The 72089-nt window shown below is 36.6% G+C and overlaps 5 protein-coding genes, 3 long non-coding RNA genes and 1 pseudogene across 8 annotated transcripts; 4 read left to right on the plus strand and 5 right to left on the minus strand.

Annotated features, from left to right (window-relative positions):
* Positions 1-1732: 1732 nt before the first annotated feature.
* Positions 1733-4441, plus strand: LOC130994498 (late blight resistance protein R1-A-like). The gene has a single exon (XM_057919542.1). It carries the CDS (start codon positions 1733-1735, stop codon positions 4439-4441), a length of 2709 nt encoding a protein of 902 aa, XP_057775525.1.
* Positions 4442-12495: 8054 nt separating this feature from the next.
* LOC130995129 (pentatricopeptide repeat-containing protein At1g12300, mitochondrial-like) lies at positions 12496-31881 on the plus strand (annotated as a pseudogene).
* On the minus strand, positions 13107-16025 carry LOC130995131 (uncharacterized). Its single transcript, XR_009092061.1, has 3 exons — positions 15911-16025; positions 13990-14056; positions 13107-13383 (listed from the first exon to the last, which is right to left on the minus strand). It is a non-coding gene; the product is annotated as an uncharacterized LOC130995131 (long non-coding RNA).
* Positions 22889-25866, minus strand: LOC130995130 (uncharacterized). Its single transcript, XR_009092060.1, has 3 exons — positions 25693-25866; positions 23772-23838; positions 22889-23165 (listed from the first exon to the last, which is right to left on the minus strand). It is a non-coding gene; the product is annotated as an uncharacterized LOC130995130 (long non-coding RNA).
* On the minus strand, positions 28362-31274 carry LOC130995132 (uncharacterized). The gene is made up of 3 exons (XR_009092062.1): positions 30997-31274; positions 28935-29889; positions 28362-28430 (listed from the first exon to the last, which is right to left on the minus strand). It is a non-coding gene; the product is annotated as an uncharacterized LOC130995132 (long non-coding RNA).
* A 6085-nt stretch (positions 31882-37966) lies between the features above and the next one.
* Positions 37967-39916, minus strand: LOC130995128 (uncharacterized). Its single transcript, XM_057920279.1, has 2 exons — positions 38547-39916; positions 37967-38226 (listed from the first exon to the last, which is right to left on the minus strand). The coding sequence occupies exons 1-2, from the start codon at positions 39682-39684 to the stop codon at positions 38192-38194; spliced, it is 1173 nt and encodes a 390-aa protein (XP_057776262.1). The 5' UTR covers positions 39685-39916; the 3' UTR covers positions 37967-38191.
* Positions 39917-40146: 230 nt separating this feature from the next.
* On the plus strand, positions 40147-42909 carry LOC130994500 (putative late blight resistance protein homolog R1C-3). The gene has a single exon (XM_057919543.1). The coding sequence runs from the start codon at positions 40147-40149 to the stop codon at positions 42907-42909; it is 2763 nt and encodes a 920-aa protein (XP_057775526.1).
* Positions 42910-49306: 6397 nt separating this feature from the next.
* On the plus strand, positions 49307-56262 carry LOC130994501 (uncharacterized). Its single transcript, XM_057919544.1, has 2 exons — positions 49307-52207; positions 53377-56262. Exons 1-2 carry the CDS (start codon positions 49439-49441, stop codon positions 56260-56262), a joined length of 5655 nt encoding a protein of 1884 aa, XP_057775527.1. The 5' UTR covers positions 49307-49438.
* Positions 56263-70155: 13893 nt separating this feature from the next.
* LOC130994502 (secreted RxLR effector protein 161-like) lies at positions 70156-70680 on the minus strand. The gene has a single exon (XM_057919545.1). The coding sequence runs from the start codon at positions 70678-70680 to the stop codon at positions 70156-70158; it is 525 nt and encodes a 174-aa protein (XP_057775528.1).
* Between the last annotated feature and the right edge of the window lie 1409 nt (positions 70681-72089).

Below are 72089 nucleotides of genomic sequence, written 5' to 3' on the forward strand. Positions count from 1 at the left end.
AAAATTCGAGTTCTCGATGAAGTTTGACGATGAGACCTTTTTCTTCTTGTTTGAATTCCCATCTTTTCACACCAGTTTTCAGAACCTCAGGTAATTTATCCGACGAAACCCTAATCTTCATCGGTGTCAAGAAATTGAACGGCACCACGACCTCCTCCTCTTCCACCTCCTAATCCTCCACCAGCTCCAAAACCTCCACCAACACAGAGAGAAACTATAAAATTAGAAAGAAACGCAGAGAGAGATCTGTCGAGAGAGAGAGAGATCGAGAGAGATCTGTCGAATTGAGAGAGAGATCTGCCTGAATCTGGATGGCCGGCGAATCTGGCTTCTCTTCGCCGAACATAACTCAGATGAAACTTGAGGAGATCGACTTGTCTCCTGCAAAACTGTGCGACGCTGCTACTGTGCGTCGCGGTGGTGGTGGCTATGCGACCCTGCCGTTCAGCCACGGACGGAGATAGATAAGGGTAGGGGTGAGGGCGACTACTGGATTTGGGGGAGCTAAGGCTCAGGCGTCGAAGCTCGAGCAGAGAGAAAAAATTGTTGAGGGCGGCGGTTGTAGCAGGAGCTGTGGTCGCCGGAGGAGATGCTCATAATTAGTATATAAATTTCAAAATCCTGCAAATAAATATTTATTCAGTAACGTGACAACAATAAATAATTTAAAGCTATTGCATTATAGGACTAAGCATTGGAGATGCCAAAGGAGGTAAGACTTACCTTGTCGTTTACACTTGCGCCTTTAAGCCTCTGTGTGTAGATAAAACGTCCAGGGAAGACGATGTATTGCCTAGATCCAACCTAAGCAAGTAAAAGGCCAAAAGAAAAAGTTCTAAGTCGACTATTCAAACATGTTCATCTATTGGATTGCTTTTCAACTTCTCAACACATTTGAGCTTCTCAATAAAATCTAACCCTATAAATATATACGGAATTAGAGTGAACTTCTTCCATAGATAATTCTATTATATCCCTTAATTTACTCAATGTCATTCTCTTTAAAAAGAAAAAAAAATCAAAATTAATTGAAAAATCGTGAGGGTGATAATTGTTAATCTATACTAACAATTTTATATTTTAGGGGTAAAATAGGCAATCCACAAGTTGTCCCTTAGATTGTCATTCGCCCTTTTTCTATTAGTAAGTATAGATAGATTAGTATAGATTTAATTTATTTCTGCTAGATTATCAAAATATCTTAATCTTTCCATTATACATCCATGCAAGGACTGCTTCGCACCTGCTTGGAAACTTGTATGACAGCGTACAACCTCATCATCATAAACTAATTCAATCATCGATAATCATTTTTCATCGATACCAGCAATAAGTTTAATTAGCAGGAAACATGTAATTAATTGAATTATTGACAGTGTTTATATTTTAAGAGCGACGTGCTTATTCAGACAACTGCAGCATATTTAAATGAATTTCATTATAATGTGTGGATCCAATTAGTTTTTTCCAGTTGACTTAACTTCTATAATTATAAAAAAACCACGTTAGGTGCATAAAGAAGTTTGAATCTAACAACTGCAGCTTATTTTATTGATTTCAATAATGTTGCACATGACTTAACTTCTTCATCTGTATCTGCTATAAAAAGTTTCAAATCTCAATTGTGGAATCATAATACCAGATTGGTTGCCTTCTTTCACCTCTCAAATATTACCTCATATATTTTCATTCACACTTCCCATAAATATATACATTATACAAAGATTTAATCATGGCGGCTTATGGAGCTCTGGTTTCTCTTATGCATATCATAGATCGGATTGAAAATCATCCTTCGCCTCCAATTTCTATCGACAGACAACAAGTTGAATCTCTCACTGAAAATGTTACCTTCTTGCAGGATTTTCTTGATGGTTATATTTCCCCAGTTGTGGATGACCATGAGGCGGATCCATTGGAGCGTCGCATTGCTGATGCAGTTTTTGCAGCTGAGGATGTCATCGAATCCCAAATTGTGCTTCAAATTGATAACCAATCCACAATTATTGGGAAGATTGCTCAAGCGATAGAAGAAATAAATTTCTATCACGATCTACAACAAGTGATAGAAGAAATGGATTTGATCAAGAGGGAAGCCATGGAGATAGCAACCGCAGCTGATCAACTGCAGAGAAAGGTCTCCTCAACTCATGGTGGCTCCTCTTCCACTGTGAAGGAAAGCATAATGGTGGGCTTCGACGAGGTGTTACTTCAAGTGCTGGATGAGCTCACTGGAGTTCAACGCAGTCGCCAAATCATCCCAATTATGGGGATGGGCGGCATTGGTAAGACCACTCTTGCCCGACATGTATTTCAGCATGCGGTTGTTAAAAAACATTTTCATATTTGTGCTTGGATTACAATTTCTCAAACTTATAATGTTAGAGAAACACTTAGAGAAGTTTTTTCTCAAGCAAGTGGGGATTCGGGTCGTGATTTGAGTGAGGGAGAATTGGGATTAAAACTATACCAGTATTTATGGTTTAGAAGGTATCTCATAATTTTGGATAATATGTGGAGCATAGAGGTGTGGGAAAAGATCAGGTCTTCCTTTCCTGATTGCAATAATGGGAGTCGAATAATTGTAACAACTAGGCTGTCAAACTTCACTTCGCAGTTGGGTGAGTCTTATGGTGTTGGTATGAAATTTCTAGATGAGGGTAATAGTTGGGATTTGTTCACCAAGACTGTGTTTGGGGGAGAAAGTTTTCCTCATGAGTTGGAGGATATTGGAAAGAATATTGTAGCAAATTGTAAAGGTCTTCCTTTATCAATTGCTACAATTGGAGGTCTTTTGGCAAAATCTGAGCGCACTAGAGAATATTGGGTGCATATAGAGCAAAATTTAAATTCAATTGTCATTACGAATAATGATGAATTTTGCTTGAAAATATTGCGAATGAGCTATACCTATCTGCCCAACTATTTGAAGCCATGTTTTTTGTATCTGGGAGTTTTTGAGGAAGATCGTAGAATTCGTGTCTCAATGCTGGAGAAGCTATGGGTTTCTGAAGGATTTTTAAAACCCATGAGTGGAAAATGTTTGGAAACAATAGCAGAAGAGTACTTGAAGGAGTTGGTAGATAGAAATCTGATAATAGTTGATGAGTTGGGATTTAGGGGGAATGTGAAGTTTTGTAAGATTCATGATTTGTTGAGGGACGTGTGCTTGAAAGAAGTTAAAAAGGAGAGATTTTATCATATCATAGAAAAGTCTCCTGTAGTCATATATAACCAACGTCGTGGGGTTGTTTTTAAAAAAAATGCTGGAAGTTGGGTAATAAGTGAAGTCTCGAGATCTTTGTCACATGCTCGTTCTATAATATGTGATGACGAGGGGAAAAACTTTGAAAGGCCTCACAATTTTAGATTGTTGAGAACATTCAAAGCATATGATAGAGATACTTTAAATCGATATGGAGATGATGGTGATCATTTCCTAGGCGATGTTTTTCAATTGGTGAACGCACGGCACCTTGCTGTTAGACTTTATTGGGAGTCCGAATTCCCGTCTTCGATCAATTTGCTTTGGAATCTATATACGTTAATAGTTGCTTTTGCTTTGGTTCCATTGGCATTGCATCCGCATAATCTTATTGCACCGATTGAGATTTGGAAATTGCATCAACTTAGGCATCTCGAGTGTATGGGAACAGGATTGATTCTACCAGATCCTCCGAGTGAGATGGTTATCATGGAGAATCTACAGACGCTCAAGGGAGTAAGGAATTTTTATTTGAATGAGGAGGTGGTTAAAAGAATTCCCAATCTCAAGAAATTGCATCTAATTTACCATGTGGAAGATGTGGAGGGCTTGAGTGAATTGAAAGAAATGGAGAGAGCAAACTGTTTGAGGTATCTTGAGTATCTGAGTAAATTGGAAAACTTGTACTGCAGAATCGGTTATAGAAGTGATGGTAAGTATTTGCAGAGGATTAGTTTCCCACACTCCCTCAAGAAGTTGAACTTATCTCTCAATTATGATACGGAGTTGGAAGAGATATTGGAAAAGTTAGGGTGGTTGCCCCTTCTTCACAAGTTAGTATTACATCGTGGTACCTTCAAAACAGGCAAGTGGGACACTATTGAGGGCCAATTCCAGAGCCTCAAGCTACTACAGTTGGGCTGGTGTTACAGTCTAAAAAAATGGACGATGGCAAAGAGCTTCCACTTTCCAGTTCTCCAGGAGCTTCGTCTTCGAGATATGATAGGATTGGAGGAGATCCCTTCAGAAGTTGGATACATACCAACGCTGAAATCAATTACTTTGGAATATTGCAGTGAATTAGTGGTAGAGTCAGCTAAAAAGATAGCAGAAGAACAAGAGGATTTCCAAGGAAACCAACTAGACCTTCATGTTCGAGTTGTGGTTTCAAAACGACGACACAAAAGACTGCGGAGCTTGGCAAGTCCCAACTTTGAAGTTACAGTGAGAGGTTAATTATTAGAATCATCCAAGATTGTTAGTTACAAGTTCAGACTTTTTGGTTTGTAAGCTTGTAAAAATTTGAGCTTTTGTTGCTTATTACTGTAAGCTCCACTTACAAGTTCAGACTTTTTAGTTTGTAAGCTTAAATAACTAAAACTTTCTTAGATCATCCATTGTTGTTGCTGCTGCTCATTTCTGACCACAAACAATGACACATTCGGAAACGTAAATGCTTTATCAAATGATGTTTTCTAATTCTTGTTTCTTTACTGTGAGTAATATATATACACTCACTTTGTTCCACTAAGTATGACTTCCTATTTTTAGGCACAATTACTAAGATAAAGAGTGATTAAAGTATAAAACTGATGGATAATAGTGGAGCCCACAACTTTTTTGTAAAAAAAAGTAGTTTTCGGTTTTGGAATGTGCCATTATTAGAGTGATGCTAAATAGCCATATTGTGGCCATCCACAATTCACTTAAATTGAAAGAAAAAAAAATTATTTAACTTATTTTTTAAAATAAAAATAAGATTTAGTTATTTTATTTTATTTTAACTTATAAATTTTTTGTAATTTTTTATTTTTATTAAAAAATAAATTAAAAATAAAATTTGCAAAAAAATTTATAGAAAAATAACTAGAATGTAGAGAATACAATAAAATAACTAAATCTTATTTTTATTTTAAAAAATAAATTAAATAAATTTAAATTTTCCCTATTAAACTAAATTGTGGGTGGCCACAATGTGGCTACATAGTTTTATGGGTTAAGGTGCAGATAGGCACCTGTAGTATAGGCCCTTATAGCGTATTGTGTGTGCAAATAGGCCCTTATAGTCCGAAAAATCATACATTTAAACCCTTCTGACCTAACGCCGTCCAACTCCGTTAGTCAAACTTTTTTTTCTTTTTTTAAAATTCAAATCCCTTTGAACATTTTTTTAAAAACTTAAAAAATGGCCACGATTACCATTTTACCCTTTGAACATTACCCCTTTAAAAATTCGCGCATTTCACAACCAGTTGAATTCACAACCAGGATTTTTTGGTTGTAAATTCACAATCAGTCGAATTCACAACCAGAATTTTTTGGTTGTAAATTTACAACCAATCGAATTTACAACCAAAATTTAATTCACAACAAGATTTTTTTGTTGTGAATTCACACAACCAGTCGAATTCACAACCATAATTTCATTCACAACTAGAATTGTTTGATTGTGAATTCACAACCAGAATTGATTTTGGTTGTGAATTTGAGTTTTTAAAGTTTAAATTCACAACTAAAATTAGAATTTATTTTGATTGTGAATTCGAGTTTTAGTTGTGAATTCATAGATTTGGTTGTGAATTCATCGAGCTGGTTGTGAATTTAAAGATATGAATGCGAATTCATGAACAAAATTTATAGATCTGGTAAAGTCAACAACCAGATTTATTTTAGTTTCTTCATTCTTCATATCACAATAAAATTCGAGTTCTCGATGAAGTTTGGCGATGAGATCTTTTTCTTCTTGTTTGAATTCCCATCTTTTCACACCAGGTTTCAGAACCTCAGGTAATTTATCCGACGAAACCCTAATCTTCATCGGTGTCAAGAAATTGAACAACACCACAACCTCCTCTTCTTCCACCTCTTAATCCTCCACCAGCTCCAAAACCTCCACCAACACAGAGAGAAACTAGAAAATTAGAAAGAAACGCAGAGAGAGATCTGTCGAGAGAGAGAAAGATTTGTCGAATTGAGAGAGACATCTTCCTGAATCTGGATGGCCGGCGAATCTGGATTCTCTTCGCCGGACATAACAGATGAAACTTGAGGAGATCGACTTGTCTCCTGCAAAACTGTGTGACGCTGCTACTGTGCGTCGCGGTGTGGCTATGCGACCCTGTCGCTGTCGTTCAGCCACGGACGGAGAGAGATAAGGGTAGGGGTGAGGGCGACTGGATTTGGGGGAGCTAAGGCTCAGGTGCCGAAGCTCGAGCAAAGAGGGAAAATTGTTGAGGGCGGCGGTTGAAGCAGGAGCTGTTGTAGTGACCCGCTCTTTTTATTATATTTAAATCCAGTAATGCGATAATTAGTTATCGTTGCATCTCCCAGTAAATGAAACCCAGTTATTATCTGTGATATAAATTGAGCTTATGATCCTGAATTATATATTATTGGAGGCCGAGTTATTGGTTTATCAGTATGCTTTTAATTTCGCGTGAGTAAGACCGCGACGTGAATTATTGAGGCTATCAATAATTATTGTTTCAAGCAATAACTGACTTAGCGAAGTCATGTCTTTTATTAATCGAGATCGAGTTTTATCTATTCACATTGTTACTCAAGTCGTGGATTATTTCTGACTTATGAAGTTAATTAAATCTGCGGATTTAATTTAGAACAACAAACGAATTAAATCTACTGATTTAATTTAGTCTTCGGCAAGATGAAGAATCAAATGGCGAGCAGATATAGAATACGATGTTTAGAATTTGAAACCAGTATTTTATTTTACAACCGGGGGTTCAACTCGGCTATTTCCTATCTCCACAAGAGGATACTCCGACTTACAAAGAAAGAAAAGAGAAAGAAAAGTCAAAAAGGGGGAGGGAAATGTGTGCTGCAGTGAGAACAAACTCTGCACTCCCTCTTCCCCTGCAGAAGAAGCCGACCACCATCTCTGCACCCCATCTTTTCAACCCTCGACAAAGAGGACTTTCAGCCACCCTATCTCTGCTCATCTTACTAGCATACTCAAGTATGCAGCAACCAATTTCCTCTTTTAGTATCAACTCCCACCAGCAAAACAATACTCACTAACATCTCATTTTTTCACCCAAAAGTATCGAAGAGACCGCCCAGCTTGTGTCTGCCAAAGTCTCAAGGTAAAACCTGCTGTAATGCTCCATCTTCTTCCATTTATCTACCTGAAATTATTGAGACAACAACATCAATTTCTTTCATTTCCAGTTCATTCAACACACCATAACCGAAAAGCAAGAGAATCACTCATTCACTCCTTGCCAGAAACTTTAAGGTAAAAGTTAGCTTTGATTCATCATCTCCTACCAATTGCAACTTACATTTATTGAAAGGAACAAGTTCGATCTTTTCAGTACAGTTATTCCAGTTCCTCTAATACCTCAACAGCAACCAATCAATTTGAACATATTCAAGGTGTTTCACTATCCCAAGTATTCAATCCAGTTCGCATTCATTTCAAAGCATGACTAGTCTCGATTGATAAATGACCATAAGCATGTTAAACTTAGCAAAGTTACATGTTCTCTAAGGGATAACATCAGTAGACTTAAGGACTAATAGAAAATAGAGGGAGACGAGAACACAGCTTTTAGAGAGGGCGGGGCTGCTACCCTGTTCGTTCAGACCGACATACGTCCAGTGGGCGGCAACTCGCGGGGACAGAAGCATCGTCGGCGTCGAGCGGTGAAAGGCAGACGACTCCCGACTTCACGACGACCCTCGCCGATTCTGGACCAGCAGCAACGTGGCTGAACCGAGAAGGGACGACGCCGGGGTTAGACACGGAGACAGCCGACGCCGGACGGAGCTGGCGGAAGCTGAACGGCCGGGGAAGGAAAGGCCGATCGGATTTTGGGGGGAAAAACCCGGTTTGAAACTTCAGGGGAGAATTAGGGCTTTGCTTCCCCTTCGTGGTAGAGACGAGGAGTGAGGCAGGCACGACCGGCGCCGACTGATTTGCCAGATTCCGGAGCCGCGGCGGCGGACTCCTCGGCTGAGGGCGGTGCGAGAAAGAGAGAAGTAAGGAGGCATACCGGTGCCAAGGTCCGGAGCAGCGGCCGCTCGATGGAGGCAGCAGACGCCGACCGGAGCAGGAGGCGGCGAGATTTCCGGACGGAAGTGGCCGAGCGGTCCTCGGCGAGAAAAGAAGAAACCGAGCATCTGGCTTGAGAGAGAGAGAGAGAGAATCGTTTGAGAGGGGAGGAGGAAGCTTGGGCTTCCTCTTTTATTTGGATTGGGCTCCTTTTCCTTATTTTTCCTTTGGTCCGAAAGTTGGGCCTTCTTTTTATGTGGGCTGCAGATTTTAAGTGTTTTGGGCTTGGGCTATTTCTTTTAATTTGGGCGATTTTTTTATTGAGTAGAATGGGCTGGATGATTATTTCAGTTGGGCTTTTCATTATTCCTTTCATGCCCACTTTCATTTAATTAAGGGTGATTCTATTCATAACCCTCATTTTACTCTTTACAGCCCCTCTTTAAAATATTAATAATAATCAATTAAAAATTTATTATTTTACCCAACGTTGTATAGCCTCCAAATTATATTAAATTTTAAATTTAACAATAGCCTCCCCCGGTGTCATTAACAAAGACACACTGCTAACACACAAAACTCCATCAACTTCAGCTTTCATGAGTGAGAGAGAGAGAGAGACATAGACACAGAGAGATTGATGCTTACCGGTGTGCCCAAGAGACCCACGAGAGAGAGAGAGAGACAGACAGACAAATAGACATAAAACTCGACTAGATCAACGAGCCCAAGAGACCCACGGACAAGCCCTTCCATCTCCCACTTCAGGACGTGTACAAGATTGGCGGTATTGGTACTATGCCTGTGGGCCGTGTGGAGACTGATGTACAACGAATTATCTCTATTCTGATACAACAACTCAAGCCCTTTACTCCCTACAAAGCAACTGAATTACTTCGCATGCAAATAAGAAAATTGGTTTAAGAAGAAAGAAGAAAACTTTGACTTAGAGATGATTGATTTAAAATCCACAAAAATCAAACTATGCTTCAAAAAAACAAAAAATCCCCAGCTACCCTTATTCAGCCCGTACATGAATTTGAAAATTACAGAGATGCATCCAAAATTAATTCAAGAAAATGCTGAGACGAAAAGATTAACCCATAAAGAACGATTAATGCATGTGAATTCTGCATCAGAAAGGTGAGATATGCGAATCAACAAATACTAAAAACAACATTCAGGAACAAAAATAGTGGCGATAGATCAGAAGAAAATTCATTTATAGCTTTCCAATTGAATAGATAAGGAAACGAGAGAGAACTTACAAGAGAATAATCGCATATCAAAGCATCCAACGAGAAAAAGATGAACAAAAATGGAAAGATCAGCAGATTTATGGTCGTGGAGATGTTCTCCAAGTACCCGGCGCTCGGTCGCTTCGCCGTTCGCGATATGCGGCAGACTGTTGTTGTTGGCGTTATCAAGAGCGTGGAGAAGAAAGACTCATCCGGTGCTAAGGTGACCAAGGCTGTTGCGAAGAAGGGCTCTAAATGAAGCCTTGGGCAATTCTCTTTACATTACCTAAGCTCACATTTTGAGACGGTTTTCTGAATTTAGTTTGCTTTGCCCACTTTCTCTTGCCCCTGTTTTTCAAGGATAGTAGAGTTAGAACTAGTTTTGAGGATCAGTTGGTCGGCGACGCCATCGCTGGCGACGGAGGGGCTTTGAGGCGGTGGCAAATGGGGGCTACGAACTAATATAGTAAATAGTAAAAAAAAAAAATCAATATAATTTGAGGCTATACAACATAGGGTAAAATAGTAAATTTTTAATTAATTATTATTAATACTTTAAAGAGGAGGCTGTGAAGAGTAAAATGTGGGCTATGAATAGAATCACCCTTTAATTAATTATTAGGCTGCCTTATGTTGAGCCTTTTAATTATTTGAACTTATATTATTAATTCCGTTCATATTTATTAAGCCCGATTAATTCTTACGAGATCATATGTCGAATGTTCAGTTTAACTGCCCTTTTAATCGGCTATATCGAGCGAGATTTATGTATTTGGTGGGTTAGAACACCTAAGATGGCAGATTAATTTTAGTTAATTATCCGGCTTCATGAGACGAGACTTAGTTTTTGTTTAAATCCGATAGCCTGGATTAACAGTAGAATTTCTCCGATTATTATCTCAGAATAATAGTTCATGCATACGAGATTCATGCATAGTTAAAGCACGCATTCTCATTTAATTGAGAATTTTTCCCTCGATTTAAAGTCTTACGTTATTTTCTGGGATTAAAGGTCAAGCGCAAGAATAAGAGCTAGTCAAGGAGTCACTAATCTGTAGCAAAGCTTTGCTATCAGGTGGGCATTACTTTCATACATATCAAATGAGTTTCATATTACAGTTGAACAAGTTGTTTCATGACAAAATCTTTGAATGTAAGTTATTTCAAGTATTGTTTTGCCATAAAATGTTTCCATTCCAGTATGATATCTATCTGATGTGGCTTTTATCATGTAATCGAATTCGGGTCTTGAGCAGTTGATAGCTATCCTGCCTTGATTAGTGTACACGAGGGACCGTGAGTCATCTAGCGGGTTGGCCGGTCCGGTGTTCGTTGAGAGGTGGCCACCTCTCCGGCACGCAGCTTCAGATATGATAGATTATGAGAACTTAGACTGCAGTCGAACTTTAAGAATCACAAATGAATTTAGTAAGCTTGGGCCTTTTAGCTAAAACCCCTTGCTGTACTGTTTATGATGGCTTGACAATTTACAGTTTAACGAAGCATCTTATGATTATACTTAGGCATACGTGCCCACTGAGTACCTTTTTGTACTCAGCCCTGCATATATTTCTAAATGTGCAGGTTGAACAGTGGCTGGTGATGATGAAGTGACGAGCAGCATTACTTCTGTCATAGTTATATGTATTGATGAACTCTTGAGTACATGTCTCCACACATGTAATCAGAACCTCATTCCGCTGCGTACTCAAAGAGTCCTTTGTTATTTTGATTAAGTCGGAGCTATCCGAACTTATTAGTTTGTTTGAGTCATTGTGACTAAACCTTCGTTATTTATGAATGTTTCCTTCGTTGTTAAGTACAAATCATTGTTTATTTATTTACCCATTTCTATCCCCGCTTCTAATCTCCCTCCCTTAGTCATGGTTTCCCGGTTTAATTATCCTTAATTAAGTCCGGTCGTGACAGTTGTGGTCGCCAGAGGAGATGAGAAAGAGGGAGAACGACGGCCGGACCTTGAGGAGAGGGAGTTCGATAGATTTGAGTCATGTGTATGTGTTTCGATTTGGATTTGTGTGTGTGTGAGAGAGAGGATCAAGTGACTTGTGACCGACCATTTTTTTAAATTTTAAAGTAAGAGGTAATTTTGTACTTTTACACAAAAATTGGTCAATTTTTAATGTTTTTATTTCATAGGCCAAATTTTAATTTTACTATATTAAAGTGACCATATCTATATATTAACTCATAAATTTAAGCTCGTGACATGATCTTTAAAATGGTATAAAAATTATCAAAAATAAATGTAAAACGAATAAATTATAAAAAAAATTAAAAATTAAAGCTCGTGACATGATCTCTCTTCATTGAAATTTTTTCACTTTTTATTTTCTCTCTTCTTATTAATGCTGAACATAATTTTTTTTCTCTTTGTTTCTTTTTTTTATATTAATTTTATTTCATTTCCTATATTTTTTAGATATCAATTTTTGTGTTTTGTATTAATATATATTTAAATTATAATAATATTAATTTAATGCAACTAAGAAGAGTGATATTCATTCATTTTTTAGTACTTTTAAATTTTAAAAATAAAAGTAAAATATATATTATTTTAATATAAATTTATAGATGAATAATTAGTTATAATCTAAGTAATAGAATTTCTTATTGATTTAAATATACTTTTTGTAGTTATTTTTATCATAAATTATTTGTTTATATATATAATTTATTATTATTTTTTCTCATAATTGAATTAGTAAAAATATTTTTTCGTGCATTGCACGGGATGCAAATGCTAGTATATATAAAACCTAACTTCAAAATTGATTTTTACATGATAAATCAAGTTTCCTAAAAAATACTTAATAGAAGAAATAAGTAATTAAATAATGCACATAACGTATACAATTCCGCTTAATGTAATTGAAGAAGTCAAATTGAAATTACGACCAATACACGACTGTAAGACTCTTGTACCTACGATACAATTTGCATTGAAATGCGGAATCCCTTTTCAACCTAAGCAGCCCAGAATCGATTTCAGTTGTGTTAAAGAATTAAATGATGCAATTGAATTGTTTCAAAAAATGAAGAGTATGCAGCCGGAGCCTTCTGTTCTCGTGTATAATAAACTTATGAGTGTTAGTGTAAAGATTGAGCATATTCTTTTGCCCTTTATATGTTTGATGAATTGCTTAGGATGGGTGTCCCAGTTAATGATTACACAATGACTATTGCCGTGAACTGTTGTTGTGTCTTGAAAGATATAATGGGTTTATTTTTCAAGAGCAGCTACGAACCAGATGTCACGACATTCACCACTTTGATTAAAGGGCTGTTTTTAGATCGTAAGGTGGCCGAGGCTGGGAAATTGTTCAATAAGATTTTGCGTTTCGGAATATGTGAGCCTGATGATGTTATGGGAAATTGTTCAATAAGATTTTGCGTTTCGGAATATGTGAGCCTGATGATGTTATGATTCTGGAGATGGTAGATGGGCTTTGTAAATCTGGAAATGTCCCGAGAGATTTAGTTCGTAGATTAGAAAGAAGTAGGTCGAGACCCGATGTCACAGCCCGCCCTAACTAGGGATAGTTAGGCCGAGTGATCCACGACTAGGGATGGGGTTAAAGAAGAAGGGGAAGAAAAGGGGCGTCATTTATAGCCGTAAAACTTACTCATCTTAATAAAACTCGTCATTTTTATTCATTAATACTCAATTGAAAACAGTCTATGAAAGACTGCATAAAAGTTAATTAATATCATTAATCAAGTTATACATCATATGAAACCATTCTCTTAAGACTCAAAGTATGACATAACATACTATAACATCAACAACATCTTGCAGCGGAAAGTAGCTAGACATATGTATGAAGACATATTCTAGACAGGTTAACTATTTATTAACAACCCTGGAGACTCCGCTCATTGCAGCACCATCATCACATCAGCTCAACCTGCACATTTAGAAAACATATGCAGGGCTGAGTACATAAGCACTCAGTGGGCACGTATGCCTAGGTATAAAAATACATGCTTCAAAACTGTAAATTGTCATGCCATCATAATCAGTACAGCAAGGGAGTTTTTTCGCTAAAAATGCCCAAGCTTACTAAGTTCATTTGTGATTCTTAAAGTTCGTCTGATCAGACTAAGTTCTTTTGTAATCTATCATATCTGAAACTGTGTGCCGGAGAGGTGGCCACCTCTCACGGTCACTTGACCGGCCAACCCGCTAGATGACTCACGGTCACTGGTGTACACTAGCCCTGGCAGGATAGCTATCAACTGCTCAGGACCCGAATTCGATTGCATCATTGGCAAAGCCAAAGCAGATAGATATCATACTAAAATTTAAACATTTTATGGCAAGACAATACTTGAAATAACTTTAACTCAAATATTTTGTAACGAAATAACTTGCTCAAATGTAACATTAAACTCATTTGATAGATATATATAAAACTGAAATTAACAGTTAAATCATCTCATGCATTCATTCGTATAAGAGGCCTACGACACGCAGGGGATCTCTATATACGTATAGTAAAAGTAATGCCCACCTCGTTGTGTCTCTGTATCAATGAGTAACGTCACTCTCTCCCTCAAGTCGTTATTTCCCAAAAGGACCTTCATCGTTATGAAGAATTGGTGAGAAGTTATAAAAGAAACCTCGATTAATAATCTAATCTCTTTTATGAAACATTAGTATCTCTAATGTTCATCTCTCTTGATTGTTAATCAATATAACAATTATTATCTCTCGTCATTACTCATTAATTATAACATCCTTATGTTATAATTAGCAGCGCTTCAATTAAAAGAAATATTTAACACATCGAAAAGTCCACTTTCTTAGCAGATCTATTCGCTCTCATCTCGTCTAATTAACCGATTAGAAAGTTAAACTTTCCATTAGGCATGTATTTGAGTCACGGGTCAACAAGAATTGACTATGCTCAAATTCTAATTTCACTAAAAATTTCGGCATGACCTATTCATATATAATGTCAGCCACGAGATTTCAACGCGTGAATCTCACTACGTGAACTCGTCTCTCGACTCAAAACTTAACATCTTGACATCTTTTCAACGCAAACCAAACAATTCAAAATCATCAAAACTCTTTATCAGTAAACTATCATTTATACTCGACACCAATTGTTCGAGTGTCAGATACCAACATTTATGTGCGTTAATCATAACTCTCACAACTCACACCATTTAGTCATATCGTATCATCCATCAAAACAAATATAATCAAGTTGTTTTCTAGAAAGTTTTGCTGTTTTTGTGTCATCTTTAAAAATTCATAACAACCAACTCAATCATCATAAACTCTCATACCAATTGATCTCAAAAACTCCATGAAGTGTAGTTCACTCTAAAAATGGTAGTTAACCAAAAAGGTTAAAGGTTTTTGGAGATATTGCTCTTTTAGTGCAGGCTGTCAAAGATTGACAGTTTCTGCCAATTTTGTTTAGGCCATTAGAAACCAAGGCAAACCTTAATAAAATTCCATCAAATTTAATCAGCCAAAACTAAAGGTATCCTTGAAGATTTGGTTAAAATTTCACAAGAGAAAACGTTCATATGATCTGCCAAATAAACAATGAAACTCATACACTTTTACTGTTGGAAAAATATGACAGCAGAACAGGGCATTTTTGAAATAATAAACTGCTCTGTTTCAGAGGTCATAAAAATCGAAATCTTATGTTTTTAGAAAAGTATTGAAGTCTAGTTTCGTTTAAAAAAAACGGTGATGCAAAATCCTTCATGGATTAATAGATATAAACGTTTTTGTGAAGTCTACCAACAGTTGACAGATTCTGTCAAGGATTTTTTCAAAATATCTTTAAAATACCAAACATCATCCAAAAGACATGAAATTTTGCAGCAACGAAATACACATATCATAGATAAACATATTAAAATTTCAGAGCCATCAAGCAATGAAAACTCATCGAAACATAAGCTTGAAACTGCTGTAAAATTTTGACAGAATTCCAGTTTTAATTTCGTTCAACAATTATCATCCATAAATTGTAAATCAATTAGCATGCTCATGTGATATCGTAGAACACATATACGCAATAATATTCATTATGCAACGTCTCAAACTTCACGAATTTAAATAATCATACTCTAAAAATTTATACAATTTTCGTGCTTGGAAAAATACGAATTTAATATATATCGATTCTAGCATACCCCTAAGCACAAATATCAAGTCAAAACGATCAAACAAAAATCGAAAGACAAGCTAATATGTGAAAAACGGGGCTGCCCTCATGGGTTTCATAGCTACGGTTCGTTCCGTTCTTACTCCCTTCATTAAACATGCTCAACATCTACCCAAGAACAACATACTAAAATTTCACGACGATCCGACGTCGTTCCAAAATAAAGTCGAGAATCGACGTTTTTCGACGTCGACGAAAATCGAAAATAAAACCATCAAAACGTAGGTAAAGATCTTACCTACTTAGATACGTGATCGAAAAGATGATCGGCGCTCGTCTCGGTGCTCAAATCGGAGGTCAAAAGCTCCGTCCAAGCTTAAATGGAAAATGGCGTATGTAGTGTGTGTTTTAGGTGTTGTGTGTGTGAATATGTGAGTTGTGTGTGTGGTGTGGGCTGATATAGCGTGAGTTAGTGAGGGGAAAGGGGTTTTGGGAGGTTTGGGGGTGGTTAGGGGTAGGGTAGGTTAGATATTTAGGATATTAACCCGTTAGTCGTTAAATATCTCGTATCGTCTCGTTTTAACAACTAACAACACATACTCTTTGTTACTCGCCCTCTCAACCTCTACTCACTTTCATTGCACTCGTAATTCTATATAAATATAGAAAACGCAAGCTCGTTCTCAAAATTCTGATAAACGAGCTCGGTTCGTTTATCGAGAAATCCCGATTTACTATTCACTCGTCGTCCAAAAATAAAAACTTTCATTATTGGACTCGTATCGAAAAACTAAGAATATTTCTCGACGACGTGCACGTAAGATTTTGAAAGTCGACAAAAAGACGAAATAGCCGTACTTTACTATTCATCGTCAAAAAGTCAAAAATTTCAAAAACGTCTTAACGGACTCAGATTTCACTTCCGAGTTCACCGTTCTCATTCAAATAGTTATCTAGAATTATTCAAATACTCAAACTCAAATACGGATATAAAATCCCACATCATCCTCACATCATCAAAAGAACATCTCAACATCTTTAAAATATAACAACAAAACTTCATATAACTCTTCATCTCTTTACAAAGTAAATCAAACAAGGGATCTAAACCCTAATTACTCAAACTTAAGCAATTAACACGTCATCAAAAGCCCGGGTGTTACATACCCTCCCCCTTAAAATAAATTTCGTCCCGAAATTTGTACCTCCTGTAAATGTTTCGGGTACTTCTCTCACATCTTATCCTCAAGCTCTCTTTCCACTTCTTTCTAACTATCATATCTCCATTGGACCTTATCCAATGCAATCGACTTATTACTCAATTGCCGAATTTTATGATCTAGCATCATCTGAGGTCTCTCTTCATAACTCAAGTCTGGTTCTAAGATCATTTCTTCTTAGTAAACCACATGGTTTGGGTCGAAAATATATATCCTCTCAATTGTGACACGTGAAACGCGTTATGCACATTTCCAAAGCTAGGTGGCAAAGCCAACCTATACGCTATTGGATCTATCTTTTGCAATGTCTCGTAAGGACTTATAACTCTGGGTCTAAGCTGTCCTTTAACTCCAAACCTATTCATCCCCTTTGAGGGTGAAACCTTCAAGAAAACTTTGTCTCCTACCTCGAAACTTTGTCTCACATCTTATAGGCAAACTCAATTAGTGGCAATACATTCTCCCGATGTACTCCTCTATCAAGGATAGTAGTTCTTATCATATCTTCTATCGTCTGCTATGCTAAAATTCATCCTTGTACCCAACTCTTTCTGTAACTCATCCAAAAACGTGATGTAATTTTTTTTTTATTGATCTCTTTCTGAGGTGATCTTACATCGGTACTCAAAGCAATCTTATAATCTCACGAACGTACAATTGTGCTAACTTATCTGGTCCATACGCGATTAGGATCGGTATGAAATGTGCAGATTTTGTTAGTCGATCTACAATCACCCAAATTGCTGTATTTTCTCTTTGACTTTTGGGTAAAGCTGTCACAAAATCCATCGTTATGTGATCCCATTTCTACTCGGGAATCTCCAACGGTTTTAACTTCCCATAGGGTCGTTGGTGTAATGCTTTCACTTGCTGACAAGCTAAGCATCGCTCTACAAACAAAGCTATGTCTCGTTTCATTCCGTCCCACAAAAATCTCTTTTTTTTTTTTTCCACAACCTGATACATCTGTGTGCCTCCTGGGTGGGCGGTGTAAGGCGTGTCATGAGTCTCACTCATGATCGTATTCTTAAGTTCATCATCGCGGGGAATGCATCTTCTCCCCTCAAATAAGATAGCATTGTCTGATTTTTTTTTTTTTTTTTTTTTTTTTTTTTTTTTTTGTAGCTCTTGAGATCTCCTGCTCTTATCCTTTCTCGTAACTTGTTCATTGTCTCATCTTTCCTTGTGCTTCAATCACCATTTTCCTCAAACTAGGCATCGTCGCAACAATACTTGCTATCGTCCCTGGTGGTTTTATCATCTCTATCCTCATCTTGTCAAAGTCCTTTATAAGTTCATCCTCTCTCGTGAGAATACATCCTAACTTTGACGAGACCTTTCGGCTCAATGCATCGGCTACTACATTGGCCTTGCCAGGGTGATAGTTAATGTCGCAGTTAACATCCTTTACTAATTCGAGCCATCTCATTTGCCTCATGTTAATATCCTTATGCTTGAAAAAGTATTTCAAAGTTTTGTGGTGCGTGAAAATCTCACATCTAACTCCGTAGAGATTATGTCTCCAAATTTTTTTTTTTTTGGGCATGCACAACGGCTGCAAGCTCTAAATCATGCATTGGATAATTTATCTCGTGGGATCTAAGTTGTCGTGATGCATAGACTATAACTCTTCCTTCTTGCATCAAAACACATCCTAGCCCATTCTTTGACGCATCTGTGTAGATGGTATACTCTTTATCCATTTCCGGGACTAGCAGCACTGGTGCTGTAGTCAATTTCCTTTAAGCTCTTAAAAACTCTCTTTACACTCCTCTTTCCAATTGTACTTAACTTCTTTTCTCGGTCTTGCTATCATGGAAAATCCTTTAATAAACCTCTGATAGTATCCTGCTAAACCTAAAAAGTTGCGAATCTCGTTAGGCGTAGTTGGTGATCTCCACTCATGTACAACTTGTACCTTGACGGGGTCAACTTTAATTCTTTCGGATGATACAATATGTCCTAGAAAAGTTACTTCGTTCAACCAAAACTCGCACTTGGTGAATTTGGCAAAAAGCTTCTCAACTCTTAGCGTTTCCAACATCGTTCTCAAATGTTTTGGCGCTCCTGCTCATTCTTCGAATAGATGAGAATATCATCTATGAAAACTAGGATAAATTTATCCAGTTATTGATGGAACACTCGATTCATGTGATCCATGAAAACTACTGGTGCCTTCGTCAAACCGAATGGCATAACTATGAACTCATAGTGCTCATACCTCATTTGAAAAGCTGTCTTAGGTGTATCCTCCTGTCAAAATTTGAACTAGTGGTATTATGATCTCAAGTCAACTTTCAAGAAAAACTCGCTCCTCGTAATTGATCAAACAAGTCATCTATCCTCGGCAAAGGATATTTGTTCTTGAGTGTCAATTTATTCAGCTCTCGATAATCTTTGTACCTTCTCAACGTGTCATCCTTCTTTTTGACAAAAAGGACTGGTGCTCCCCACGGGGATACACTAGGTCTAATAAAACCTAACTCGAGCAATTCTTGTAGCTGAATCTTCAGCTCTCGTAGCTCCTTAGGCGCCATTCTATAGGGTGCCTTCGACACTAGTGCTGATCCAGGTTCTAGGTCGATAGTGAACTCCAACTATCTTGTTGGTGGCAATCCTGGTAAGACCTCGGGAAATACATCTCTATATTCCCTTACCACTACTACATCCTCAAAGTTTTTACTTGATTCTCCTTCATCATTCAAGTAAACTAGGTAAGCTTGTGCTCCTTTCTTCTTTACCAATTTCGATGTCTGAAGTGCCGAAATGATTGAAATTCTCTTCTTTCTATCAATGTCGTGAAAACATGTCTGTTCCTTCCCAGGTGGTTGGAAAGTTATCTGTCTCTTCTTACAATCAATCGGGGCAAAGTTCTCTTCTAACCAGTCCATCCTTAGAATAATGTCTACGTTCCACATAGGCATTAAGTGCAAGGTTCTTGTTTTCATCTTTAGTGATCATAACTCAAGCTCTAAGTTAGAAATCATGTGAGAAACTGTAGTAGCTCTTCCTACAGGAGTGATTACTCTCAACTCGGGACTAGCTTGTTTTGGTTCGAGTTTGAAGGTAACATGCTTCAACCAATTAAAGAATGCGAAGCTCCTGTATTAAACAGGATTCTAATTGGTGCATCCAATAACTTGCCCATACTACCTTAAAGTCCTGCCTTAAACCAGCACTTAAAACTCAGACATCTCTTCATCAGTATCCATCTTCTGATGAGCGAACGTGTTAGCTCACAGAATTCTCGATTATACTCTACAACCGATTTCTTTCCTTGCATCAAACTTCGATAATCAGCCTCTCGCTGCTTACTGTACTCCTCTGTACATACTTCTCAAGAGTAGTCTTCAATTGTTCTCAAGTGTAGTTTGCCAGTTGCTCGGGTGTTAAAGTCCTCTGACGTGCCTCTCACTGGTCTTATACATCAAAAGAATCTACTAGGATAACTCAAAAGTTGTAAGGGTTCAACCCTAGAATGACATCAAAACAAATTGTTCAAGAGACTCAAATGAATGACCAGAGGGTAGAATGAAGTAACTACCAGGTCGAACAAAAATGACCTAGAGTAAGAACCCATCTGGCTTTTCAACCGAAAGTTGAAACACATGGGTTTATAAACCCAAAACACGTCTACTGAGATTTGGATCATGCGGACTGGCCAGGTCCAACATAATCACTCCCCAGTCACACGGGATATACTATCCCGAACTTGGAAATTCTGTGTCTTCTAAACCCTCAACATACTATACATAACAAAACTTAAGTTCACACCAGCAAGCTAAAAGCTTAAACTCAGGGTCCTATGTTCTAGACTCTTGTTTCGAAAGTTCAATATTTTTTTTTTCTCTCCTCTCATGTTGCGGTGGTGGTGGCGGAGTATTATCCCGCCTATCCTTCACATCACACTCTTGATGACATCTTTGAGGCATTTTTGAAATCACAAAAGGAAAACTCAACTCGACCAACGCTCTAAGCATCCTCAAACTCAAGTTCAATTTACTAACTCAACTTTAAGGAAACCCTCACGGTCACCTTAACATTCATCTGTAAGGCAATAAGCACTCACGAAATGCTAACAAAAAGACCACTCTGGTCAACCTAATATATCCATCAGTAGAATGCCTCTTTTTAGAGGGCTTACATAAAGGGGTTATTTAAACCCTACAAAAACCATAGTATCTATCGTAATGTCCCTTCTAAACCGACACCATTAATAGTACTATGTCTCGGTCTGGACCTCCTACGGTAATTGCTACCAGTTAACTCATCTAGTTGCTACTTTAGCACACTAGGAACATCCATCTACTTAACATCAGTAGGGTACTATATTCGCATGCTTATCTATCATCATGTCAAAATCTCAAGTACCAGTATCTCCTAAGTAAGTTATATACATCGCAATGTAATTGCAACTAATCAAAAACGAGGGTGTACCGCGCATACTCTCAAGATCATCCTTAGCTCTAGCCTACATCGACTTCTCTTCTCATCCTCATCAACTCTAGCCCTCCTCGGCTACTTCTCATCCTCATTATCGTTTATCATTTTATCATATTTGGTAACTGATACTCAAGGATCGACTCGATATCTACTACACTCTTCTAGAGTCCCTGGTAGAAAACAAGCATCCGGTCAGTAGATCCGCATAGAAAATCTGGGTATCTGTAACAAATCTCATCTCCTGTGGGTCCAATGCTCAAGACAACATGTCCCATCATATTGAGTGGCTTTCTTCTTTGCTCAATCCTACCACTCGATTGGTAGCACGGGGACTAGGTGCACGATGCCATCCAGTCTAGTAACAACCATAAGGCTTTCATCCTTTCATAGTCTATGAACATGTGTTTGAAAATCTGCTAGGGTATCTCTGTACCACATACTGTACGCCTCGTCCTCGTATCCGATCTTTCCTGAGTTCGATCTCACAACAGTCCACTTTCGTGCAGTGCCAACAGTCCTGGCCAACCTATAAGGAGAACTTAAAGGTGACTCTAGGAACTAACTCTACTTGGCTCCAGCAACAAAAATAAACAAAACATAACTTAGCAAAACTCCTATTAAGTAGTACTGTTATCTTAAAACTCAAGCTCAAAACATCTAAATTCTCATCTCGTCCCATCTTTACTTAGTAGGGAATCTCTGTAAACAATGATATTAGATCCCTTAATCTAAATCATCGTGACTCAGTAAGACAACTTAACAATTCTCTCTCAAAGCCATCTCCAAAGACTATGGCTCATGATACCTCCTCAAGTACCATTAAGGTTGCGTGAGCAAAACTCGCGTCACAAAACAACTCAACATATCGTACAATATCTCATTGCAGCATGCTAATAACTCATCATTAATCATGCTATTATACTCAAGCTCATAACTCAAACTCATAACTCAAACCAACAAGTACTTAAAGCAATTGCTAATTCTCTCAAGCTTTAGCTCTAAGTTCTCATTTCATCCTTCTACTTAGTAAAAAAAATCTCTCTTAACAATGACATTAGATTCCTTCATCTAAATCATCGTGACTTATCACAACTGCTCAAACAATTCTCATCACAAAACATCTCAAATACATCACATCATAACTCATAATTATGCATCCTCAATCATATAACATCATATGATATAAACGCTCTCATGATTCATCATGTAACATCAACATATGCTCTTACAACATAATAACTCATTATTAATCATGTTGTCATCCTCAAACTCAAACTATGCACCTTTAAAGTGTAACATCATAACTCATCATATAACCTCAACATCATGCTCTTCAAAATTTAACGTCAAATAAACTTTGAAATTTTACATACCTCGTTGAGCCTGGTGTGATGGTGCGCTGAGCTCACGGTTGTTAATAACTATTAGTCTAGTGACTCATTCTAGACTAAACTCAAGACTTCTAATTCAGAGCTTTCCTTCGCTCTGATACCACTCTGTCACAGCCCGCCCTAACTAGGGATAGTTAGGCCGAGTGATCCACGACTAGGGATGGGGTTAAAGAAGAAGGGGAAGAAAAGGGGCGTCATTTATAGCCGTAAAACTTACTCATCTTAATAAAACTCGTCATTTTTATTCATTAATACTCAATTGAAAACAGTCTATGAAAGACTGCATAAAAGTTAATTAATATCATTAATCAAGTTATACATCATATGAAACCATTCTCTTAAGACTCAAAGTATGACATAACATACTATAACATCAACAACATCTTGCAGCGGAAAGTAGCTAGACATATGTATGAAGACATATTCTAGACAGGTTAACTATTTATTAACAACCCTGGAGACTCCGCTCATTGCAGCACCATCATCACATCAGCTCAACCTGCACATTTAGAAAACATATGCAGGGCTGAGTACATAAGCACTCAGTGGGCACGTATGCCTAGGTATAAAAATACATGCTTCAAAACTGTAAATTGTCATGCCATCATAATCAGTACAGCAAGGGAGTTTTTTCGCTAAAAATGCCCAAGCTTACTAAGTTCATTTGTGATTCTTAAAGTTCGTCTGATCAGACTAAGTTCTTTTGTAATCTATCATATCTGAAACTGTGTGCCGGAGAGGTGGCCACCTCTCACGGTCACTTGACCGGCCAACCCGCTAGATGACTCACGGTCACTGGTGTACACTAGCCCTGGCAGGATAGCTATCAACTGCTCAGGACCCGAATTCGATTGCATCATTGGCAAAGCCAAAGCAGATAGATATCATACTAAAATTTAAACATTTTATGGCAAGACAATACTTGAAATAACTTTAACTCAAATATTTTGTAACGAAATAACTTGCTCAAATGTAACATTAAACTCATTTGATAGATATATATAAAACTGAAATTAACAGTTAAATCATCTCATGCATTCATTCGTATAAGAGGCCTACGACACGCAGGGGATCTCTATATACGTATAGTAAAAGTAATGCCCACCTCGTTGTGTCTCTGTATCAATGAGTAACGTCACTCTCTCCCTCAAGTCGTTATTTCCCAAAAGGACCTTCATCGTTATGAAGAATTGGTGAGAAGTTATAAAAGAAACCTCGATTAATAATCTAATCTCTTTTATGAAACATTAGTATCTCTAATGTTCATCTCTCTTGATTGTTAATCAATATAACAATTATTATCTCTCGTCATTACTCATTAATTATAACATCCTTATGTTATAATTAGCAGCGCTTCAATTAAAAGAAATATTTAACACATCGAAAAGTCCACTTTCTTAGCAGATCTATTCGCTCTCATCTCGTCTAATTAACCGATTAGAAAGTTAAACTTTCCATTAGGCATGTATTTGAGTCACGGGTCAACAAGAATTGACTATGCTCAAATTCTAATTTCACTAAAAATTTCGGCATGACCTATTCATATATAATGTCAGCCACGAGATTTCAACGCGTGAATCTCACTACGTGAACTCGTCTCTCGACTCAAAACTTAACATCTTGACATCTTTTCAACGCAAACCAAACAATTCAAAATCATCAAAACTCTTTATCAGTAAACTATCATTTATACTCGACACCAATTGTTCGAGTGTCAGATACCAACATTTATGTGCGTTAATCATAACTCTCACAACTCACACCATTTAGTCATATCGTATCATCCATCAAAACAAATATAATCAAGTTGTTTTCTAGAAAGTTTTGCTGTTTTTGTGTCATCTTTAAAAATTCATAACAACCAACTCAATCATCATAAACTCTCATACCAATTGATCTCAAAAACTCCATGAAGTGTAGTTCACTCTAAAAATGGTAGTTAACCAAAAAGGTTAAAGGTTTTTGGAGATATTGCTCTTTTAGTGCAGGCTGTCAAAGATTGACAGTTTCTGCCAATTTTGTTTAGGCCATTAGAAACCAAGGCAAACCTTAATAAAATTCCATCAAATTTAATCAGCCAAAACTAAAGGTATCCTTGAAGATTTGGTTAAAATTTCACAATAGAAAACGTTCATATGATCTGCCAAATAAACAATGAAACTCATACACTTTTACTGTTGGAAAAATATGACAGCAGAACAGGGCATTTTTGAAATAATAAACTGCTCTGTTTCAGAGGTCATAAAAATCGAAATCTTATGTTTTTAGAAAAGTATTGAAGTCTAGTTTCGTTTAAAAAAAACGGTGATGCAAAATCCTTCATGGATTAATAGATATAAACGTTTTTGTGAAGTCTACCAACAGTTGACAGATTCTGTCAAGGATTTTTTCAAAATATCTTTAAAATACCAAACATCATCCAAAAGACATGAAATTTTGCAGCAACGAAATACACATATCATAGATAAACATATTAAAATTTCAGAGCCATCAAGCAATGAAAACTCATCGAAACATAAGCTTGAAACTGCTGTAAAATTTTGACAGAATTCCAGTTTTAATTTCGTTCAACAATTATCATCCATAAATTGTAAATCAATTAGCATGCTCATGTGATATCGTAGAACACATATACGCAATAATATTCATTATGCAACGTCTCAAACTTCACGAATTTAAATAATCATACTCTAAAAATTTATACAATTTTCGTGCTTGGAAAAATACGAATTTAATATATATCGATTCTAGCATACCCCTAAGCACAAATATCAAGTCAAAACGATCAAACAAAAATCGAAAGACAAGCTAATATGTGAAAAACGGGGCTGCCCTCATGGGTTTCATAGCTACGGTTCGTTCCGTTCTTACTCCCTTCATTAAACATGCTCAACATCTACCCAAGAACAACATACTAAAATTTCACGACGATCCGACGTCGTTCCAAAATAAAGTCGAGAATCGACGTTTTTCGACGTCGACGAAAATCGAAAATAAAACCATCAAAACGTAGGTAAAGATCTTACCTACTTAGATACGTGATCGAAAAGATGATCGGCGCTCGTCTCGGTGCTCAAATCGGAGGTCAAAAGCTCCGTCCAAGCTTAAATGGAAAATGGCGTGTGTAGTGTGTGTTTTAGGTGTTGTGTGTGTGAATATGTGAGTTGTGTGTGTGGTGTGGGCTGATATAGCGTGAGTTAGTGAGGGGAAAGGGGTTTTGGGAGGTTTGGGGGTGGTTAGGGGTAGGGTAGGTTAGATATTTAGGATATTAACCCGTTAGTCGTTAAATATCTCGTATCGTCTCGTTTTAACAACTAACAACACATACTCTTTGTTACTCGCCCTCTCAACCTCTACTCACTTTCATTGCACTCGTAATTCTATATAAATATAGAAAACGCAAGCTCGTTCTCAAAATTCTGATAAACGAGCTCGGTTCGTTTATCGAGAAATCCCGATTTACTATTCACTCGTCGTCCAAAAATAAAAACTTTCATTATTGGACTCGTATCGAAAAACTAAGAATATTTCTCGACGACGTGCACGTAAGATTTTGAAAGTCGACAAAAAGACGAAATAGCCGTACTTTACTATTCATCGTCAAAAAGTCAAAAATTTCAAAAACGTCTTAACGGACTCAGATTTCACTTCCGAGTTCACCGTTCTCATTCAAATAGTTATCTAGAATTATTCAAATACTCAAACTCAAATACGGATATAAAATCCCACATCATCCTCACATCATCAAAAGAACATCTCAACATCTTTAAAATATAACAACAAAACTTCATATAACTCTTCATCTCTTTACAAAGTAAATCAAACAAGGGATCTAAACCCTAATTACTCAAACTTAAGCAATTAACACGTCATCAAAAGCCCGGGTGTTACACCCGATGTTAAGGCTTATAGTGCATTACTCGATGGGCTACGCAAATCTGGATTGGTGGATGATGCTTTTCAGCTCCTATCCACGATCATCGAAAAGGGTATTTCACCCAATGTTGTCACATATATATAACTCGATGATTCAGGGGTTGTGCCACCTAGGGAGACTGGAGGATGTTAAGGTTCTGGTGAATGATATGTCCAATTTTAATATTTCTCTCAATGTCGTAACTTTTAGTATATTGATTGATGCACACTGCAACGAGAGCAAGATGAAAGAGGCTGAGGATTTGTTGGAAATTATGAAGCAATGTAATGTATGCCCTAATGTTGTCACTTATAATACGCTGATTGATGGGTATTGTTTGAGAGGGGAAATTGACAAAGCACGACAAGTACTTGATTCCATGATTGACAAGGGACTTAAGCCTGATATTATTAGCTACAACTGCTTATTAAATGGATATTGCAAAAAGGGGAGAACAGACGAAGCTTGGCTTCTTTCTCAAAGTTCCTTTGAAAGGTCTGGAGCATAATACATTTACTTATAATATCATGATTCGTGGATTGTTTAGTAAAGGTAGATTTTCTGAGGGCTGGAAGCTTTTCAAGGATATGGAAACTCGGCGAGTAACTCCTAACATATATACTTACTAGAAATTCTGCACCGCGTAGGACGCGGTGTTTCCATAATTGCTCCGTGAATTATGGGACCAATAACGGCGCTGGTCGAATCATTTTTAAGTGTAACATATTATAGTATGACTTGTAGATCACAATTGTAATACAGTTAAGAGTATTTAATTTGTACAGTTAGGAGCAACAATCTACACAATACAATTTATATAAAAACCATTTAAGTATCCTTTCACACATTACGCGTTATATAAACATATCGCAACGAAGAATATTAAAAACAAAAATTTATCTAATATTAAAAACGAAAATCTACACAATCTTTGATGTTTTTGCCATAAGGTCCTGTTTCTCCTGGTATAGTGTGCCTAAATGATGGAGTTAATATTGTTCACAACGAAGAATATTAAAAACGAAAATTTATCTAATTGGTTGAAAAATTACCTGCCAAAGGTAGATGTGACTCCATATGAGAATCCTCAACAAGTTTGCAATCAGTTGCTCTCTCCACAAATTCATCTACAAATAAAGTTGCTTAATTATATTTGTATGTGTTTTATAAGTTGTTGGAGCTAAGCAAGTAACTGGTACACATGTGTACTGGTTCATATTTCATGGTAATTACACAATAGTAACAAGTGGTAGTTCAAAACATAAATAGATTAACATAGGCGATATCAATTTAAAATTAGAATGTTTAGATGTGCATGCCTGAGGATCTTTGATCTTCATGTTCACCAGACTTTATGACCTCATGCTAATGTTTTTAGCTTTCTTTTTTATTTTTGAAATTTCTAACAATGACACAATATTATTCATCATTTGCTCGATTAATAAATTCTAGAAGATTCAAAATACTATCTATCATGTCTAACTATTACCTGGTAGAGGCATATCCAAGTGTGCATCATCAAAATTATCAGGTGTATCAACATCATCTAACATTACAAAACCAATATAAATATTGTTAGATCAATCATTATTCTTATATTAGTTATACAATTTCTCCATTGCAATAAAAAAAGTTAAAAACTCACTACTCATGGAAGAGAATATTAAAAGTTTCACCAACATCGTTGAAAGTGATCAAAAGAATCTTTACTTTCACTAAGCCATGATTATAATTTTCTTGTGGAAAACATATCATGAAAATCTTTAGCAAAATGCACTTGTGAGATTGGAACACTCCCACCGGTGTCAACAATGAGAACACGCCTCTTTCTGTTTTTCAAAGTCTTATCTGAAAATTACAAACCATAGTCAATAAAAAAAAAAAGTAATAGCAGCATTACTTGCTAGCGATCCCACATAATGTTAAATTAAATTGTGCAAATCTAGACACAATTCAACAAATATTATGCTCCTCGCAAACTTCTCGACTGAGTAGTTAGAGCATGTGAACACTCGGGGCCAAAGATAAATGGCATAGCCATATCAGTTGCAGACAGAGGAGGTAAACTAAAAAAATAAACGTCTTGAAGTTGTCACATGCTGTCTGAGCCATCTAAACACAAAAATAATACTATAAAATTTTCATCAAAACAAATAAAAGCAACAAAGAATTGGAAAGTAAATAGTAGGTGTGACTACACAGCTAGCAACATGCATTATATAATAATTAAAATTCCCATACACCATACTTTAAAACAAAAACACGAAATAAATAAAGGTAAGTGTGCAAGTGATACAAATGAGTTAAAAAATAAAATAAAATAAAAACACATAAAGCTCATTAGTAAGTAACCTTCCGTTGAAAGCACACATCTTTTTACCATCATAAAATATCTGAAAAACGCGGTCAAAGTCCTGACACATAAAAAGTCAGTAATTTAGCTAGTGATATAATAACATATGAAAAGAAAATGATACTCGAAAATACTATTATGAGATCAAAGTAGGGCAGCGACTCACCGAAGCTGCAATAAACGAATGAAAGTGTTCCAGCAAAGAAATCAATGGGAGCAAAGACAAGTGGACCCTGAGGGTGCCCGTCGAAAACCAGAAACCGAAAATAATAATTTCGTATAACACAAAGCAACGAATCCTTAAAAAACCTACAGGCTAAAGGCAATAACCCAATCTGCTCCTAGCCCTAGAATAATGAACCTCATTCTCTAAATTTCAAAACAATAACAATAACGAAGAAACATTGCGACATGACTTTTAAATATAATGAAAGAGCCAAAACACATGAAGAGAAAGATCACAACACAAATAAAAAATAGAACAAAAGCAAGCACACCGTTGAATTTGGAGAGGCGGAATAGCTTTCTTGGAGTAGAAACACAAAGGGAGAAAAAACACAAAATTAGAAAGTAAAAAAATGTTGGAGATCATAAGAAAACAAAAAACCAAACAAAATACATGATCGCAAGTCACCTAATAGGAATCAGCTATCGTACTCCTTATTTAATGATGAAGGTCTTGATAGTATACATTTAATTCTCAAGAACTATAGTTCTATATTTATGATGGTGCATTAGTACATAATATGTGGGTGTGTTGGAAAAAATGATGTTTCATAGGCAAGCTCAAGTTATTTATATATACTTTTTAACATTGAGCCTCAAAACTAATACATTTTAATTTACAAGGATTTGAACACATAAGAGAGAAAATCCATGTTGTGGAGACTTACTCAAGCGCCAGACAATACTCACTACTCTTGAAGAAGTGAATGTCAATGAACGAGCATGTGACTGAGAATAATTTAGAAAAAAAAATTAGAATGAATATTTAAATTACACACACGAGAAAAATAAAATAAATCATATTAATACTATTCTATATAAAAATTAGTCCATGACAAAAAATGAATGTAAAAGTTTAATCAAAATCCTACTGATTTACTGTATTTAAATTTTAATTTTCAAATAAGACACAACAAAAATAAACTGAAATTCAAATTAGTTTGAAAGAAAAATGCATTGAAGCTTGTCTAAAAATCATAATGTTATTCTAAATATATGGCATCGTAAAAAAAATAAAGCTAAACCAAACCATCTCATAAAATTGCTCTTTTTATATATTTCATATTTTGAAGTTGTTGAGTTTAAATTAAAACTCTAGGCCTATTCCTCCAATCATACTTCATTACCATCACCTGCACTCATGAGCAAGCCCAACCATACATTATTATTTTCAATTAAAAATAGAGCCCTAGTCAAAATCCACACAATTAATATAATCCATATTTCACTTGCACCTACAATTTCCTCTCTCTACCCTGTAACTCTTTCTCTCTCTCTCGCTACTCTCTGTCACACCTTCATCTCTCTCTTTACTTCACATCTGCAATAAAGAGTAAATCACAACCCCAAATCCCTCTTCTTCTTCTTCTTCTTCTTCCCCTTTTTTCTTAATTTCCAATGAATAACGAGAAAACACAGCTTGTTCTCTCGTAGACCTCACTATCGTTCCCCATTGTCGACCCACTCTTCTCACCTTAGCTAGCCCGACTATGAGCAGCTAAGAAAGCTGCTGATGCCGATGCCGACGCCGGCCAGTACTCTCAACGCAGACAACGACACAAGAAACTGAGCCACAACTCAGCTAAAGCTGATGCCGACGCCGACAGCGGCCAATACTCTCAATGCAGACAACGACACAAGAACTGAGCCACAAGTCAGCTAAAACTCAGCCACGACTCTCTGTTCCCGGCACCCTCAAAGCAAACAACAAAGCAAGAAACCCAGCCACAACACTCTAATTTGATTGTGATATGCTGAGCTCTGTTTTTTGTAAAAATTCTAGGGCTATTTAAAAAATTATTGATAAAAAGCAGGTGGTGCAGAAATCAAACTCACCTCCTTGTTTTGTTGGTGTAATGGATTCGTCTAGTTTGATTTTTTGTTAGATTATGATCAGATTTTGCACTTTCACTGGGCAAAGATTCGACAGGAAATCTCTTTCTTTTTTTTGTTGCGAAACTGTAAACATAGAAAGTGAAAAATAAAAATCTGCAGGGGAGATAATTAAGATAAAACAGATATTTTTCTTCTTGCAAAAAACCCACAAATGAAACAAAAATTACCAAAATACCATGGGCACTATTTTTTCTACAGTACTATTCCTTATAATAGTAGCCAAGTTCTCTCTTATTAAGATTGTTAAATAGTACATTGTTGGATGGCCTGTGCAGGAATGGGGAGACTGATGAAGCTCTTTCTTTTTTGCACTTGATTGAAGGAAAAGGAGTTAATATTGATAGAGTCACATATGCGGCTGTCATTAATGGGTTATGCAAAAATGGGAAACATGATGTTGCAAGAGATCTTTTCAACCAACTACCTTCTAGAGGTGTGCTACCTAATGCTCGTATATAAAATATGATCATTGGTGCACTTTGTCATGAAGGTTCTACGGAGGAGGCACAATGTTTGCTTACAGAGATGGAGAGCAATGGTTGTGCACATGATGAAGTGACATACAACATCATGACGCGAAGTTTGCTAAAGAAGAAAGCGCTTAGCAAGGCAATACCATACTTGGAAGTAATGCATGAACAGGGAATCTCAGCAGATGTTTCTACTCTATCCATGCTAGTTGATCAAATGCAAGGACAAACTAAAGATGATTTTCTTCTCAAATTGATGAAGGATGTTTTGCCAAAGGATTTTGTATCATAGTCATCTCGTCATCTGAGATGCAACCAACTCAGGCTTTGGGGCTGAACTTTGTGTCTTTTTATTTCCTCTTAGGCTGCGTTTATTTTGATGGAAAAGGTGAGAAAAAATATATTTTCACTATTTTTCCACTCTTTTCACATGTTTACTTTGATGGAAAATTTTCCCCGGGCAGGCTAGAAAATTTTCTGGGGCAGCTCCGTTTCAACCCTTTTCTCTCAAATGTTGGATAATATTATCCAAGGGTAGAGGTGTGAAAATTTTATCCAACATTTTCCATCAAAGTAAACACATGATAAAAAAAATGAGAAAATGATAATATTATCTCACATTTTCTTATCTATCATTTTCCAATGAAAATTTTCCATCAAAGTAAACGCAACCTTAATGAAAAAAAAAATGGCAAAGAAGAAGATGAAAATAAAATTCACCAAACATATTACTCATCCAACCACAATTTGAGCAGTGTTCAGACGTGAGAAGTGGTCGAAGAGGCTGTCATCACGGCCGTCATACATCAAGGGCGCATGTATTGCCAGTTCCAATGTAGTTTAGCATGCTCTGCAGCTTCCTTGGCGTATAAAGTGGTTACACCATCCGTTGTTTTCCACTCCAATAAAGTGATTACAACAAATTACACCATCCGCTAGCGCTGTTTAGAGCCACTTTTATATATAATAATCTCGACAATCTTTGCCAATTATATCTTAAAAAGTTAATGTGAGGTTGAAGATTTTAGAAAATTAACAAGAAAAAGATTTATGTGTATTTGACATAGGAATATGATGAATGATTATACATTGTATTTCTTGTTAATCGTGATCATTTGTTATTGATATTTGTCATGTTCATCGGGAGGCAAAGGATGCCGCCCATTGTTTAGCGAATTTGGCTGGCTTCTCGACCAGAAAGATATTCTTCATCGTGACTAAATATATTTCTTCTTTTTCGTCAAAAAAAAGTGCTCAAGTTAGCATTAGAATATAAGATGCATTGTATATTATGATTATTATCCAACTTAATTTAGTACGTCGCTATTTTCTTTTCAAGTTAAATGTTTTTTTATAAATAATTAAATTTCAAAATTAAAATCTATATCGATATACTATATAATAATGCTTACAGATTCCGTATATAGTAACTTTAGTTTTTATAACTCATTTCAAATTTCCATTTTTAGAAATTAATTTTACTAAATATTGAATAAATACAACTTTCTTAAGTTTATTAACTATTAATACGAATCAATTTGCACTCCACAAATTATGCACAAGTTAACACCTCCTGTCCCATCCAATTTCAATTTTAGTTTGAACACCTCCTGTCCCATCCAATTTCAATTTTAGTTTGAACTTAATTGATTAGATAACAAAAATATGACATTCCATTTACATGCACCAAAAACAATAAATACAAAATTATGTATATGGGAAGCCAATTAGCAATTGAATATGAGAAGTCAATAACATCAAGTAAATTAATACATTTTCATCTATTTTGACAATATATGTAGAGATTATATGAGAGTATTTTGAAAATAATTCACCACCACACCTGTATAATATATTCTAATGAAACTATACAAATTTAATCTTACTTTGTGCCTGTATTGAAACATAATTTAAAAGTGAAATAATAAGACTCTATCCTATAGTGTGGTTGTTTTTGCCTAGTGTGGTTGTTTTTGTTTAATTTATAAGCTTCAATATCTTATTTTTAAAACATGTTATAAGGCGCTTAATTTATAAGATTCAGTCCTCAAGGGGACACCACATGGTGCGAACTGAACTCTACGAACAGTGAGGTCTAAGGTTGAAATCCCACTACTCTCCCTCCCTCAAGTAAAAAATAAATACAAAAATTATAAGCTTCAATATCTTATAAAATGTTGCTAAATTTTATTTTAACACAAAAATTGTGACCAATACATTATAGAAGGTTGAGAATGTGGTTTGATCAGATTTTGATGCTTGGGCTAAAAGTAAAATTCTGAAACCTGAGCCCAAGGCCCCAAAGCAAACTTGCAGACATCTTAAAAATAAGATCTAGGTGAGTTATTTTTGCGGAAGCCTAAAATGAAAATTGTGACATATTGGCAGACAGAGAAAGTATAACATGCATACTCTTTTTGAAGAGTGACTAGCTTGTAAACCACCCTTAAATTATAAAACAGAGACAATTTTATATTATCAATAATAATTAAGATTTAATCTTTAGCAATTGTAATGTAAATATTTGAATTTTATATAGAATATGCCTGAATTTCAGAAATTAAACTATCTGCTTCTCATGTGATTCGATCTATAAGAGCTTATAAGCTCCCCAAAACATAAGTTTCTATACCCCAACTTATTTTCTCATTATTTTATAATCAATACTTATTTTACAAAAAATTACTTAACTATATTTTTTATTTTCGTCATAGTTCATTATAATTTCATGTTTTTTCGATTTTCTCTCTCTAACAAAATTTTTCACTCACTAACTAAAAATTCCATCTTTAGCTTATAAGCTCAATTACCCAAACACTTTGAAAACTTATAAGCTAATAAGAAACTACTACATCTTATAAGCTTTTGAAATATCATATAAACTCCAAGAACTTATAAGCTCTTTTATAAGCTTAGCCAAACACCCTCTAAGTTTTTCTTCATATTTTTTTAGCCCGTAACTGAAATTGTAAAGCTGCAAAATAAATGAAATATATTCTTTCAAAAATAATAAAAATTGATAATATATATATTAAAAAGGTAACTTCTAATTTGAAATAAATTTCAAGATTAAGTGGCAATTTTTAAATTATAATAAATTGAAGATTTATTTGTAAAACTATAAATTTTCTTTTTTATTTCCTTTTTATTTGTTTGTTTTATTTATTTCTAAAATTGTAAAATTCGACTAATTATGAAGTATGATAATTGAGTTGGTATCAATTTTATAAAAATATACAAATATTTCTCCTGTTTTGCACGGGGTGCAGATGCTAACTTATTTTAATGAAGAAGACAAAATATATAAATAAAATCGGAAATTAAATAGAGTAAAATAACTCTAACAGTGACGGTTAGTAAGATATTGGATGGAATTTTCTTTTGAATCAACCTTACTTATATAGGGTTTTTTCTTTAACATTTGCGACGAAGAAGTGAGAAAATTAAGTAGAAGCTACGCATAATTTTCTTTTGAGTCAACGTATTTAATATGTGATCCTTTCTTTAACAGTAGCGAGGAAATTAAGTAGAATCTTCATTCACAAAAGAAAAAGAAAGAAAAAAGAAAAAAGAAGAAAAAGGAAAAAGCATAAATAAAGTAGAACCTTATCGGTTATTGTTGGAAAAGTAAGAAAAAGCTAGAACCGAAAAGTGGAAAAGAAACTTTTCTCTCATTATCTTCTGATAAAAAAAAGAGTACAGCAAGAGGTATATAAACACTCACGCACTCATGCAATACAGCTGCAAATTCTAACTAACTAGCCAGCTAGGATAATGAAAGGAGCAATCGTGTGTGCATGCACCCATGCACAGTGAAGATACATTTCCAACACGCCCCCTCAAGATGGAGCGTAAATGCTGGAAAAGCCCATCTTGCTCATGATGTTATGCAAGGCCGGAGCAGGTAATGCCTTAGTCAAAACATCTGCAAGCTGCAAGGTATTTTTCACATGTAGTGGCTGCACAACACCTTGCTGGAATCGTTCACGGACAGTGTGGCAGTCGATTTCGATGTGCTTGGTTCTTTCATGAAAAACCGGATTGTTGCAGATGTATACTGCAGCTTGATTGTCACAGTAAAGCGGTGTGGCTTTACTCTGCGGAATCCCAAAATCAAGTAAAAGATTACGTATCCAAGTGACTTCACAACATACTTGTGCCATAGCGCGATACTCTGCTTCAGCCGAAGAACGAGAGATCGTGCTTTGCTTCTTTGATCGCCAAGAAACAAGTGAAGAGCCAAGAAAAACGGCAAAACCAGTAACTGATTTTCTGGTGGTAGGGCATGAAGCCCAATCAGCATCACAGAAGGCAGATAAGCTAAGATTAGAGTCTTTGGCAAAGAAAAGACCGTGCCCAATGCTACCCTTCAAGTATCGCAAGACACGTTCAGCTGCAGTAAGGTGACCGTCACACGGCTTAGAGACAAATTGGCTCAAATTATGAACCGCAAATGTGATATCAGGTCGAGTTAAGCTGAGATATAAGAGCCTTCCAATAAGTCTTCTGTAAGAAGAAGCATCTGACAGAGGAGCTCCTTCATTTAAAGTCAAATGTTTACCTGACTCCATAGGAGTAGAAGTAGGTCTGCAACTGACTAAACCAGTATCTTTGAGTAAGTCTAATACATACTTCCTTTGGCAAAGATAAATGCCTTGATTATTGCGAGCTATTTCCAAACCAAGGAAATAGGAAGGTCTTCCCAAGTCTTTGTATTTAAAAGTCTGACCCAAAAACTGCTTGAAAGAAGAGACTAAGTCATCATCATTGCTGGTAATCAATATGTCATCTACATAAACCACAAGACTCAAAAATTTTGAGCCTTCCTTCTTGTAAAAGAATGAGTGATCACAAGCTGACTGAACTAATCCAAAATCACTGAGTGCCTCAGAAAATTTGATATACCATTGCCTCGAGGCCTGCTTGAGGCCATATAAAGACTTCTTGAGCTTACACACTGATCCTGGAGGATAAGATTGCCCCTCTGAATCAAGGAGGCCTGGAGGAAGCTCCATGTAAATATCCTCAGACAAATCACCATAAAGAAACGCATTATTGATATCAAGATGTGTGAGGGACCAATCATGAATAGCAGCTAACGAAAGCATCATCTTGACAGTAACCAACTTTGCCACTGGGGAGAAGGTGTCAAGATAATCAATACCAGCCTGCTGTGTATACCCTTTGGCAACAATTCTTGCCTTATACCGATCTAGAGATCCATCTGCAAAGAATTTAGTGCGAAAAACCCATTTGCATCCAATGGCAATCTTATCGGGAGGTAATAAGGTGACATACCAAGTGTCAGATTTAATAAGAGCCTCTAACTCAGCCTGCATAGCTTTCCTCCATTCAGCATACAAGGAAGCTTGATGATAGGAGAAAGGTTCAGGAATGGCAGAGAGAGAGCAGATTAATCGATAGTAAGAGGAGGAAAGTCTAGAATAGGAGATGTATTTATGGAGAGGATAAGGAGAAGAAGTAATAGAGTTGCATACATAATCTGACAAATGAGCAGGAACCTTGCTAGTTCTGCCAGATTTTGTAGTAAGAGAAGGAGGAGGAGGTGCTGCTGATGCAGGAACAGAAATAGGATGGCCATGGAAGGACTAGATGAAGTAGGAGCAGAATTAGCAGTAGTTGTGGCAGTTGGAAGAGCAGATTCTATAGGAAAAGTGAATTGTGGCTCAGGAAAAGATGAAGAGGGAAGATGAGAGTAAGGAAAAGTATTTTCATGAAAAATCACATCCCTACTAATGCTCACTTGCTGAGTATCTAAATTCAGCACCTTATAACCCTTGTAACCAGGTGGATAGCCCAGAAACAGACACTTGGAAGCTCTAGGTGAAAACTTTGACCTATGTCTGTCTAAAGTGGAGACAAAACACAAACACCCAAAAACCCTTAAATGTGAATAAGATGGTTGTTTCCCAAATAACATTTCAAAAGGAGTGGTGTTATGTGGAAGAACTGAAGATGGTGTTCTATTAATGAGATAAGAAGCAGTGTGTACACAATCTCCCCAATAGGTGACAGGTAAATGGGATTGGAAAAGCAGACTCCTAGCTACATTAAGGAGATGTTGATGCTTTCTTTCCACTCTAGCATTTTGCTGAGGAGTGGAGACACAGGAATGATGAATGAGAGTGCCAAATTTAGAATATAGTTCTCCTAAATTGAACTCTGGACCATTATCACATCTAAGAATTTTGATACTCTTCCCAAACTGAGTTTGTATGGTATTGAAAAATTGGGTGAGAATTTCTTTAACATCAGATTTATGCTTCATTAAGAAGGTCCAAACAAATCTTGAATGATCATCAACAATTGTGAGAAAATAAACATATCCTTGCACAGTGGGTGTTGGATATGGTCCCCATATATCACAGTGGATCAAATCAAAAATATTCTGAGCTACAGTTTGAGATTCAGAGAATGACAAACGCTTTTGTTTAGCCAATGGACAAATCTCACAAAGAGTATTTTTACAATTGGAAAGAGATAAAGTTTTAGACAACAACTGGAGTTTACTAAAAGATAAATGCCCTAATCTATGATGCCATGTATCAGTTGACACCATATTGGACACTGGAGGAGAAGGAGTATGGACTGGTGGATTTGCAGAAACTGAAGAAGCATCTAACACATAGAGATTGCCCACTCTGCTACCCTTCCCAATCACAATCCCCTGAGAAGCTCCCTGAATCACAAAAGTATCAGGTGTGAAAGTTACTGAACATTGCATAGAAGATGTGAGTGAGCTTACTGAGATCAGATTATAGGAAAAGGAAGGTACACAAAGTACAGAAGTAAGCTCAAGTGTAGAGGAAAGAACAATGGTGCCAATGCAAGTGACAGGAGCATTACTACCATTGGGAAGATTCACATGAGTATTTGTGGATATGGATGTTTTAGTGAAGAGAGCAGGGTCATTACACACATGATGTGTTGCTCCTGTATCAAGCAACCATACAGAAGGCTGAAAAATAGAGCAAATGAAAGGATGGTTGGAAATCGTACCACTGAATGGAGGACTTGCACCAGCAGAGGTGGAGTTATGACCATGAGTCTTCACATCATTCATAGTAGGAGCGGAAGTAGTCATAGATCCAGCTACTTGCATCTGACTTTGCAAATAGGATATCATCTGAGCCATATCTGCAGTAGATAAAGTAGTGCTCTGATGTGAAGGTGTATTATCAGCAGCACTCAGCTGATTCACAGATCGAGCACCATTAGAAGAAAAACCAGTAGATTTCCCTTTGCCTTTGCCATATCCTGGTGGATAGCCTATGATCTCAAAGCACTTATCCACTGTATGGTTAGTTTTTCCACAGTTAGTACAAAGAAACTTGCCCTTACCTCCTTTGCCACGACCAATACCTGCTGCATTAATTATAGATCCAGGCATTTCACTGATAATAGGAGGTGCTGGAGTTGATACAAGAGTTGATACAGAATCAATAGACCTCTGCCTCTCTTCCTGAAGAACCAATGCAAAAATCTTTGACAAGGAAGGAAAAGGAAGAGAAGAGATAATCTGAGATCGAATCTGCGAATAAACAGAACTTAATCCAATGAGAAATTGCATTGAGCACTCTTGCATCTGGAATTCACACCATTTGCGCGAGCTATGGCATCGACAAGTATCGCAAGTGCACCAACGTGAGGGCTGAAAATCCTTGTATTCATCCCAGAGAATGCGGAGCTTGGTATAGTAAGCTCCTACATCATCAGACCCCTGCTTTAGGGTGAGAAGTTGTTGTTTGAGTTGATAAACTCGAGCAACATTCCCTTGAGCAAAGCGATCTTTCAAATCGTTCCAAATTAGAGAAGCATTATCGAGATACATAAGACTTGAGCTAATATCAGGCACGACAGAGTTGCGCAACCATGAAACAACCATGCTATTGCATCGGAGCCACTGAGAATAGATCGCTTCAGTCGGATGCGGTCGATCGATGGTACCATCAACAAACGCAAGTTTGTTCTTCGCCATTAGTGCCGTCATCATGGAGCGATTCCAATTCACATAATTGGATCCGTTGAGTTGTTGTGTGACCAGCTGCACACCAGGATTGTCACTGCTGGACAAATAATAGGGGCTGGACTGATCTTCATGTGGTGGAACTGGAGGAAATTGCGGCTTAGGGGCCATCGGAAAACAGATCGGAAAACAGCGGAAGGTTTATGCTCTGGATACCATGTTGGAAAAGTAAGAAAAAGCTAGAACCGAAAAGTGGAAAAGAAACTTTTCTCTCATTATCTTCTGATAAAAAAAAGAGTACAGCAAGAGGTATATAAACACTCACGCACTCATGCAATACAGCTGCAAATTCTAACTAACTAGCCAGCTAGGATAATGAAAGGAGCAATCGTGTGTGCATGCACCCATGCACAGTGAAGATACATTTCCAACAGTTATCATGCCCTTATGGCCTTATATATTGCCAGAGTGGTTGGAGACTATATCTGCCACATATAAAAAGTTTCATATCTCAATTGTGGAATCATAATATATACCAGGTTAGCTAATTGCCTTCTTCACGTCTCAAATATTATCTCATATATTTTCCTTCACACCTTCCCATAAATATATACATTATTCAAAGAGTTAATCATGGCGGCTTATGCAGCTCTGGTTTCCCTTATGCATATCATAGATCGCCTTGAAAATCATCCTTCCCCTCCAATTTCTATCGATAAAGAACAAGTTGAATCTCTCACTGAAAATGTTACCTCCTTGCAGGATTTTCTTGATGCTTATATTTTCCCAGTTGTGGATGACCATGAAGCGGATCCATTGGAGCGTCGCATTGCTGATGCAGTTTATGCAGCTGAGGATGTCATCGAATCCCAAATTGTGCTTCAAATTCATAACCGATCCACAATTATTGGAAGATGTCCAGTTGACAACCGATCCACAATTCGTAGGAAGATGTCCAGTTTTATCAACTTGTTTCGAGCTCGGTGTAAATGCTCAACTATTGAGGAGGACTTCTACCACGATCTGCAACAAGTGATAAAAGAAATGAATGTGATCAAGAAGGAAGCCATGAAGATTGCAGCCGCAGCTGATCAAGTGCAGAGAAAGGTCTCCTCATCTCATGCTGGCTCCTCTTCCACTGTGAAGGAAAGCATGGTGGTGGGTTCAGACGAGGTGTTACTTGAAGTTCTGGATAAGCTCACCGGAGATCAACTCAGTCGCCAAATAATCCCAATTATGGGGATGGGCGGCATTGGTAAGACCACTCTTGCCCGACATGTATTTCAGCATGCACTTGTTAAAGGGCATTTTGATATTTGTGCTTGGACTACAATTTCTCAAACCTATAATGTTAGAGAAACACTTAGAGAAGTTTTTTCCCAAGTAAGTGGAAATTCAGGTTGTGATGATCTGAGTGAGGGCGAATTGGGATTAAAACTATACCAGTATTTATGGGGTAGGAGGTATCTCATAATTATGGATGATATGTGGAGTATAGAGGTGTGGGACAAAATCAGGTCCTTCTTTCCTGATGGCAATTATGGGAGTCGAATAATTGTAACAACTAGGCTGTCAAACTTGACTTCGCAGTTGGGTGAGTCTTACAGCGTTGGTATGAAATTTCTAGATGAGGCTACTAGTTGGGATTTGTTCACCAAGACTGTGTTTGGGGGAGAAAGTTTTCCTCATGAGTTGGAGGATATTGGAAAGAATATTGTAGCAAATTGTAAAGGTCTTCCTTTATCAATTGCTACAATTGGAGGTCTTTTGGCAAAATCTGAGCGCACTAGAGAATATTGGGTGCATATAGAGCAAAATTTAAATTCAATTGTCATTACGAATAATGATGAATTTTGCTTGAAAATATTGCGAATGAGCTATACCTATCTGCCCAACTATTTGAAGCCATGTTTTTTGTATCTGGGAGTTTTTGAGGAAGATCGTAGAATTCGTGTCTCAATGCTGGAGAAGCTATGGGTTTCTGAAGGATTTTTAAAACCCATGAGTGGAAAATGTTTGGAAACAATAGCAGAAGAGTACTTGAAGGAGTTGGTAGATAGAAATCTGATAATAGTTGATGAGTTGGGATTTAGGGGGAATGTGAAGTTTTGTAAGATTCATGATTTGTTGAGGGACGTGTGCTTGAAAGAAGTTAAAAAGGAGAGATTTTATCATATCATAGAAAAGTCTCCTGTAGTCATATATAACCAACGTCGTGGGGTTGTTTTTAAAAAAAATGCTGGAAGTTGGGTAATAAGTGAAGTCTCGAGATCTTTGTCACATGCTCGTTCTATAATATGTGATGACGAGGGGAAAAACTTTGAAAGGCCTCACAATTTTAGATTGTTGAGAACATTCAAAGCATATGATAGAGATACTTTAAATCGATATGGAGATGATGGTGATCATTTCCTAGGCGATGTTTTTCAATTGGTGAACGCACGGCACCTTGCTGTTAGACTTTATTGGGAGTCCGAATTCCCGTCTTCGATCAATTTGCTTTGGAATCTATATACGTTAATAGTTGCTTTTGCTTTGGTTCCATTGGCATTGCATCCGCATAATCTTATTGCACCGATTGAGATTTGGAAATTGCATCAACTTAGGCATCTCGAGTGTATGGGAACAGGATTGATTCTACCAGATCCTCCGAGTGAGATGGTTATCATGGAGAATCTACAGACGCTCAAGGGAGTAAGGAATTTTTATTTGAATGAGGAGGTGGTTCAAAGAATTCCCAATGTCAAGAAATTGCATCTAATTTACACTTCCGAGGATATGGAGGCAGCAAACTGTTTGAGGTATCTTGAGTGTCTGAGTAAATTGGAAAACTTCTCCTGCAGCATCCATCCCGAATATGCTGAGTATTTGCAGAGGATTAGTTTCCCACACTCCCTCAAGAAGTTGAACTTATCTCTCTCTCCCTCTTATGATCCTCTAGATTTAGTAGAGATATTGGAAAAGATAGGGTGGTTGCCCCTTCTTCACAAGTTAGTATTACATCGTGGTGTCTTCAACACAGGCAAGTGGGACACTATTGAAGGCCAATTCCGGAGCCTCAAGCTACTGAAATTGGACTGGTGTAGTGGTCTAAAAAATTGGACGACGGCAGAGAGCTCTCATTTTCCAGTTCTCCAGGAGCTTCGTCTTCAAGGTTTGATGGAATTGGAGGAGATCCCTTCCGAAGTTGGAGAAATAGCAACGCTGAAATCAATTTATTTGGAACGTTGCAGTGAATCAGCGGTGGAGTCAGCTAAAAAGATAGTAGAAGAACAAGAGGACTTATATGGAAGAGACCAACTTGAGCTTCATGTTCAAGCTATAGTTGCAAAAGCACACGAAAGACTGCAGAGCTTAGCAAGTCCCAACTTTGAAGTTACAGTGAGAGGTTTTTAGAATCATCCAAGATTGTTAGTTACAAGTTCAGACCTTTTGTTTCGTAAGCTTATAAAACTTTGAGCTTTTGTTGCTTCAATTCATTACTGTAAGCTAGCTCCACGTACAAGTCTTTCTATTGTTCCTTTTGTTCTACTTAAATAATCGATTTAGCTTCTCTTCCTTTTGGGAAAGTTAATTATATGCTTAAACTTTCTTACATTACATCATTAATTAATTGCTGTTGCTGCTCATTTCTGACCACATGCAATAATAATAATTAATGACACGTTGGCAAACATAAATGCTTGATGTTTTCTAATTCCAGTTTCTTTAATAGCCTTAATTTTGGCTTTTGTAGGAATAACCTTAATTTGTTTAACAAATAATACCAAAACTATGTATGTGTGGGGTTTCCTATTATGTAGAGAGAAGCTTCATGGTTGCTTCTTATCGAGGGAAATTTTATTATAGTCATCTTTCATAAAAACATAAGTTTTAAGGCCCTAGTTTATAATAGATAAGTTATATAGCCATTTTAAGTTTAAAAGACTATAACACCCTTTGACTTTTTTGTACTCGATGGTGTACACGATGGTACCACCATGTACACCATTGAGTACTTCGAGTACTCGACGGTGTTATAGAAAATTTTCAGTTTTTTCATTACTCGATTGTGTACTCGATGGCACCATCGAGTATAAAAAAGTCAAAGGGTTTTATAGTCTTTTAAGTCTAAAATGACTATATAACTTATCTATTATAAACTAAGACTATAAAACTTATGTTTTTATAAAAGATGGCTATATGTGATGATTCCCACCTTCTTATTTGCTTATAAGTGGTGGCTAAGGAATTTTGATTGGGGCCCAAGAGAGGCCTATAATTAACCATCATCATCACTTCTTGATTCAATGTTGATAACTAGACAAATCACCCCGTTACTCACGCCTTCATCTTAATTTAAGGGTATTCGTGTCTAGTTATTTCAAGACTACGAGGTAAAATTTGTATAAAGAATGTGAATCTGTGCACACAGAAAATAACGATTGTAAAGGTGTGTTTACTTTGGTTGTAAAATTTTTATTGAAAAATAATAGATAAGAAAAAATGAAAAAATATTGGAAAATATTTTCACACCTCTATCATAAGATAATATTATCCACCACTGAGAAAATGAGTTGTTCGAAAAAAAAATTGTCCCGTTGATTTTTTTTTTTCATCATAATAAAACATGCGAAAATGGTGAAAAATTAAATTAATAAAAATATAAATTTTCTTTCATTTTTCATCAAAATTTTTCATCAAAATAAACGCTTCCTAATAAGTAAAATTTGTCTATACCGATTATTTTTTATAATCGGTTGATATAAAGAATGTTAATTTATTTAGTGTACACCGAAGGCAATTATTGTAGTATAACAAAAGAAAAGGACAACAAGGGGTGGGACATGGCATGTAAGACTTGGGCGTAGACTTTCTTGTTTATTTTGTGATTAATTGTCTATTACAAGTCTAACAACAGTCATAAGATGAAAATACAAGTCAATTTAACAATAATGTATTACTATATATGGTCGTAGATGTGTTCATTAACCATGTCATATTCGTAAGTAGGGTATATGTTGAAATAAAAAAAGTTGATATTATTTTTTTAAATTCATATGTATCATGTTCAGACTTGATTTGTTCGTTATCAAGCCAAACTGAGATGAGGGCTAACAAGTTATATTTAATCGAGTCCAAATGAGCTTTCTAAATTTATATTTAATAGTACAAAATATTAATTATTTAAAAAATATTTAAATTACAATATTGTGATATATTTTTTTTCCTTGTAACAATACAATTATTACTAATTTTAATATAAAAGTATAAGTTGTATTTAATTTATAATTATATATTTTTAAGCTACATCACTTAACAATAATGTTTAGGGTGCGTTATCTTTGGTTGTAAATTTATCATGGAAAAATGAAGGATAAACAAAATTTCACTCTTTAAATACTTCTTTTCTTTTCCCACATTTTTTACTTGACCCTTACTCATTCCTCATTTATACTACAAAGGAGAGATAATATTATCTCTCCAAAAATGGTGTGATAATATTATCCCTCCTTTGTAGTGTAAATGGGAAATGAGTAAGGGTCAAGTAGAAAATGTGGGAAAAGAAATGAAGGATTTAAAGGCTGAAATTTTGTTTATCCTTCCTTTTCCTATGATAAATTTACAACCGAAGATAACGCAGCCTTAAGAGATAACGAGCTCGAATAAAGTTTTATCAAATCGGAGTTGGAATTGCTTGGCGCATTTGCAGTCTTAGCTAATGTACTCCCTCCGTCCCATGAAGCATGACACAGTTCTTTTCGGTACGAGAATTAAAAAATTGATATTTTGTGTGTTAAAGTGTGATAGGTGAAAAATGAAAATGTGAATAAACGGTAAATTTTTTGCCATTTTTAGAAACGTGTCATACTTCGTTGGACAAACCAAAAAGGAAACTGTGTCATGTTTTGTTGGATGGAGGGAGTATTATATATATACATATGATTTTCAAACAATTTAAAAGTAGAATATCAACACCAGATCGACAAATCTCTCTTGGATGCTAAGTTTCTTTTTAGTGCTTTGATTTTTGCTTATCCGATCCCACACTGTCGGCCATATAATAAATTTCGTGACCTAAATTTTTAATTTTATATATAGGTTATGCCTGTATACGTCATAAATATGACGTAGTACATGATTTTACGCGTGAAAGGCATCCATGATTCATGCTTAATTACTATATTAATAATTAAAGACCAAATGAATCAGTTCACATTTGGATAAAGTACATTAAAGCTTATTCAAAAACAATAATGAAAGCAAGTTAAAGAAAGATAAAATAATAAAAGGTGACTACCTAAATCATGGTAGTATTTTTTATAATATGTCTTATATATAATAGGCAAGATTGAGAATGTGATGCCTATTTGGGTAAAAATGTCCATTTTCCAATTTTTTATTATTATACGTACGTGTTTCACACACATTATTTAAACTTTTTTAGCCTTAAAAATATTAGATAATTATTTGTCACTTAATTTTAAAATTAAGTGACAATTTTTTAATTACAATAAATTAAAGATTTATTTGTAAAACCATACATTTTCTTTTTTATTTCCTTTTTCTTTATCTTTTTATTTGTTTATTTTATTTATTTCTAAAATTATGAAATCCGACTAATTATGAAGTATATAATATGATGATTGAGTTGGTATCAATTTTACATAAATATAAAAATATAAAAAACGTTTCCCGTACTTTGCACGGGGTGCATATGCTAGTTTATTTTAATGAAGACCACAAAATATATAAATAAAATTAAAAATTAAATAGAGTAAAATAACTCTAACAGTGACGATTAGTATGATATTAGGTGGAATTTTCTTTTGAATCAACCTTACTTATGTATGGTTTTTTCTTTGACATTGGGACGAAGTAGTGAGAAAATTAAGTAGAAGCTATGGCAATGGATCCTGGACTAAGTTCAGATTCGCAGATCCGATCATTTTTATAAGATTTGGACCTTGTAAAAAAATAGATCAAATGGATTTGGACCGAATCTGGATTATTCATAAAATTTGCGGATTTCAATCTAGATCAAAAGTTTTGAGACCCAAATCCGGTTCAGATCCGATCCGTGAATCCAGTTATATATATATAAAAATAATTTTACTTTACTTTTATCGAACTATACCTTAAAGATCTATTACTAATCTATACATCTCTTTTCATAAATGATGTATACAATTCTATTAAAGATACTCCCCCGTCCCACGAATCTTGACATATTTTCAAATAAGGTAATTAATTAGTCCAAAAATAAGGGGTCTTAATTACATTCTCTCTTCTAGACTCCTACTTTATCACTTTATTATCTTCTCTATACGTTATACTCCCTCCGTCCACCAATCAACTTCCCATTTGCCTTTAAAATTTTGTCCACCAATTAACTTCCCACTCTGCTTTTTGGACATATATACCCTCCCTTACTTTTTAAATTACTACACTTTACCAATTGGACCCACTACACTCTACCATTACTTGTCTAATTAATCCAATTTTGATGTTAATTAAATGAAGTGGGATATTTCGAATTTTCCAGTTTATTTATTTATTTTCTGAATTTTTAGTATATTTATTTATTTATTTGAATTTTCAATTTATTTATTTTCTGAAAATTTATTTTCAGTTTATTTATTTTCCAGTTTATTCATTTATTTATTTTCTGAATTTTCAGTTTATTTATTTATTTATTTTCGAATTTCCAATTTATTTATTTATTTTTGAATTTCAGTTTATTTATTTATTTATTTTATGAATCTTCAGTTTATTTATTTATCTATTTATTTATTTTCGAATTTCTAGTTTATTTATTTATCTATTTTCTGAATTTTCATTTTATTTATTTATTTGTTTTCGAATTTTTAGTTTATTTATTTATTTATTTTCGAATTTTCAGTTTATTTATTTATTTATTTTCTAGTTTATTTATTTCCAGATTATTTTCTGAATTTTTAGTTTATTTATTTATTTATTTTCGAATTTTCAGTTTATTTATTTATTTATTTTCTGAATTTTCAGTTTATTTATTTATTTTCGAATTTCCAGTTTATTTATTTTCTGAATTTTCAGTTTATTTATTTATTTATTTTCGAATTTCCTATTTATTTATTTTCGAAATTTCAGTTTATTTATTTATTTATTTTTGAATTTTCAGTTTATTTATTTATTTATTTATTTTCTGAATTTTCAGTTTATTTATTTATTTTCTAATTTTCAGTTTATTTATTTTCTGAAAATTTTATTTCCACTTTATTTATTTTCTAGTTTATTTATTTATTTATTTTCTGAATTTTCAGTTTGTTTATTTATTTATTTTTGAATTTCCTGTTTATTTATTTATTTATTTCCTGAATTTTCAGTTTATTTATTTATTTATTTTCAAATTTTTAGTTTATTTATTTATATATTTTCGAATTTTCTGTTTATTTATTTTCTGAAAAATTTATTTCCAGTTTATTTATTTATTTATTTTGTGAATTTTCAGTTTATTTATTTATTTATTTTCGAATTTCCTATTTATTTATTTATTTATTTTCTTAATTTTCAGTTTATTTATTTATTTATTTTCGATTTTTCAGTTTATTTATTTTCTGAAAAATTTATTTTCAAGTTTTCATTTTAATTATGTTTTAGTTTTTTGTTCATTTAATTAAAGAGTAAAAAACAAGAAGAAAGAAATATCGTATATATATAAAAAAAAAAAACTTTAAGTCAAGCCATGAAAATAATGTGAAATAGATAGTGAAAGATTAGTAAAAGTAATCACAATATATTAACACTGCCCTTTTAGTCTTTTACACCACTTTTACACTACCTTTTTCAGCTTTCTTAGTTTCCGTGCCGACCACCAAATGAGAAGTTGATTGGTGGACGGAGGGAGTACTTTATTACCTACACACTCAAAACACTAATCTACAACTCCTTAATTCCCATGACGAAACCAAACGTGTCAAGATTCGTGGGACGAAGGGAGTAATATTTTATTTTTATCTTAATTTAAATTATTATTATTATGATTATTATTATTATTATTATTATTATTATTATTATTATTATTATTATTATATCTTTTATTTGTATGCATAATATCGTTTTTTTCTTCTTCAGTGTAAAAATAGAAGACATAATATTCCACGGTTACTGAATATTGTGATGAAGATAGAGATAAAATCGACTTTAATGATATGATAATTAGTTTCCATCGCTTTTTTACATATAAAATTAAAATAATTGTGTATCTCATTATTCTACTACTAATATATTTAGTACTTCATTATCATATTTTTGCTTATTATGAAATTTTATAATTTTTTTATAAGTTATGATTTAATTATTTATTTTTTTAATAATTGTTGATAATCTAGACAAAATTGGATTTTATTTTTAGTTAATTTAAAATTTATAAATATTTAAAAAAAGAAAAAAATATGAATTTGGGTCTGGACTCGAGACACTGTGGATCTTATGAATCCGGGTCTGGATCTTATTTGTTTGGATCCAATGAATTTGGAGCGAATCTGAATTTAAGTAAAAAAATTCGAATCTAAATCTAAACCAAGCAAAATCCGGTCCAGATCCGACCCATTGCCATCTCTTGAAAGCTACGCAGAATTTTCTTTAGAGTCAACGTATTTAATATGTGGTCCTCTCTTTAACACTAGCGAGGAAATTAAGTAGAATCATCATTCACAACAGAAGAAAAAGAAAAAGAAAGAAAAAAGAAAAAAGAGAAAAGAAGAAAAAGAACAAGGGATAAATAAAGTAGAACCTTATCACTTATCATGCCCTTATGGCCTTATATATGGCCAGAGTGGTTGGCGACTATATCTGCTATAAAAACTTTCAAATCTCATTTGTGGAATCATAATATATACCAGATTGCTTGCCTTCTTTTCATTCACATTTCCCATAAATATATACATTAATTAAAGAGTTAATCATGGCAGCTTATGGAGCTCTGGTTTCTCTTATGAATATCATAGATCGGCTTGAAAATCATCCTTCCCCTCCAATTTCTATCCACAAACAGCAAGTTGAATCTCTCACTCAAAATGTTACCTTCTTGCAGGAATTTCTTGATGGTTATATTTCCCCAGTTGTCGATGACCATGAAGGGGATCCATTCGAGCGTCGCATTGCTGGTGCAGTTTATGCAGCTGAGGATGTCATCGAATCCCAAATTGTGCTTCAAATTCATAACCGATCCACAATTCGTGGGAAGATGTCCAGTTTTATCAAATTGTTTCGAGCTCGGTGCAAATGCGCAACAAATGATAGAAATGCAGCTGAGGACTTGTATCACCATCTACAACAAGTCATAGAAGAAATGAATTTGATCAAGAAGGAAGCCATGGAGATTGCAACCGCAGCTGATCAACCGCAGAGAAAGGTCTCCTCAACTCATGCTGGCTCCTCTTCCACAGTGAAGGAAACCGTGATGGTGGGCTTCAACGAGGTGTTACTTGAAGTGCTGGATAAGCTCACCGGAGGCCAACTCAGTCGCCAAATCATCCCAGTTATGGGGATGGGCGGCATTGGTAAGACCACTCTTGCCCGACATGTATTTGAGCATCCGCTTGTTAAAGAGCATTTTGATATTTGTGCTTGGACTACAATTTCTCTAACTTATAATGTTAGAGAAACTCTAAGAGAAGTTCTTTTCCAAGCAAGTGGAAATTCAGGTAGTGATCTGAGTGAGGACGAATTGGGATTGAAACTATATCAGTATTTATGGGGTAGGAGGTATCTCATAATTATGGATGATATGTGGAGTACAGAGGTGTGGGACAAGATCAGGTCTTCCTTTCCTGATTGTAATGATGGGAGTCGAATAATCGTAACAACAAGGATGTCGAACTTGACTTCGCAGTTGGGTGAGTCTTATGGCGTTGGTATGAAATTTCTAGATGAGGCTAGTAGTTGGGATTTGTTTTGCAAGACTGTGTTTGGGGGCGATTGTTTCCCTCTTGAATTGGAGGATATTGGAAAGAATATTGTAGCAAATTGTAAAGGGCTTCCTTTATCAATTGCTACAATTGGAGGTCTTTTGGCAAAATCTGAGCACACTACAGAATATTGGATGCGTATAGAGCAAAATTTAAATTCAATTGTCATTACGAATAATGATGAATTTTGCTTGAAAATATTGCGGTTGAGCTATACTTATCTGCCCAACTATTTGAAGCCATGTTTTTTGTATATGGGTGTTTTTGAGGAAGATCGTAGAATTCGCGTCTCAATGTTGAAAAAGCTATGGGTTTCTGAAGGATTTTTAAAACCCGTGAATGGAAAATGTTTGGAAACAATAGCAAAAGAGTACTTGAAGGAATTGGTAGATAGAAATCTGATTTTAGTTGATGAGTTGGGATTTAGGGGAAATGTAAAGTTTTGTAAGATTCATGATTTGTTGAGGGATTTATGCTTAAAAGAAGTTGAAAAGGAGAGGTTTTATCATATCATAGAAAAGAGTCCTTCAGTCATAGATAACGAATGTCGTCGGGTTGTTTTTAAAAATGCTGGAAGAAGGGTAATACGTGAAGTTTCGAGATCTTTGTCACATGCTCGTTCTATAATATGTGATAACCAGGAGAAAAACTTTGAAAGGCCTCATAATTTTAGATTGTTGAGAACATTCAAAGCATATGATAGAGATACACGTGAATATGGATATGGTGTTCATTTCCTAGGCGATGTTTTTCAATTGGTGAACTCACGGCACCTTGCTGTTAGACTCAATTGGAAGTCCAAATTCCCATCTTCGATCAATTTCCTCTGGAATCTATATACGTTAATAGTTGATCATTTTTCACTCATTGGGTCCTGGGATATGAAAAGATGTAGTATTGATCGTCGTTTGCAGGATCATCTTATTGCACCAATTGAGATTTGGAAATTGCATCAACTTAGGCATCTCGAGTTTGTGGGTACAACAAAATTGATTCTACCAGATCCTCCGAGTGAGATGGTTATCATGGAGAATCTACAAACGCTCAAAGGAGTAATGAATTTGTATTTGAATGAGGAGGTGGTTCAAAGAATTCCCAATCTCAAGAAATTGCATCTAAGTTACAAATCCGAAGAAATGGAGGGTTGTCTCATCAAGAGCTTGAGTGAATTGAAACAAATGGAGAAAGCCAACTGTTTCAGCTATCTTGAGTGTCTGATTAAATTGGAAAACTTGTATTGTGGCTTCTATTATGGATGTGATGATGAGTATTTGCAGAGGATTAGTTTCCCACACTCCCTCAAGAAGTTGAAGTTATCTCTCAATAATCTGGAGTTGGTAGAGATATTACAAAAGATAGGGTGTTTGCCCCTTCTTCACAAGTTAGTATTATATGGTGGTACCTTCCAAACAGGCAAGTGGGACACTATTGAGGGCCAATTCCGGAGCCTCAAGTTACTAGAATTGAACTGGTGTAAGGGTCTAAAAAATTGGACGATGGCAGAGAGCTCCCACTTTCCAGTTCTCCAGGAGCTTCGTCTGCGAGATTTGAAAGAATTGGAGGAGATCCCTTCCGAAGTTGGAGAAATAGCAACGCTGAAGTCAATTACTTTGGAACATTGCAGTGAATCAGCAGTAGTGTCGGCTAAAAAGATAGTAGAAGAACAACATGATTATTATGGAGACCAACTTGAACTTCATGTTCGAGCTATACTTTGGCACAGAGACGAAAGACTGCAGAGGTTGGCAAGTCCCAACTTTGAAGTTAGAGTGGGATAGTTATTAGAATAATCCAGCGTCCAAGATTGTTAGTTATAAGTTGAGACTTCTTGTTTGTAAGCTTATATATAAAAATTTGAGCTTTTGTTACTTTAAACTCCACGTACTTAAGTCTTTCTATTTAAATTTGAGACTTCTCAGTTATGTGCTTAAACTTTCTTGCTGTTGCTGCGCATTTCTGAGCACAAACAATGACACGTTGGGAAACCTAAATTAAATGCTTTATCAATTGATTTTCTATTTCTTGTTTCTTTGATACTTATTTTTATCTTAATTTAAATTATTATTATTATTATTATTATTATTATTATTATATCTTTTATTTGTATGTATAATATCGTTTTTTTCTTCTTCAATGTAAAAATAGAAGACATAATATTCCACGGTTACTGAATATTGTGATGAAGATAGAGATAAAATCGACTTTAATGATATGATAATTAATTTCCATCGCTTTTTTACATATAAAATTAAAATAATTGTGTATCTCATTATTCTACTACTAATATATTTAGTACTTCATTATCATATTTTTACTTATTATGAAATTTTATAATTTTTTTATAGGTTATGATTTAATTATTTATTTTTTTAATAATTGTTGATAATCTAGACAAAATTGGATTTTATTTTTAATTAATTTAAAATTTATAAATATTTAAAAAAAGAAAAAAAATATCAATTTGGGTCTGGACTCGAGACACTATGGATCTTATGAATCCGGGTCTGGATCTTATTTGTTTGGATCCAATGAATTTGGAGTGAATCTGAATTTAAGTAAAAAAATTCAAATCTGAATCTAAACCAAGCAAAATCCGGTTTGCCATCTCTTGAAAGCTACGCAGAATTTTCTTTTGAGTCAACGATTTAATATGTGGTCCTCTCTTTGACACTAGCGAGGAAATTAAGTAGAATCTTCATTCACAACAGAAGAAAAAGAAAAAGAAAAAGAAAAAAAGAAGAAAAAGAACAAGCGATAAGTAAAGTAGAACCTTATCAGTTATCATGCCTTTATGGCCTTATATATTGCCAGAGTGGTTGGGGACTATATCTGCCACATATAAAAGTTTCATATCTCAATTGTGGAGTCATAATATATACCAGATTGCTTGCCTTCTTTTCATTCACATTTCCCATAAATATATACATTAATTAAAGAGTTAATCATGGCAGCTTATGGAGCTCTGGTTTCTCTTATGAATATCATAGATCAGCTTGAAAATCATCCTTCCTCTCCAATTTCTATCGACAAACAGCAAGTTGAATCTCTCACTGAAAATGTTACCTTCTTGCAGGAATTTCTTGATGCTTATATTTCCCCAGTTGTGGATGACCATGAGGCGGAACTATTGGAGCGTCGCATTGCTGATGCAGTTTATGCAGCTGAAGATGTCATCGAATCCCAAATTGTGCTTCAAATTCATAACAGATCCACAATTATTGGAAGATGTCCAGTTGACAACCGATCCACAATTCGTGGGAAGATATCCAGTTTTATCAAATTGTTTCAAGCTCGGTGCAAATGCGCAACAAATGATAGAAATGCATCTGAGGACTTCTATCACGATCTACAACAAGTGATAGAAGAAATGAATTTGATCAAGAATGAAGCCATGGAGATTGCAACCGCAGCTGATCAACTGCAGAGAAAGGTCTCCTCAACTCATGCTGCCTCCTCTTCCACTGTGATCAAGAAGGATACCTTGGAGATTGCTGCCGCAGCTCAACTGCAGAGAAAGGTCTCGTCAAGTACTCATACTGGTTCCACTTCCACTGTGAAGGAAATCATGATGGTGGGCTTCGACGACGTGTTACTTGAAGTGTTGGATAAGCTCACCGGAGGCCAACGCAGTCGCCAGATCATCCCAATAATGGGGATGGGCGGCATTGGTAAGACCACTCTTGCCCGACATGTATTTGAGCATGCGCTTGTTAAACAACATTTTGATATTTGTGGTTGGACTACAATTTCTCAAACTTATAATGTTAGAGAAACCCTTAGAAAAGTTTTTTCCCAAGTAAGTGGAAATTCAGGTAGTGATGATCTGAGTGAAGGAGAATTGGGATTAAAACTATACCAGTATTTATGGGGTAGGAGGTATCTCATAATTATGGATGATGTGTGGAGTACAGAGGTGTGGGACAAGATCAGGTCTTCCTTTCCTGATTGCAATAATGGGAGTCGAATAATTGTAACAACTAGGCTCTCAAACTTGACTTCGCAGTTGGGTGAGTCTTATGGCGTTGGTATGAAATTTCTAGATGAGGCTAGTAGTTGGGATTTGTTCACCAACACTGTGTTTGGGGGAGAAAGCTTTCCACCTGAGTTGAAGAAAATTGGAAAGAATATTGTAGCAAATTGTAAAGGGCTTCCTTTATCAATTGCTACAATTGGAGGTCATTTGGCAAAATCTGAGCGCACTACAGAATATTGGATGCGTATAGAGCAAAATTTAAATTCAATTGTCATTACGAATAATGATGAATTTTGCTTGAAAATATTGCGATTGAGCTATACCTATCTGCCCAACTATTTGAAGCCATGTTTTTTGTATATGGGTGTTTTTAAGGAAGATAGTAGAATTCGTGTCTCAATGCTGAAGAAGCTATGGGTTTCAGAAGGATTTTTAAAACCCGTGAGTGGAAAATGTTTGGAAACAATAGCAAAAGAGTACTTGAAGGAGTTGGTAGATAGAAATCTGATTTTAGTTGATAAGTTGGGATTTAGTGGAAATGCAAAGTTTTGTAAGATTCATGATTTGTTGAGGGATTTATGCTTGAAAGAAGTTGAAAAGGAGAGGTTTTATCATATCATAGAAAAGACTCCTTCAGTCATAGATAACGAATGTCGTCGGGTTGTTCTTAAAAATGCTGGAAGAAGGATAATACGTGAAGTCTCAAGATCTTTGTCGCATGCTCGTTCTATAATATGTGATGACGAGGGGAAAAACTTTGAAATGCCTCACAATTTTAAATTGTTGAGAACATTCAAAGCATATGATAGAGATACATTATATCGAAATGGAGATGATGGTGATCATTTCCTAGGCGATGTTTTTCAATTGGTGAACTCACGGCACCTTGCTGTTAGAATTCATATGAAGTCCAAATTCCCGTCTTCGATCAATTTGCTTTGGAATCTATATACGTTAATAGTTGCTCTGTCTCCATTGGGATTGCATCCGCATGATCTTATTGCACCGATTGAGATTTGGAAATTGCATCAACTTAGGCATCTCGAGTGTATGGGAACAGGATTGATTCTACCAGATCCTCCGAGTGAGATGGTTATCATGGAGAATCTACAAACGCTCAAAGGAGTAATGAATTTGTATTTGAATGAGGAGGTGGTTCAAAGAATTCCCAATCTCAAGAAATTGCATCTATTTTACAATTTTAAAGATATGGAGGGTTGTCTCATCAAGAGCTTGAGTGAATTGAAACAAATGGAGAGAGACAACTGTTTCAGCTATCTTGAGTGTCTGAGTAAATTGGAAAACTTGTCCTGCGACATCTATTATGGATATGATGAGTATTTGCAGAGGATTAGTTTCCCACACTCCCTCAAAAAGTTGAATTTGATTGTCAATAATGTGGAGTTGGAAGAGATATTGCAGAAGATAGCGTGTTTGCCCCTTCTTCAGAAGTTAGTATTACAATATGGTATCTTCAAAACAGGCAAGTGGGACACTATTGAGGGCCAATTCCGGAGCCTCAAGCTACTACAATTGTACTATTGTAAAGGTCTAGAAAATTGGACGATGGCAGAGAGCTCCCACTTTCCAGTTCTCCAGGAGCTCCGTCTTCGAGGTTTGCGACAATTGGAGGAGATCCCTTCTGAAGTTGGAGAAATAGCAACGCTGAAATCAATTACTTTGGAACATTGCAGTGAATCAGCAGTAGTGTCGGCTAAAAAGATAGTAGAAGAACAAGAGGATTTATATGGAGACCAACTTGACCTTCATGTTCGAGCTATACTTTGGTACAGAGACGAAAGACTGCAGAGCTTGGCAAGTCCCAACTTTGAAGTTACAGTGTAATACTAGTTATTAGAATCATCCAGCATCCAAGATTGTTTAGTTACAAGTTGAGACTTCTTGTTTTGTAAGCTTAATTATAAAAAAATGAGCTTTTGTTGCTTCATTACTGTAAGCTCCACGTACAACTCTTTCTATTTAAATAACTCATTTAGTTTCTCTTCCTTTAGGGAAAGTTATGTGCTTAAACTTTTTTGCTGATGCTGCTCATTTCTGACCACAAACAATGACACGTTGGGAAACGTAAATTAAATGCTTTATAAATTGATGTTTTCTATTTCTTGTTTCTTTTATACTACTAGCAGACAGAACGTGCATTGCACGTTTAACTAATGTCATTTTATATGTTGAAAGTTAAATATATAGATATTATTATATAGTTTGAAATATTTGTATTAATTAATTGTATTCATGAAATTGAGTTATTCATTTGGCTATAATTTAAATTTTAAAAAGAAACCAATGAAGTTATTAATGAATAAATTTAAATGTAAAATGCAAAAAAGATACATGAAAAAGGTCCTAAATTATCTAAGTACGGAGCAAGACGAATTTTAAATATTTTCTTATTTGATTTTGACGATTAGGGATCTCTTTTTTTTTTTTTTTGGTTTGCGAATTAAATATATTTTTATCTTAAAAGAATGTAATAATTACAATTCAAATCACTTGTATTTCGTTTATGTTTTTGTAGATTTCTTCTTTGTCTATATACATCACAGGTTGCAATATATAAATATAACTATATTAATTAAAATATATATATTTTGATTTGTGTTCGTATGATATGTGGTGATTATAGGTTATGATTTAATTATTTATTTTTTTAATAATTGTTGATAATCTAGACAAAATTGGATTTTATTTTTAGTTAATTTAAAATTTATAAATATTTTAAAAAAGAAAAAAATATGGATTTGGGTCTGGACTCGAGACACTGTGGATCTTATGAATCCAGGTCTGGATCTTATTTTTTTGGATCCAATGAATTTGGACCGAATCTGAATTTAAGTAAAAAAAATTGAATCTAAATCTAAACCAACCAAGATCCGGTCCAGATCCGACCCATTGCCATCTCTATAAAGCTACGCATAATTTTCTTTTGAGTCAACGTATTTAATATGTGGTCCTCTCTTTAACACTAGCGAGGAAATTAAGTAGAATCTTCATTCACAAAAGAAGAAAAAGAAAAAGAAAATAAAAAGAAGAAAAAGAACAAGGAATAAATAAAGTAGAACCTTATCAGTTATCATGCCCTTATGGCCTTATATATTGCTAGAGTGGTTGGGGACTATATCTGCTACAAATAAAAAGTTCCATATATCTCAATTGTGGAATCATAATATATACCAGATTACTTGCCTTCTTTTCATTCACATTTCCCATAAATATATACATTAATTAAAGAGTTAATCATGGCAGCTTATGGAGCTCTGGTTTCTCTTATGCATATCATAGATCGCCTTGAAAAGCATCCTTCCCCTCCAATTTCTATCCACAAACAGCAAGTTGAATCTCTCACTCAATATGTTACCTTCTTGCAGGATTTTCTTGATGCTTATATCTCCCCAGTTATGGATGACCATGAGGCGGATCCATTGGAGCGTTGCATTGCTGATGCAGTTTATGCAGCTGAGGATGTCATCGAATCCCAAATTGTGCTTCAAATTGATAACCGATACACAATTTGTGGGAAGATATCCAGTTTTATCAACTTGTTTCGAGCTCTATGTAAATGCGTAACTATTGAGGAGGAGTTCTGTTGGGTATCTTCGCCTAGCCAGGGTTCACCACTTGGTTCCCGAACCTCCTGTCTTCCCCACTCGTGCTCAAGCACTTGAGTGTTCGTCTTCTTCTTCTTCCTCAGATCTTTGACTTCTCAACGCTTCAGGTCTTCAGTTTTTCTCTCCTCTGCTCTTCCTTCTCTTTTTCTTCTTCAAAGTCTTCTTCCTCTTCTGCTTCAGATCTGCACTATAAGAAAAAGAAAAAGAGTAAAAGTGATAAAAGGAAAGAAGAAGATAAAGGAAGAGAGAGTTCAGAGAAGGGGGAAAAGGTGTCCTTGGGACACGATGGGGCTCAAATTTTCCCCAGAACTCGGCAACTCTTCCGGCAGCCATTTGATCAAGACCAAAGTGATGGATATGGAGCGACTTCTCAGATCTCAGCCACCAACAGAGCCACAAACAGCAGGAGCCTAAGTACAGGACTTCGATGGCTCAGAAACACCTCAGGTAACCACCAATCAGGGCTCTGATGAACAGGAAAGCCCGGTGATACCACCACTCACACAGGGAATCCCGTACTATCAAATAAAACAACCACACTTGAAAGGAATAGCAGAGCCTTTCTCACTTTGATAATAACGGTTATCCCCATTTGAGAGAGCATCAGGGATTTAAGGAGAACAGCAGTAACGGGAGGGAGAATCGCCATTGAAGGCGATGGAGAAACCAAGGCAAAAGGGCGGTGGGAAGGTGGAGGAGTCGAGGGGTCAAAGAGAGAGAGAGGATTAGGGTTAGATGGAGCGGCGCAGAGTGAAAAGTGAGAGAGAGAGTGGGGCTGGGGTGGGGTATATCAGAAGGGGTAGTGGGCTAGGTTTTTGAGTGGGCTCGGTTCTGGGCTGATGTGTGTATTTTAGTTACCTAGTTTAGTGTGTGCTTTGCCATGATTTTATATGATTTTACATGATTGGTGGTATTTTGGCGCAGGAATTAGATGGATTGGAGATGAATCTCGTGGATGGAAGAAGCTGGTGGAAGCTGAGAATTTGAGACGAAGTTGATGGATTTTGAAGATAAAATTAGAGATTGGACTTGAATTAATTATTCTAGATTTAATTAAACTTAAAACTCTTATTTTAATTATCTTTTGGGCTTAATTTGTAGTAATAGGGGCCGAAGCCCATATTGTGGATTAGGCGGCACTTTAGGGATTGAATCTCATATATATATTTGCTGAGTAAAAGACAACCGCCGACTATTAGGATATTAGGATTAGTTTGTTTTTAATCATTAATTTTAGCACTAGGTTTTGTTTTTGTTTTGAGAAGACACAGCCGCATGTTGAGTATTTTTATGAGTAGCAGTTGACTTTCTTAGATGCACTTTTAATTTTCATGCAAATTTGATTCTACTCGTTTCCTTAGCATTAGAATTCCAATTGTTTTTAGTTTTAGCTTCTGTTCAATTCGTGCAATTTAAATTTCTTGTTTTTTAATTCATATTTTCGGCTGGAGTTGGAATCCAGGAGCAGACGAGTTTTATTGTTAATTCAAGTGGTGACTTTATTGCTTTCAATTTATTTTATTTCGATTATTTCTTATGATTATTTTTATTTATTTGATTGTTGTTAATTTAATTATGAGTAGCTAAGCTTTTTAATTCGGCGAGAATAATGAAACTCTAATTTATTAATCTGTGAGACCTAATTGAGCATAAAATTGGTTCCTATTGATTCCGATTAATTCCTAGGATTTAAAGATAATTCTGATTTTATTTAAGTCTGGCCAACTTAAGTTTAATTGGATTACAGTCAATTAGCACCTCCAATCCGTAATTGTTGGAATAGGGCTGATTAGTGATAAAACTACCATGTTCGTAGTAGGAATTAATTGGTATATTAATTATTACTAGCGTATCTAGGATAATTGATATAAATTAGGTTCCTTCTGCTGAAATAGAAATTTTATTAGAAATAAAAAAAGAAAGACAAGATTCAAAACAAAAGCAGTCTCAAACACCCGCGAGAAACCACGGGTAAACGAAAACAAACACCCAAACTATGAGAAAATATTTAGAGATTCATCCTCATCCAAAGAGTCGTCGTCATCCAACATATCTCCCCATCTTTTAGAAACCACCGCCGACATAGCTCGAGCAGCGTCGGAAGAAGATTGAATCACAAAATTTTGTAGAAGCGCACCTCCATCCTGAGCATGTTGGACTTTATTTAAGAACTCCACTGGCACAATATGTGCTCCTGCGCCCTGCAAAACGGCACCATCCGCACGACTCTTACTCATATCCATACCATTCTTGATTATACGCCGGAGCCGGTGCTTTATAGAGGAATCGGAAACCCTCCCCTTCTTGGTAGAACCCTTTGGACGCCCACGGCCGCGAGGAATGGGAGAATCCTCCATCATCGCCTTTCCTGGCATCACCACCAAAGCTAGATCCGATTGCGGGACCTGAAGCATAGTCTCCGCAGAGGAAGACGACCCAAGTTGGGTCTCAGGGATTGTCTCCTTTCCTGGCGTCACAGTCAAAGCCATGTCTGTATTGCTACAATGCAAAGTGACAATATCAACCTGTGTATCTGACACTATAGTATTTTCCACCGGATGTCGGGTAGTGTCATTCATCACCGGAACAATCTCCATACCAACAGACTTGTCCGCCCTGTTATCACCAACCGAGTGTTCAGAGACAACATCATTATCCAACTGAACCTCAGCATCCAACGACTCCAGAGCAGCAAAGGGGTTGTGAAGGTCCACCTCCACCTGCGCAGCATCCGATCCAAGATTTAGGGAACCAACGACTTCCTTCCTTGTTGAATCCGGGAAGGTGTCCATCTCGTCATCCCCAAGAGCAGAGTCACGATTCGAGGGGGTCAGGATTCCACCCTTCTCATAAACAACCATCTCAAGAGAAGCCTCAGAGCAGGCCTGTTTACGATCCACTTGTTTCCAGTTGGAGCGATGTTGCTGAACAGGGGCTGGGTCGGTACCTTTGCCAGCTGACTGACCCTCAGTATCATTCCTCCCCTCTTTAGATCTCCTGCAAGAGGTAGTAGCATGACCAACAACACAGCAAGAGTGACAATAATATGGGAGGTCTTCATATCCGAATTCGAGAACAAAAACCCGATCCCCACATTTGACATCCAAAAAATCAGGCACAGCCTTGGAGACATCCATCTCAACCAAAATACGCGCAAAATGACCCACAGAAGCCTGAGCAGATAAACCATCAATAACAATTGGTGCCCCTACGTGTCTAGCAATACCAGAAAGCACCTCCGGATGCCAATACTCGTGTGGTAAATTAAAAACACGAATCCAAACTTGTGCTTTAGTGGATGAATCCTTGTATGCATCAAAATTTGGGACCCATGTCCGCAAATGCAAGATGCCCGGACATAATTTCCATGTATTTTTAGCGAAAGCCAGTGCCATATCTTGCGCAGAGGAGAATTTGAGGGTGAAGTAACCTTTACCCAGAGGAATAATTTCCCAGGATAAATCCGGCTTCCATAACTGCTGTAACTCGACATGCAAATCAGCAGCAAAACGAGGACGATCCCCCTTGCGAAGGATAATCCGGCCATGCAGGGCATGAGAGAATGATCGCACTTGTCGTTGATGGAACCCTTCCGAAATGATAAGACAGGGTTTATCGTTCACTAAAGAAGGCTGAAGAACCGTGAATTCATAGGCAGGAACATCAGCTTGCCGACTTGCCTTCGTCTGTTTGAGAGTATCCGCAAAAGATCGACTGGATTGCTGTGCTTTAGATTGACCATTCCCGACGAACTGTTCCAATGGCGGCAAAGCCGAGGTCGGCCCCCCAAGCCGAAGATCAGACCCCTTCGGAGCAGACGGGGCGGCCATCGCAGGGTTTGGATTTTGGAGAAAATTGTTAGAGACGACCGGCAGATTGAGCGCCCCTCTGTCGCCCTGTGAACTGAGTCCACCGGAAACCAAAGACAGCGGCGGGAACCAACCAACGCTCGAGGAGCCATTGCCGCCGTTTGACGCCATCGGACGGACGGATCAGCAGCTGGAACCAGAAGCGCTCCACGCGATCCGCCGCTTCTTGAGTAGCAAGCACAAGCGGGCGGCCGCCGTCGGCTTCACCTGCTGGAGCTCCGGCAGCCGCGACCTCTGCCGCCCCTGATACCCCCTGCCGCCACTCCTGCTGCCTCAGCAGCTCGCTGGTGGTGCCGCGGACCGATGCAGAGCAGTGGTTGCAGCTGCGACTTAGGACGGACTGGATCGTGAGGTGCAGAACAGCAGCGAGCACGGCGGTCGGAGATGAGCAGCGGCGACCGGGCTGCAGATCCCCTTTGCCGGTCAACGGGCTGAAATTCCAGACGGAACGTGCTGGACTGCTGCTTCTCGGAGGAAGGATTCCGGTGTCGGGGTGGCTAGGCGCAGATCGCAGCAGCGTCACCGGTGAAAAATGGAGCTGCTGGAAGTTATGCTCCGGGTACTATTCATCTACAGTTGCATACTGTTCATCTACAGTTGCCTACTGTAGATCTACAGTTGGAGAGAGCAACTTTTTCGTTCCCCCTTTTCTGTCAGACAGACACGTAAGGCACATCTCATAAATTAGGTTCCTTCATCTTAATGCTATTAGAATATTAAATCTAAGACTGGCGTATCCAGCTAGGTTATATTTTAATAAGGGAAATAAGCAGGTCTGGCGTCTCCAGCTGTTTATCGACACAGTAAGTAGGAATTGGGGTACGTCCGTTGCGTTTCACGGTATCCTATAACTGGTTGGTTGATAGAGATTAATTAATCTTTGCGTCGATGATCAGAGCTTTGAATTAGTGTGGATTTATTTGAGTCGAATTACCTTTTTATTGATTTATTTCAAGAGTTATTTATTTGATTTAATTTGCTTTCTTAGTTAATTAATCTTTTCTCCCAATTTAAGGCGTGGTGGCATCACCAAAATTTATAGATTTTTGGGGAATTGAATGATTTTACCTGCTCTCTGTGGGATCGACCCTGCTTACCATTATACTAATTTATTTTGGTAATTCCGCAGGAATTATTTGGTGGTATACGACGTCCACCAAATTGGCGCCGTTGCCGGGGAGCGGTGTTAATTGAATTCTTTTCCCTTTTGATCTATTTTTCTTTTTTTTTCTTTTTGGTTTATGAGCAGATCTTCTAAGCCGAATCTCCTCTACGATTTTGAGATCGAGAAAACCACGAAGAGATTGAGGAAGGAGGCCACGGCGAGGAAGCTGCAAGGTCTGGAAGGCTCGGAAATTACTCCGTCTGACCGGACAGAAACGTTTTTCAAGTCTGAACCTGAAGTTCAGATTTCTGTAGAGGATCCGTTTGCCCAAACAGACCCTGATTCAGAGGCAGACACAGACTGTGAAGAAGAAATCGACTCGATTTCTGTCGCAAGTACTGAGAGTGACATGGCTTACGATCCTAGGCTGTGCGACCTCTCCAGCCACGAGGCCGATGACCCGCCCACCCCAATTCAGATGCCGGCAGCTGCTACCGGTATTGAGATTAAGCTTGGACTGCTTAATGTTCCCCCGAAGTACTATGGCAAGAAGGGAGAAGATCCGTATAATTTCTTGAGCGAATTCATCAAGATCTGTAAAGTGCAAAAGCGCCCTACTGGTGTAACGGAGGAACACTTCAGACTAGCTGCATTTCCCTTCACTATGACAGCAGAGGCGAACACTTGGTTCGCGAGTCTTCCACCCTATTCTATCACTTCATGGGTCGAGATGAAAAAGCTATTCCTGGAGCATTTTTTCCCTCCCACCAAGACGAATGCGCTAAAGAAGGAAATCAGTGGAGCGAAGCAGGAGTGTGATGAGTCATTAAGCGCGTATTGGACCAGGTTCAGGAGATTGGTGGATAGCTGTCCAAACCACAAATTTTTTGAGGGAGATCTGCTGCAATACTTCTACCAAGGGATGACGGTAGATACCAAAAATCTGGTGAATTCATCAAGTGGAGGAGCATTTTCTCAAAATACTGTGAGCGAAGCTAAGAAGTTGATTCAACACTTGGTGGAAGCAACGAGAGAGTATGAGGAGCCACGCATTCAACTGCTCAAGAAAGCCGCTCAAGCAAGTTCGTCGGATTTCGAGGATAAGTTTGAAGAGAGGATGGGCAGAATGGAAAGATTGCTCAATACCGTGGTGGAGAAAGTGGCGAGCGCTGGACAACCTGCAGAGAAACCATGTGGAGCATGTGGTAACCCAGGCCACACGAGCTTGCAATGCACAAGGGGTGAGGAAGAATATCAAGCCCAAACGAATTCTTCTCACAATTTTTACAGCTGCGACGCGCCACTGCCCCATTTGCCCAAACAGGACCCCTACTCAAGCAACTACAATGCGCCATGGAGAGATCACCCTAATTTTCGTTGGAGAGATCAAAGCAATCAAGTGCAGCAGCAGCAGAGCTATAGACCGCCTCATCAAAGAGGATTCCAACAAGCACCTCCACCTCCACAAGAAAATCAAGGAAAAGCTCTTGAAGAGATGATGAGAGAGTTGATTGGCTCACAACAATTGTTGCAAAATAATTTGCAAACAACGAATGAAGCAGTGCTAAAACTTCAACAGTCTCAAGCAGAGCAAAAGGTTCAGATCGAGGGGTTGGCTCGTCAAGTGTCTCAGCTCGCAACGTCTGTGAATCAACTCAAGGGCCATCAAGGCAAGTTACCATCTCAAGTCCAATTGAATCCGATGGAGAACGTTAGTATGATCACTTTGAGGAGTAGCAAGGAGTTGAGTGAGCCCACAAGCCAGAATTCAAGTGGATGTTCGAGCAAGGCCTCTGGAGTTGAATCTCAATTGCAAAAATTCAAAAATTCTGGAGGCAAGGTGGATTCTGCAATCCAGAATGCAGATCAGTCCGGTTTGGCTAAACAGAACGGTGACCTGGCAGCTGTGCAGAAAGGAAAAAAGGAAGAACACAAATTGGTTGAGGGTGAGCAGTCTAAGGTTCATAAACCTTTGAGTCTACATGATCCTGAGATCGAGATACCTGTTCCCTTTCCTAGGAGGTTAGCAAAGAAGAAGCCGAAGGAAGAGCTAATGGATTTCATGAAGATATTTGGAAAGTTGGAGATTAATCTTCCTTTCCTCCAAGCACTCAAACTCCCTCATCTGAGCAAGTTTTTGAAGGACTTCATCGATGGAAAGTCTCAGAAATCTGGAAAGATTGTGATGGGCGAGAACGTGTCAGTAGTGATACGAAAAGAGTTGCCGCCCAAATGCAAGGATCCAGGTATGTTTTCTCTGCCATGTTACATCGGTGATACTAAGATTGAGCATGCTATGTGTGATCTAGGAGCTTCTATTAATGTCATGCCTTTAGCTGTTTATAATAGTTTAAATGGTGTGAAGTTGGTAGATACTAAAGTTGTGATTCAGTTAGCCGATGGATCATGTGTGCACCCTGAAGGTTTGCTTGAAAATGTCCTTGTGAAAGTGAATAATTTTGTTTATCCTGCTGATTTCTATGTGGTGAAAATGAGTGGTATGCAGTCGAAGGAGTCAGCTGGTGTTCTGTTAGGTCGTCCTTTCTTAAGGACCACTAGGGCAGTCATTGATGTTTATAGTGGTACTATTTGTTTGGATTATCATGGAGAAAAGTTTACTTTCAACATTGATGATACCATGAAAAGTCCCCATGCTGTTAAAACTGTTTGTGCCACTAATGTTACTGACCCTTTTGTCCAAGAACATCTTGAGACTAAATCTGTGCAGGACAAATTTCTTCATGTTGACCCGAAACTCGCAGGTTCTGGACATACGGACTGTTTGCCCAAACGGAAGCCCCGCGACAGAAGTCTGCATTTTGATGTGGAACCACCCGACTTAAAAGATAAATGTGAGGATGAGCTTCATCTGGAAGCTTATGACGCCGCGATGTGGTATAAGGATCGCACCAAGATGTGGCACGACAAGAACTTGCAAGGAAAGACATTTACAGTCGGCCAAAAAGTACTTTTGTTCCAGTCAAAGCTGCGGTTGATGATCGGAAAATTGAAGACGAAGTGGATTGGCCCCTTCGTGATACAGTCTGTTTGCCCAGACGGGGCGTTTGAGATTCGCAGTTTAGACACGGCTAAGATATTCACCGTGAACGGACAACGTTTGAAGCCGTACTATGATGCCTCTTCTTTGGTTCTTGCGGAGTCTGTTTCGCTGCTGCTTTCGGGCACGTTTTAAGGACTTGAGCAGTCGAACCAACGACGTTAAATAATGGCGCTTATCGGGAGGCAACCCGATTTTCTTTCCCTTTGTTTCCCCCGTTTTGTTTTTCTTTTTCTTTATTTCCATTTCGTTCAGTTTTTCTTTCAGTTTTTCTTTCAGTTTTAATTCCCTTTCTTTAGTTTTAATTTTTGTTATGTTTCAGTTTAAAAAAAAAAAAAGAACGTGGCAGCCCTACAGGAGAGCATTGCGAACTTGAGCGCCACCATTCGACAGGAGATGCGGCGGCAGCGTACACGGTGACTTCCTTCCTTTTCTTGTTTTGTTTCGCATGTTTTTTTTGTGTTGTCTTCGTGTTTTATCTTTTGTCTTGTTTCGTGTTTTGTCTCTTGTCTTGTTTCCTTTATGTCTCGTTTTCTTCGTTTAGTTGTGCGTTTGTGTGCTCCTTGCTTATGTTTTGTTTTGTTTGCTTGAGGGCAAGCAAAATCTAAGTGTGAGGGGGGCGTCTTTGAGTTTGTGTTCTGTTGAGTCCGTTTTTATGTCGAGTCTTGTGATCTGTTAGCTTTAGGATTGTTGAAATGCTAGTGATGAACATGCTGCCGAATTGGATTGTGTCATGAACTTGAGATTTGATACTTGAGAATTGGGATTTTGAGATTGAAAATTTTGTGTTTTTGTTGGATGAAATTTGGGATGACAAATAAGAGCAACAATGAGTAAAAAGCCACATATAAGTGAGAATTGAGCTTATTAGAGTAGAGCACTCTCTACTATGTTTCTTTTTGAGTGGTTTGTTATTCATGAAGTTGTGATATGTTGTGAGTCATTGGTGATGCATGATAGAAGGCACTAGGGTAGCCTTTTGGCCTGCTTTTGAATTCCCACCTGAACATTATTCCCTAGTGAGCCTTTGAAGCCTTGACCATGTTCTTTCATTTAGTCACTAAATAATTAGCTAATGCTTGTTTTGGACTCTCTCTTTGGCCCAGTGATGCATGTCTAATTTTGAACTTCATTCCATTGATTACTAGAGGAAGTTAAGCTGTGTTTTTATGTGCCGTTTGCCCAAACTGTTGTTTCATGTAAAGTGATAAGGATCTGTGATCCGTTTGGCCAAACAGTGGCATTGATCAGTTGAGTTCTTGGGATGGGAGCAGTTTTGGGAGACGATTTATGGGGATATTTTGTAGATGATGATTGCATGTTGATTGAGGATATATATAAAAAAAAAGGTGCTGCAAAAAAAAAAAAAATCGAAAAAAAAGAAAAAAAAAAGAAGAAAAGAAAAAAAAAAGATGTTGCACCAGTTTGAGTTGAGCATGTAGTATCATTGTTATTGTTGGAGTTTTTTCCCCGAAGTTTGGTTGCCTTCTTTCTCTATAAACTTGAATTGTGGATGATGATTTGGATTAGACGTGCACACTTTGATCTTCAATGTTTGAGCTTAGGACCCCTAGGATCTTGCCTACATCATTGATAGTCCTTAGCCCCATTACAACCAATGAGAAAGACCTTTTTGAGTTACTATGTGATCTCGACATATCACGACCGATTGTATCTTCCTTCTTGAGTGTGAATTTCCAAAATACATATTTGAGAGAAGAGTGAATCTTGAGAGCAATTTGTTGTTGCTTGATTTGGACTGGATAGACAATGAAAATATTTGTTGATATTTCCTCTTCTTGATTTGAGAGTTGAAAATTGATTGTGAGTTGCATGGTTTGATTTGGCAGTAGGTCTTGTTGCTAGTGTTTGATAATTCTTTAGCTGTGGTTTTCTGTTGAGTTTGTCGTTGTTAGTGTCGTTGTTCTTTTCTATTTTCTTTCCAGTTAGTTGTTGCGTCCGTTGTTTTGTTATTTTTTCTGTGAGTCTTTAGTGTCGTGTCAAGGAGGAAAGTTGTTTCTAGTGGCTGATTTTTTTATCATTAAATTCTTCTTTCATGTCATACTTGAGGACAAGTACGATCTAAGTGTGAGGGGATTTGATGTGTGTATTTTAGTTACCTAGTTTAGTGTGTGCTTTGCCATGATTTTATATGATTTTACATGATTGGTGGTATTTTGGCGCAGGAATTAGATGGATTGGAGATGAATTTCGTGGATGGAAGAAGCTGGTGGAAGCTGAGAATTTGAGACGAAGTTGATGGATTTTGAAGATAAAATTAGAGATTGGACTTGAATTAATTATTCTAGATTTAATTAAACTTAAAACTCTTATTTTAATTATCTTTTGGGCTTAATTTGTAGTAATAGGGGCCGAAGCCCATATTGTGGATTAGGCGGCACTTTAGGGATTGAATCTCATATATATATTTGCTGAGTAAAAGACAACCGCCGACTATTAGGATATTAGGATTAGTTTGTTTTTAATCATTAATTTTAGCACTAGGTTTTGTTTTTGTTTTGAGAAGACACAGCCGCATGTTGAGTATTTTTATGAGTAGCAGTTGACTTTCTTAGATGCACTTTTAATTTTCATGCAAATTTGATTCTACTCGTTTCCTTAGCATTAGAATTCCAATTGTTTTTAGTTTTAGCTTCTGTTCAATTCGTGCAATTTAAATTTCTTGTTTTTTAATTCATATTTTCGGCTGGAGTTGGAATCCAGGAGCAGACGAGTTTTATTGTTAATTCAAGTGGTGACTTTATTGCTTTCAATTTATTTTATTTCGATTATTTCTTATGATTATTTTTATTTATTTGATTGTTGTTAATTTAATTATGAGTAGCTAAGCTTTTTAATTCGGCGAGAATAATGAAACTCTAATTTATTAATCTGTGAGACCTAATTGAGCATAAAATTGGTTCCTATTGATTCCGATTAATTCCTAGGATTTAAAGATAATTCTGATTTTATTTAAGTCTGGCCAACTTAAGTTTAATTGGATTACAGTCAATTAGCACCTCCAATCCGTAATTGTTGGAATAGGGCTGATTAGTGATAAAACTACCATGTTCGTAGTAGGAATTAATTGGTATATTAATTATTACTAGCGTATCTAGGATAATTGATATAAATTAGGTTCCTTCATCTTAATGCTATTAGAATATTAAATCTAAGACTGGCGTATCCAGCTAGGTTATATTTTAATAAGGGAAATAAGCAGGTCTGGCGTCTCCAGCTGTTTATCGACACAGTAAGTAGGAATTGGGGTACGTCCGTTGCGTTTCACGGTATCCTATAACTGGTTGGTTGATAGAGATTAATTAATCTTTGCGTCGATGATCAGAGCTTTGAATTAGTGTGGATTTATTTGAGCCGAATTACCTTTTTATTGATTTATTTCAAGAGTTATTTATTTGATTTAATTTGCTTTCTTAGTTAATTAATCTTTTCTCCCAATTTAAGGCGTGGTGGCATCACCAAAATTTATAGATTTTTGGGGAATTGAATGATTTTACCTGCTCTCTGTGGGATCGACCCTGCTTACCATTATACTAATTTATTTTGGTAATTCCGCAGGAATTATTTGGTGGTATACGACGTCCACCATGGGCCCTAAAGTTGGCCCTGAAAAAAGAAAAAAAGAGTTAAATGAGAAATGGGCCAACCTCACATATCCACCTTTGGCACATTGATCATTTAGTCACCAGTGAAGAGCCAGCCATAGAGTTGGAGTTATCATCACAGCCCCATTTTCACTTTTATCTGCCACAAAGTCAAGACAAGAGAGGGTGAGAAAAATATTGAGCATATTTAACTCAGTCTCAAACCAAAGAGACCAACCCAAAGGCAATAACCACATTCTCAAACCTGAGAGGTTATCATTGAAGACTCACAGACACAACAAAAAACACAACAGAACACACACATGCAGAGCAGACACACAAGCAACAAGACATAAAAGGAACATAGAAAGACACCTACAGAACTCAAGAAACATAAGAACAGAATAACACAACAAACAAAAGACATGCAAAAGGGAAACAAGATGAAAACATGCAGGACCAGACAACTACAAACTCATATGCAGACTGACTGACTATCTACAAACACAGGGTTTTTGCACAACTGAATTGCAGACTGACTATCAGAGAACAACAAGGGTTTATCATCAATATGTTGAAGTTCAGATAGGACTCCATTCAGCCAAATTGCTTCCTTTACAGCCTCAGTGGCTACAATGTACTCAGATTCAGTTGTTGATAAGGCCACAATCCTCTGCAATTGAGATTTCCAGCTAATACAAAAATCACAGAGAGTAAACACATAGGAAGTGGTAGACTTTCTATTGTCCTTATTGTTAGCATAATTAGAGTCAACATAACCAACACATTTGACCCCATCATCAGATTTATCAAAAGAGAGACCATAATTCACAGTAGATTTCAAATATCTGAGCAACCATTTAACAGCTTCCCAATGAGGCATTCCAGGATTAGCCATGTATCTGCTAAGGCAAGAAACAACATAAGCAATATCAGGTCTAGTGCTTATCATCAAATACATGACAAAACCTATGGCATTGGCATAAGGAATGTTTTGCATCTCTGCAAGTTCAAGATCAGATTAGGGGCATTGCTTTTTGCTTAACTCAAAGTGAGAACCAAGAGGCACATTGACAAAATTGCAATTTTCCATATTAAATTTCTTCAAGACCTGTTTCACATAATCAGACTGATGCAATAATAAAGTGGATTTATCCCTATCTCTTTCAATGCACATGCCCAAGATTTTCTTTGCATCACCAAGATCTTTCATATCTAAGCTCTCACACAGGCACTTCTGAACATGCTTAATAGTTTTCAGACAAGGACCAAGAATCAGCATATCATCCACATACAAGAGCAAGTAAACAGGATTACCAAACTTCATGTAATACAAACAGTGATCAAACTTATTCCTTGTAAAGTTCATGCTTCTCATGCATTGGTCAAATTTGAGATTCCATTTCCTTGGTGATTGTTTCAAACCATATAAAGATTTTTTCAAAAGGCACACATGATTGGGAAAGTTTTTGTCAACAAAGCCTTCAGGTTGTTTCATGTAAATGTTGTTTTCTAATTCACCATGCAAGAAAGCAGTTGTAACATCCATTTGCTTTAATTCCCAATTGAAATGAGCACATAAAGCAAGCATAATTCTGACAGTAGTGAATTTCACAACAGGGGCAAAGATTTCATCATAATCAACACCTTCATTTTGAGTGAAACCTTTTGCAACCAATCTGGCTTTGTATCTAACATGGTCCACCTTATTCTTTATCTTAAAGAGCCACTTACACTCAACCAGAGAGCAATCATCAGGTTTTTCAACAAGAATCCAAGTATTATTATCATGCAAGGAGTTCATTTCAGATTCCATAGCAGCATACCATTTCTCAGATTCAGGACAGTTCATGGCTTCAGAAAAAGTACTAGGTTCAGACACATCAACATTATTAAACACATTGAAAGCATACATGGACAAGTAGAAGTCATCAAACCTAGCAAGAGTTCTCACATGTCTTCTTTCTCTATCTCTAGACAGAAGGTAATCATTCTGAGCTGTGTTCCTATCAGAGGTAGGTTCTGGAGCAGAATCATGCAAAAGTTCAGGTTCAGGTTGAGGTTCAGGTTCTGTGCTATTGTTATTAGTGTGATCATGCATATGCTCAGGCTCAGTGTTTGGTTCTGGGTCCACCTCAGGAGGAATGGGGGGAGTAATCATAAACTCATACCTTTCTAGGTCAAAAGGTCTAATTGTCTCCACCTCACTTGGAGTGTCAGAATGTGAGGATTCAGGTAAGCATGGAAAGACAAGTTCATTGAAAACCACATCCCTACTAATGCAAGTCTTAAAACCAGGTATAGACCTATCCCAAAGTCTGTAACCCTTGACACCCTCAGGATATCCTAAGAAAATGCACCTTTTAGCCCTAGGTTCAAGTTTACAAACACTTTGATGCACATAGGCAG

The sequence above is a fragment of the Salvia miltiorrhiza genome, chromosome 7, assembly GCF_028751815.1.
Source record: "Salvia miltiorrhiza cultivar Shanhuang (shh) chromosome 7, IMPLAD_Smil_shh, whole genome shotgun sequence".
Taxonomy (NCBI): Eukaryota; Viridiplantae; Streptophyta; class Magnoliopsida; order Lamiales; family Lamiaceae; genus Salvia; species Salvia miltiorrhiza.

Excerpts from the sequence above, each read along its gene's own strand:
- LOC130994498 (XM_057919542.1), top strand. The coding sequence starts at position 1,733 with ATGGCGGCTTATGGAGCTCTGGTTTCTCTTATGCATATCATAGATCGG.
- LOC130995128 (XM_057920279.1), bottom strand. The coding sequence starts at position 39,684 with ATGGCCCCTAAGCCGCAATTTCCTCCAGTTCCACCACATGAAGATCAG. Across the intron at positions 38,227-38,546 it reads TGCAAGTCCTCCATTCAGTG|GGAGCTTCTCAGGGGATTGT; the intron begins GTACGATTTCCA and ends TTTGTGATTCAG.
- LOC130994500 (XM_057919543.1), top strand. The coding sequence starts at position 40,147 with ATGGCGGCTTATGCAGCTCTGGTTTCCCTTATGCATATCATAGATCGC.
- LOC130994501 (XM_057919544.1), top strand. The coding sequence starts at position 49,439 with ATGGCAGCTTATGGAGCTCTGGTTTCTCTTATGAATATCATAGATCGG. Across the intron at positions 52,208-53,376 it reads TGGCAAGTCCCAACTTTGAA|AAAGAGTTAATCATGGCAGC; the intron begins GTTAGAGTGGGA and ends TATACATTAATT.
- LOC130994502 (XM_057919545.1), bottom strand. The coding sequence starts at position 70,680 with ATGCAAAACATTCCTTATGCCAATGCCATAGGTTTTGTCATGTATTTG.